This window comes from Solanum stenotomum, chromosome 4 (assembly GCF_019186545.1).
Source record: "Solanum stenotomum isolate F172 chromosome 4, ASM1918654v1, whole genome shotgun sequence".
NCBI classification, from domain to species: domain Eukaryota; kingdom Viridiplantae; phylum Streptophyta; class Magnoliopsida; order Solanales; family Solanaceae; genus Solanum; species Solanum stenotomum.
Genome location: NC_064285.1, coordinates 2,961,328 through 3,023,344, shown reverse-complemented (window position 1 = coordinate 3,023,344; position 62,017 = coordinate 2,961,328). Strand labels below are relative to the sequence as shown.

General features: G+C 33.0%; 9 protein-coding genes across 13 annotated transcripts in view; 1 reads left to right on the top strand and 8 right to left on the bottom strand.

Moving 5' to 3' along the window:
* LOC125862729 (uncharacterized) overlaps window positions 1-5,698 on the bottom strand; it is an 8,370-nt gene extending 2,672 nt beyond the window's left edge. Inside the window, exons 1-2 of the mRNA XM_049542860.1 lie at window positions 5,457-5,698; window positions 1-660 (exon numbers count right to left, since the gene is read on the bottom strand). The exon at window positions 1-660 is cut by the window's left edge and continues 2,672 nt beyond it. Of these exons, the coding sequence (XP_049398817.1) occupies window positions 1-544 (544 nt within the window). The 5' untranslated portion in view covers window positions 545-660; window positions 5,457-5,698. The remainder of the gene's footprint in view (window positions 661-5,456) is intronic.
* An 8,954-nt stretch (window positions 5,699-14,652) lies between these two features.
* On the bottom strand, window positions 14,653-19,275 carry LOC125862731 (synaptotagmin-1-like). Its single transcript, XM_049542866.1, has 13 exons — window positions 19,187-19,275; window positions 18,932-19,055; window positions 18,567-18,665; window positions 18,424-18,474; window positions 18,217-18,340; window positions 17,777-17,895; window positions 17,471-17,572; window positions 17,209-17,283; window positions 16,907-16,983; window positions 16,560-16,806; window positions 16,117-16,467; window positions 15,552-15,683; window positions 14,653-14,955 (listed from the first exon to the last, which is right to left on the bottom strand). Exons 2-13 carry the CDS (start codon window positions 19,040-19,042, stop codon window positions 14,824-14,826), a joined length of 1,620 nt encoding a protein of 539 aa, XP_049398823.1. The 5' UTR covers window positions 19,043-19,055; window positions 19,187-19,275; the 3' UTR covers window positions 14,653-14,823.
* A 1,681-nt stretch (window positions 19,276-20,956) lies between these two features.
* On the bottom strand, window positions 20,957-31,959 carry LOC125862730 (vacuolar protein sorting-associated protein 35B-like). 4 transcript variants are annotated; one of them, XM_049542862.1, is made up of 22 exons: window positions 31,760-31,959; window positions 31,554-31,650; window positions 30,607-30,730; window positions 29,340-29,525; window positions 28,961-29,048; window positions 28,710-28,766; window positions 28,525-28,614; window positions 28,295-28,417; window positions 27,420-27,494; window positions 27,274-27,333; window positions 26,897-27,013; window positions 26,333-26,572; window positions 26,186-26,251; window positions 25,912-26,001; window positions 24,807-24,896; window positions 24,108-24,197; window positions 23,595-23,663; window positions 22,303-22,383; window positions 22,093-22,200; window positions 21,907-22,010; window positions 21,589-21,702; window positions 20,957-21,504 (listed from the first exon to the last, which is right to left on the bottom strand). In XM_049542862.1, the coding sequence occupies exons 1-22, from the start codon at window positions 31,853-31,855 to the stop codon at window positions 21,294-21,296; spliced, it is 2,376 nt and encodes a 791-aa protein (XP_049398819.1). In that variant the 5' UTR covers window positions 31,856-31,959; the 3' UTR covers window positions 20,957-21,293. The 4 variants fall into 4 exon arrangements, with proteins under 4 accessions (XP_049398819.1, XP_049398820.1, XP_049398822.1 ...); XM_049542863.1 differs by lacking the exon at window positions 31,760-31,959 and having other exon boundaries at window positions 30,607-30,752; XM_049542865.1 differs by lacking the exons at window positions 29,340-29,525; window positions 30,607-30,730; window positions 31,554-31,650; window positions 31,760-31,959 and having other exon boundaries at window positions 28,710-28,844; window positions 28,961-28,977.
* A 1,029-nt stretch (window positions 31,960-32,988) lies between these two features.
* Window positions 32,989-35,770, bottom strand: LOC125862738 (uncharacterized). 2 transcript variants are annotated; one of them, XM_049542872.1, is made up of 3 exons: window positions 35,584-35,770; window positions 33,676-34,021; window positions 32,989-33,583 (listed from the first exon to the last, which is right to left on the bottom strand). In XM_049542872.1, the coding sequence occupies exons 1-3, from the start codon at window positions 35,662-35,664 to the stop codon at window positions 33,156-33,158; spliced, it is 855 nt and encodes a 284-aa protein (XP_049398829.1). In that variant the 5' UTR covers window positions 35,665-35,770; the 3' UTR covers window positions 32,989-33,155. The 2 variants fall into 2 exon arrangements, with proteins under 2 accessions (XP_049398829.1, XP_049398831.1); XM_049542874.1 differs by having other exon boundaries at window positions 33,676-34,015.
* A 3,210-nt stretch (window positions 35,771-38,980) lies between these two features.
* On the top strand, window positions 38,981-42,909 carry LOC125862733 (GDSL esterase/lipase EXL3-like). The gene is made up of 5 exons (XM_049542868.1): window positions 38,981-39,331; window positions 39,951-40,081; window positions 40,804-41,037; window positions 42,116-42,374; window positions 42,609-42,909. The coding sequence occupies exons 1-5, from the start codon at window positions 39,067-39,069 to the stop codon at window positions 42,800-42,802; spliced, it is 1,083 nt and encodes a 360-aa protein (XP_049398825.1). The 5' UTR covers window positions 38,981-39,066; the 3' UTR covers window positions 42,803-42,909.
* A 318-nt stretch (window positions 42,910-43,227) lies between these two features.
* Window positions 43,228-44,846, bottom strand: LOC125862734 (peroxidase 64-like). Its single transcript, XM_049542869.1, has 4 exons — window positions 44,462-44,846; window positions 44,182-44,370; window positions 43,894-44,056; window positions 43,228-43,779 (listed from the first exon to the last, which is right to left on the bottom strand). Exons 1-4 carry the CDS (start codon window positions 44,765-44,767, stop codon window positions 43,382-43,384), a joined length of 1,056 nt encoding a protein of 351 aa, XP_049398826.1. The 5' UTR covers window positions 44,768-44,846; the 3' UTR covers window positions 43,228-43,381.
* A 1,313-nt stretch (window positions 44,847-46,159) lies between these two features.
* LOC125862736 (peroxidase 64-like) lies at window positions 46,160-48,029 on the bottom strand. The gene is made up of 4 exons (XM_049542870.1): window positions 47,778-48,029; window positions 47,499-47,687; window positions 47,233-47,395; window positions 46,160-46,752 (listed from the first exon to the last, which is right to left on the bottom strand). Exons 1-4 carry the CDS (start codon window positions 47,985-47,987, stop codon window positions 46,355-46,357), a joined length of 960 nt encoding a protein of 319 aa, XP_049398827.1. The 5' UTR covers window positions 47,988-48,029; the 3' UTR covers window positions 46,160-46,354.
* A 1,707-nt stretch (window positions 48,030-49,736) lies between these two features.
* Window positions 49,737-52,465, bottom strand: LOC125862739 (expansin-A11-like). Its single transcript, XM_049542875.1, has 3 exons — window positions 52,262-52,465; window positions 51,164-51,485; window positions 49,737-50,367 (listed from the first exon to the last, which is right to left on the bottom strand). The coding sequence occupies exons 1-3, from the start codon at window positions 52,404-52,406 to the stop codon at window positions 50,061-50,063; spliced, it is 774 nt and encodes a 257-aa protein (XP_049398832.1). The 5' UTR covers window positions 52,407-52,465; the 3' UTR covers window positions 49,737-50,060.
* Window positions 52,466-56,567: 4,102 nt separating this feature from the next.
* On the bottom strand, window positions 56,568-60,726 carry LOC125862732 (monooxygenase 2-like). The gene is made up of 6 exons (XM_049542867.1): window positions 60,597-60,726; window positions 59,966-60,112; window positions 59,037-59,105; window positions 58,651-58,816; window positions 57,802-58,033; window positions 56,568-57,189 (listed from the first exon to the last, which is right to left on the bottom strand). The coding sequence occupies exons 1-6, from the start codon at window positions 60,668-60,670 to the stop codon at window positions 56,651-56,653; spliced, it is 1,227 nt and encodes a 408-aa protein (XP_049398824.1). The 5' UTR covers window positions 60,671-60,726; the 3' UTR covers window positions 56,568-56,650.
* Between the last annotated feature and the right edge of the window lie 1,291 nt (window positions 60,727-62,017).

Genomic DNA, 62,017 nt, shown 5'->3' with positions numbered 1-62,017 from the left:
CAACAAGATTCGCAGTATCTCTTGTTTTATCATCAATAGATGCTTGTACTTTTTCAATACCCACTGAAACCATACAGTCGTCTTTCCCTTTATTCCAACTATCAAATAATGTTTTAGCCCTCTCTTGCACCTTAGAATTATTGTGCCCAAGGAGGCTCTTCACAGTCAGCCAGATTCCAGAAGATACAGACTTCTCATCATCTACATGCAGCCTTTCAACAGCTCGCAGTAAAAGATCAATCAAATGACTAATTGATTCATCTACAAAGTACTCACCTGTCTCATTTCCAAATCTTAGAGCATCCCGTAACCAACTCTGAATAAAGCTGAGTCCATCTAGCTGGATAAAGAGTTCAAGACACTCTTTATTCTCAGTTGCAGCTATCGTGCTTGCAACAGCAGACCACTGCTTTGTTGTTTCACCAGCATTCTTGACATCACACTCTCTTTCCTTCTGCATTATGGAGACTAGCTCCTGGACTCGAGAAGGAGTAGTGAGCCCATTACTCATCTCAGTCAAGGTAAAGAAGTCCTCGAGTTTCATAATGTAAAAGTAACTCACAAATCAGGACTTCCAAGATGTAAAGTGATGCTTGTAACATCTACCCTTTGCATGATGTCTGAAAAAGATAAAGAAAAGGAATATCCAGCAACCTCCACCTGCAAAAAAACATTGAAAATTGATCCAAAATATTAGTTCAATAGATCTAATAGACACGAAGATTTGTTAATAGGACCTTCTACTCGAGAGCTGACTAGTTGTTTAAACATCATTGGGAGATACAAAGGAATGTTAATTCTTAACGTTGCATCAATTTTGCCTTTATTAAACAAAAAAACATTCAAATAAAGCAAACAGAAGGCATGAATGGTCGAATGTTCACAAAGGCACGTTTAAGCCCTAAAGCGAGTCACAAAACATGTTGAACACTTAGCCTTGCTTTATGGGCGCTTCAATGTTGCCATTAAGGCTCTAAGACATACTTTTCCTTGCCAATGAGAGTAATCCTGAAGATGTGATACCAAACAATTGATATTTTTGTTTATCATTATTCTTTTTCAATTTCTTTGTCCAAATATTTGTTATGCAAGCTAATGCTTATTAATCTTGGACTACACATACATAATTCAAATTTTTTCCCCAATTGCACCGTTTTCCATTAAAGTCAACGCTTTATTTGTGTTCTGCGCTTAAAACCCCAAAGCAGCTTAGAGTTTTTTTTGCACTCTTTGCTTTTGATAACACTGCAATAGTCCTACAAGGTGGCAACACTAATTATGCCTCAAGAGCTCCTGCATCACCAAACAGATAAGACACTGTTGTAAATAGTAAATCCGACTATTTCATTTTATTCCCAACAATTAACATCGTATCAATTACATGAACCTTGTGCCTGACTCAACCAAAAAAAAACGATATCATAAAGTGATAGTTACCCAAGACCATACAAAGTGACAACTCATTCCCTCAATGCCCAGGCCTCGCTATACAACAAAACAAGGAGAGGTGAGGATCCTCTTTATATGGTTTGAAGCAACCCTCACCTCCTCCTGAGCTACCTTTTGGAATTAAGTAAGGCCCAACGTCCATTCTTTTCACATGTTATAGGAGCAGGTATGTTCGGGGTTCAAATTTCACCACCACACAAAAAAGCAAAAAAATTATTTCCACGTATTTGACCCATGAAAAAAGAACAAGGCTCACGTGTAAATAAGCATGCTGAGACATAGCATAATTCAATAATTAAGTGTGGTCTCTCTGATAATTTACACTTCCAGATGAGATGGCCACACACTCTGACACATTGGAAAAGATATTTCTTCAAAAACTATAGACCAATGATATGTGATCATCAACTAAAACCATTATCACCTTGGTAAGTTTTTTTTTTTTGACAGTGTTAACAAGAATTGGCTTTTCTATATATATATATACAACAAAAACAGACCCAGCGAAATACCAAATAGGACCCCAGGAGGGTGAGGTGTACGCCAAACCTTATCCCAACCTCATATAGGTAGAGAGGTTGTTTCTGAAAGACCCTCAACTTAAGTATTGCATCCGCCCACTTGATACTCTATTATTATATTGTAAGCAACCAGCATGACAATATTTCTTTTTGTGATTCGTTACTAATTCCCACATATGTAACAAGTTAATTTTGGCATATGCTATACAAGTCTAAGAGAAACATGAACTAACACAATAAAACTAAGAGGAAAACGACACATTCATTAATATATGCCAAAGAAAACTTTAGTTTTAGTACGTGACATACATTGTGCTACTCCAACTCCCAATACAATATTCTTACCCTTTTCATTTATTACGATTTCTCCTCCTTGTAAAGTTGAACGAAAATTGACTCTAGTCAGTTTAAATTATTTAACATTAATGTTATTACTATTGGAGATGGATTCAAAATTTAAATTTTATGGGTATATGTAATAACCTCAAGATAATATTCAATAATAACGGGATTCATAATCCATTATTTATAGATACTTACTGAAGGTTCTGAACAAAAGTTATTGTGTTCACCTGAACCAGTGTATGAAACTCTAGATCTGTCCCTCATTATTACCTTTCTATATAATATATATAATAGAATTGCTCTATATATGGAGATAGTTCTACTTTTCATATTATTTGATTTTTCTCAAGAAAATTGGTCTATGCATACTTTCCAACAATAGAATCAGAATGTATTTATAAAAAAGGTAGAATATTTAGCCCCCAAGGCCTAGCTCAAGTGGGAAAAGGTGGAGGATTTGTGGCTTAGGTCGCAGGTTCAAGCCCCACACCATGCAAAGCGAACCCGGTATTTAAGTGGAGAAGGGTAGAGGGGCGGGCCCATTATCCACCAAGTTTAGAAGACTGTGATTGGTCCAAAGGACAGGTCACAGACGGATTTCTCGGTTATCAAAATAAAAAAAAAAGTTGAATATTTAACAGCATTGAAGAGATTATGTGAATAGTTAAATTTTTGAATTGGCTCATGCCTTTTAAAAAAAATTGCATTGGCTCATGCTCTAATCACCAGTGTTGTCAAAGGCGCACTTAAGCCCTAAAGCGAGGCTCAAAACGTGTTGAGCGCTTCACCATGCTTTATGTATGCTTCAGTGCGTCATCAAGGTTCTAAGACATACTTTTCCTTGTCAATGAGCCTCTGCTGAAGAGGTGACACTAAGCCATTGATATTTCACTCTATCATAAAAAAAAATTCAATTTCTTTGCTCATATATTTGTTATTCATGTTTATAATTTATTAGTCTTGGACTAAATATATATATTTGTATTTTTTTCTCCCTTTGCACCTTTTTTCATTAAAGCTCATACTTTATTTACACTTTGCACTTAAAGCCCCAGTGGACATTAGAACTTTTCGCCTTTGATAACACTGCTAATAACTCCAGTCCCAGATAATTGAAGAAACCAAACTTTTGTATGATTAATGCTCTAATAACTCTTGTCCTGACTTAGTTTAGCAAAACATAGTGAGCATGACAAGTAGGATCACTTTTTCCTTTTTCCTTTTTTTTTGGTTGAACCTAGCATGGAAAATGGATCTTTTCCTATAATCTGGATAAGGGAAACAAAATTACGGATTTTTATGACTAAAATACCCTGAAATATCCAGCCAAGCTTATGTATTCCAAGTTCTGAATTGGGATATCTTTTTTATTACTTGCTGGGTTGGAGCACCTTCAAACTTACCGCCACTACCTCAGACATCTTTCTATGACACCCTACCTGACATCATCATGAGTAAGACTCCCGATATAATAGTAAAAGAAATATGTGTACATAGATCGACTCATCAAGTTCCATTAAAATAGGATTTGTGCTATCTATTGATAAGACTGAATCGGATCGACTCAACTAATATGATGGATAGGATGGCAGTTAGCGTTATATTTATTTAGGCCTTGTCTCCATTTCATTATCTTCCTCTTTCCTTGTATAGTTTGGAAGACAAGACAGAAGACAATGAAATGAAGAAAAATATTTAAGTTAATTTTTTTTGTAAGATAAATAATTTTATTGACATTTGGGGAAACCCCATGTACAAACCGTATATACCAAAAATAAAAGGACCTACACCAAATTGTGGTTGTCACAAAAGAGATTCAATCCATAAATAAAGTTTATTATCATATGTTTATGTGGGATGGAACGCCCTTAATACTTTTGGCACTTATTATCAATAGTTGACAATTTTTTCTTTGTGATTGTAACAATCAATTCAAGCAACGGAAAGAATCGCAGTAGAGCACCCTGAGTGCAAAAGTATCCCCATACTGCCCAACATTTGAATACATTTTCTCCACTGCCAATAGGTTCAGAAATTCGGTCTTTGCTAGAGAAATGTCTGTAGGAGTTAACTTAACATCTAAATTCAGGACTAACATGTAGGTATCCGTCAGGGAAGCCAGATCTTCAGCTTCTTGACAAACTTAAGATTGCTAAAAATGCATAGAAGCAAATTTGAACCTCCTGCTGCTAGGTTCAAAATGCTACTATTCTCCCCGCTACTTTTAGGCTAGTTAAGTCTGCAAAGAAGAACAGGCAAATATAGGATAGGTAAATGGTATTCCTTCTTCCTTTTCTCTCTCACATCCTTCCGCGTTTTGAGCCTTGTCGAAAAGTTCATAAGATCAACTAGCCCTGTTCATATAACTTTCACTTTACTATTTTTTTGTTTGATAGCCGAGAAATTTTCACGGGCCAGTGGCGCACACTTCAAAGGTAATGGCTCCACCCCTCTACCTTTTTCCATTTAAACACTAGGCTTTTGTTTGTGGAAAGAATCGAACCTGTGATGTGCGTCTAACCCACACATCATGTGACGTGTTCTTACCACTAGATAGTTATGCAAATTAAAGATAGACCAATTTACAATTTTGAATAGCTTGGCAATTGTAAAAGAATGTTGAGCATCCAACCCAAAACCTTCAGCAAAGGAGCAGAATAGCTCAAGACCTTTATAAGCCCATTGGAAGCCTTACACAATCCACGGGGGTCGGACAACTATATAACTCAACAGCAATCACAAAATTAGTATTATTTCCAAAAACAGAGAAAAAGCTAACACAAACAATAACAACACTTCAATCAAAATCACTCAGCTAAACAATATAAATCTTCACTATCCATTTCCCTCTATTTTAACCACTTCAATTCTAGAAAACAAACCTAAACCCTAAAACAGGCCAAGCTGAGCCAAACAAGATACAAAAACAAATCCCCCAAACCTCAAAATAAACCAACCAACAAACAAAAACCAGATAAGAATTCATTTACCATAAGCCTAAAAATGCCTAAAAATCATACCTTTACACAACAAAAAAAAATCAAAATTACACAATAGATGCAATCAAGATTAACCCAATTAACCCAATACTCCAAAATAATTGCATTAATTAAAAAAACTTCAAAAAGCAATAAACTTTACCTGAATACAGCAAAAAAACCCTAACTTTGTCTCCAATTTGAAACTTCAAAAGCTCAATTTTTTTGCTTCGTTTGCGCTGTAGATTTCGAATTCCACAAATTGGGTATCAGTAATTTTAGCTTCTGGTTCACTATTTCTCTGAATTTTTTTCAAAAATCCCTGGTTTGTCTCTCGTAAGAACACAGAAAACAAGAAAGGACTAACCTTTCTTCTTCAGCTGTCCTTTTCTTTTTTTTGTTTCTATTTTTAAGTGTACCCTCTTTTTCTCTCTCTTTATTTATCTTTCTTCTTCTTTTTTTTTAAAATATAATACTACTAACATATTACTCCCATCGTTTCAATTTATGTAACACATTTCGAGTTTCAAGATTCAAACAAGACTATTTTTTATCGAAATTTTTTTCATATATCTTTTATTGTTAATTATTGTGAATTATAATACTTTTTATGTAGTTTACAAATATATATATATATATATATATTTCGTTTCAAAAAATTGAAGATGTGATGAGCAAATTTCCGAATCAAACTTAAATTGTTTGACTCTCGAAAAATAAAATGTGTCACATAAATTGGGACACAAGGAGTAACATATTGGTATAGTAAGTTAGAAAAGTTGTCACATGCAGTGGATGATGTTGCTACTTTCTTAATTAAAGATTTTGGGTTCAAGCTTTAGATATAAAAGAATTCTTAATATGAAGCGCTACCTCCTAAATGAGGCTCTGACCGGCGCGAATCCGGAATATAATGGCTTAATATATTGATAGCTTTTTTGATTTGTTCGTAAATTTTATTTAGATACACAAATTGTGATTTATCTCTGATTGAATATCTGAATATATAATGAAGTGTTTTTGTGAGAAATGAACTAGTTATGCAAGATTATAATGTACTATCTTATTAGCTTCATATATTGATATCCTTTTAAACTTGTTAGCAAAATTTTATTTAGACATTTGAATTATGGTTTTTCTCTAATTGAGTATCTGATGATAAAATGATTTTATATATTGTAAATTGATGAGTTGATTTGGATTTTCTTGTTCAAATGACGATTGTGTAGATAAGTTAATCACTTAAAATATGTTACCTTCTTTAATTTTACGAATTAGTTTCAACAAGTCATCAAACCTCAGACAAGTTTCAATTGGGGATGATGTGTATAATTAAGCGAGATGACATATTTTAAATGATTAATTTATCTATGTAATAGACAATTGAGATTACGTGCAAGCATTTTTTCCAGAATTTGAATTGAAAGAGTCAAATAAAAACATTTATCATGTGTTCATTTGCTCGATTAGAACAAATCAAAATTAAAACATCCACATGATATTTATTGAAAAATTTAAGGAGCTGATCATTGTATTAACACTTATATTATTTATTGAAAAAATTCTAAAGTTTCATACATTTTTATTTCATTACAGGTTTTTGGTATCCTTAATTTTAATTTATAACTATTAAAATTATGGAACTTATATTTATCTTTTTGGTAGTTAAACTAAGTGAACCTTGTCTATAAGTCTATAATATGTATACCTTGAGCATTTAGATGGAAGAAAAAATTGTTAATGATGGTACTTTCATGTGGTTTACCTAAACTTAATGAAAAAGAAAGTCAATTTAGCATAAATTGTCAATAATTAGTCAAATTGATGATACTTGTTAGAGAAAAAGATACCAAATAATCAAAACAATAAAAATGTCTTTTATATAATCTCTAACAAACAACAATAATATATTCGATTAATTTCATAAGGAGATTCTAAGAAGGAATACATGAATACAATTTTATTCTTATTTTGTAAAAATAAAAAAATTATTTTCGAAATACATATAGTCAAAATAATAATGATACTTTTTGTCTACATTTATAACTAGTGGACAAAACATAAGTCATACTTTGCCATCCTTTATGGACTAGTGCTTAATATATTAATATAAAAATCATGTAAAAAAATACATTATATTATAATTTTAATACGATTCAATAATATGTAAATTCATTTATTTTATCAACTAATATACCATGCATTTAAGATTTATTGCTATAATATAAAAAATTATATGTAATTATCTTATAAATAATTTGAGTATGTAACTATATATATATATAACTTAACTTTTTCATTATAATATATGTACTTTGTGTTGTGGGATACGCCCACAATTATAGTGCTTCTGTTAATGGCACAAAAAATACCAGTTGTGTGCACGTATAATTAATGAATCAATTAATAATCTAAAAAAAAGTACTATAGTATTATTATTTTTTAATGGTAGATAGTACTTATGTCTTAGCAAAATCTAGTACTTTTAACGGTGGGAAATGAAATCATTATATATTATATAATAAACAAACCACATAATTAACCGACTAATGTTGTATTCATAAAAAGATTTAGTTATTTTTAATTTGAGATTATAAGATTTTATTCTTATTTTTTTTATTTTTTAAAATTTGTATCAAGTTAAAATAATATAAATAAATTAAAATAGAGAAAATAATAGAAACCTTGATCACTCAAACTGACGACTTTAGGGTTGTTATTATACAAACCACACAATTAACCAACTAATGTTGTATCCATAAAAAGATTTGTCTATCTTTAATTTAAGATTTTATTCTTATTTTTTTATTTTTTTTAAATTTGTATCAAGTTAAAATAATATAAATAAATTAAAATTGAAAAAATAATAGAACCTTGATCACTCGAATCAACGGCTTTAGAGTTGTACAAAAAAAACTTCTTAAGTGTAGAGGATTTTAATATTATTTAATATTATGTCTCCACAAAAACTTGATGCGATCAAAACCTAAATAATTAAAAGAATTTGAATTATAATAAGGTTTAATTAGTCATATGTGGGGTCCAAGTTTAAAATATTGAAATGCCCATTTGTCTATCAAAGACTTGCATAAAATATTATTGCCATCTTTATTGGGAAGGACACTTACTGTGAGCTTGATAGTTGATTGTATTAAAAATGTGTTCTCCGATTTTTTCATATTCGATTGATCAAGAAATATGAAAAAAAATTCTTTAAAAATAAAAAACATAACTTACTTAATTAAACAGAAAAATAAGATGAGAGAGAGTTGCTCGGATGGTAAGCACCCCTCCATTCCAACTCAAAGGTTGTGAGTTCGAGTCACCAAGGGAGCAAAAGGGTAGGAGCTCCTAGGGGAGGGTAAAAAAAAAAAACAGGAAAACAAGTTTTGTAAGTAATGTTTCCAGGTTATTGTGTAGACAATAAAATTCGCGTGGAGAAAATAATAATCAAAAATGGAAAATTATGCAACAATCGTTTTATTGATTTAAAGTGTGAGTGTTACAATCTCTATGATTCCTCTAAATTAGCCNAAAAAAGAAAAACAGAAAAACAAGTTTTGTAAGTAATGTTTCAGGTTATTGTGTAGACAATAAAATTCGCGTCGAGAAAATAATAATCAAGAACGGAAAATTATGCAACAATCGTTTTATTGATTTAAAGTGCAAGTGTTACAATCTCTATGATTCCTCTGAATTGGCCTTTTCGAATATAATTCAAGAGCTCTTGAGTTTGTTCTTGAATTTTGTTCTTGTTCTTGGACTTTAATCTTGGATTCAAGGGCCTTTGGAGCTTGTTCTTGAATATTTGATGAACTTGGACTTTAACTTTAGCTTGATCTTGATCTTGATTTTTCTTTAATTTGATCTTCAACTTGATCTTGACTTGAACTTTATTTTGATCTTGAACTTGATCTTGACTTGAACTTTATTTTGATCTTGACTTGAACTTTATCTTTGTCACGACTCAGGCCGTCGTGATTGGCACCCACACTAACCCTCCGATGGGAGAACCATTACTACAACTCAAACTAAACAACTTAACCAAAAACTATGCATTTAAAGATACGGAAGCAAGTTTAAATGCGGAAACAAAATAAGGAGTTCCCATCAACTCCGTGAATTTAACAAACAACTATCAAAACATTGCGAAAATATTCCCTAGAACTGAAAGTCAGTGTTATAAAACTCTAATAAAAACATAAGTCTAAAGAAAAAGGGGTACAACCCCGAAAGCTAAAATAACTGAACATCTAAAGTACTAATCTAAGTCATAATAAAATGGATTAAGCAAAAGGAGAACTCATGGCAGCCTGGAAGAACTGGCTCACCCTTGAATTCGATTTTATCACTGATCTCCTAGATGAGGTCTGTCAGTAGCCGCCTGAAGATGCCCTGTACTCAACAAAAAAAAACAAGTGCAGTATCAGTACACAACCACAATGTAATTGTAGGATTACGCGGCTATTCCAGTAAGTGAAACATATCAAGCAGTCACAACATAGTAAACACGCCTATACCAAACATATACAATATCAGTTATCATTTAAGGAGCAATGTACCATTTCACAATTTCAATAATATGCATATATGACAAGTTAATGGTCCTCTCATGGAACCCATACCCAAATTGTTAGTGTGCCGGATCGTGACACCTGATCCAAGTTAGTATGTCGGAACGTGACACCCGTTCCAATATGTATGTCGGTACGTGACATCTGATTCCAGTTAGTGTGTTGGAACGTGACACCTGCCTCATTCAACATGCCACAATCACAATCACAATGTACATTCTCAAAATCATACCATCAAGTGTTGATTCATGGCTTACAAACATTAATTCATACTCATTTGCATTAGGTGTGATCAATAGTGCAACATTCACATACATACATGCATTACAATGAAACAAATACTAATATACATCACATAAACATGAAATCAAGTCATCACCTGCCTTGAAACCAAGCTTGAATCCTCCTAAGATGCTTGATTCTTTCCTTTCCAGATTCTTTCCGTTTGTTCTAGATCTACAAATAATCAATTCAATGCGAAGATCAATAATTAAGGTCTAATTTACCCGGATTATAACAAATTCAATTAGCCCAAGACCAACCCATGATCCTAAGGTGCAGCTAGGGTTTTTCCCCACCATCCAATTCGGTTCAAAATTCCTCCCCCAACAATATATAATCAAGATTCTAAGTTCTACGGATCGAAAAACGGATTAGGGGAGTAAAATCCTTACCTTTAGCACAAAAAATAGTGGAAAACTGTCAAGAAATCTCCTGAGGTTGACTCATAGCTCTCAAGAATGAAACTTGCAGAAAATAACGTTTTTGAGATTTATTTCCGACTTAAGTCGCGACTGACCCGCTATGGCGGCCCCGATCCTGCCACTACATCCCCGCCCTGGCAGGAATAATCCTGCAACAGCGGCTTACACGGAGATAGAGAGTTGAAAGTTGAGTTTCAAACCCCCATTCCACAACACACCTTCAACCCATGACACTAAAAAACTACCCGTTCACGCTAAGATCAGTTTCGAAAGTTCTATTCGCCCAAATTTAATTTCGTAAAGTCGTACGGATTTCTTAACGTCTTAGCTATCTACTCGTGTGATCAAATTCATAATTAGATCTCTCATTCATTACCAATTTTGTCCAAACCTGGACTAGGCTAGGAATTCTCAAGTTACTACCAAAAAGTTTTTCGGCCCCAATTCTTTTCCTGTTGGATTTTCTATAACGACGGGAACATGACGTTCAATCTTGATCTTGACTTCTAGTTGAATTCAAGGAATTCGAGCTTGATCTTGAATTCGGTGATCTTGATCTTGATCATTCTTGAACTTGAACACTTGAATTCTCGAATTCTTAAACTTGTAGCTTGTAGAGAAATTTGCGGCTTTTGATCCACACTTTCTCTAGCTTGAGGACCCCTATTTATAGTTTTAAAATATAGGAGTTGTGTTTAGAAGAGGACTCCCTTCGGTAATCAAATTTAAGTGACATGACATATAGGCTTCATGGAGCTGGTTTAATTAAATTCATATTTATTGGATTTAACTAATTAACTCAATTATATTAATCCATAATATTTATTTGGACTAATATATTCATAAATTTAATATAATTCGAATCATTTTATAAATTTGTATTTAATAAAATTTAAATGATTAGAAATGCCCATGGTTCAAGTCTTGTCGAACTGCACACTTGTTACGATTGAAGACAAGGTTTGAAGTATCTAGTAAATTACACACACATGCTTATTTCAACATTGCAGCTCAAAACTGCCGATTCCATTTCATCAAGTGAATAATTTTGTTCTTTGGTCACAAATAAATGTAGTGAACAAATATAACAAGACATGNGGCTTTTGATCCACGCTTTCTCTAGCTTGCGGACCCCTATTTATAGTTTTAAAATATAGGAGTTGTGTTTAGAAGAGGACTCCCTTCGATAAATCAGATTTAAGTGACATGACATATAAGCTTCATGGAGCTGGTTTAATTAAATTCATATTTATATGATTTAACTAATTAACCCAATTATATTAATCCATAATATTTATTTGGACTAATATATTCATAAATTTAATATAATTCGAATCATTTTATAAATTTATATTTAATAAAGTTTAAATGATTAGAAATGCCCATGGTTCAAGTCTTGTCGAAGTGCACACTTGTTACGATTGAAGACAAGGTTTGAAGTATCTAGTAAATTACACACACATGCTTATTTCAACATTGCAGCTCAAAACTGCTGATTCCATTTCATCGAGTGAATAATTTTGTTCTTTGGTCACAAGTATATGTAGTGAACAAAATGAAATATTTTCTCTATTATAAATTTGGTCTGCTGCATTTGATTTATTACTTTGTGGGCCATATACATAAATTATGGGAAAAGGGTCAAAAAGCATTTTAAACCATGTGAAAGGAAAAAAAATGTCATTCCTTTATATTTAGGCACAAAAATACCCTTTTAGTGGCTACAAAAGTTGCCACTAATACAGACTTTTAGTGGTGACAAATTAAACTTTTGGTAGCGATGAAAGTCTACACTAATAAATACTTTTTGTGGCAATAAATTAACCTTTTAGCGGTGACGGAAGTTGCCACTAATAAAGACTTTTAGTGGCGACAAATTAACCTTTTGGCGGCGACTAAAGTTGCCCCTAATAAAGACTTTCAGTGGCGACAAATTAAACTTTCGCGGCGACTAAAGTTGCCACTAATACGGACTTTTAGTGGCAACAAATTATTCTTTTGGTGGCGACCAAAGTTGCCACTAATATAGACTTTTAGTGGCGACAAATTAACCTTTTGGCGGCGACGGAAGTTGCCACTAATACAGACTTTTGGTGGCGACAAATTAACCTTTTCCGGCGACTAAAGTTGCCACTAATACGGACTTCTAGTGGCGACATACTAACCTTTTGGCGGTGACTAAATTTGCCAATAATACAGACTTTTAGTGGCGACAAATTAACATTTTGGCGGCGACTATAATTGCCACTAATACAGACTTTCAGTGACAGTAAGTTAACCTTTTGGCGGCGACTAAAGTTGCGACTAATACAGACTTTCAGTGCCGTCAAATTAACCTTTTGGCGGCGACTAAAGTTGCCACTAATACAGTGTTTTAGTGGCGACAAATTAAACTTGTGGTGGCGCGAATACTTTCTTTTAGTGTCGACAAATTAACAACTTTTGAAGATGCGTATCAACATCAACAACTTTGGAGACCATTCTTGCATATTCTCTTCGTGTTCGACATGCAAGCATCAATGCCTATTTTTTTTTGCTTTATTTTTTTGTAGGAAGCAATATTTATGTATTTTGGAGGCTATACAAGAATTTGATCTTGAGGTGTGAAGGGATGGATATGCATCCCACCTTAAGAGGGGTAATTTAAAGGTAATCTTATGGCGTAAAGAGGATGGATACACATCCTCGCCCTAAGAAAGCTAATTTTATGGTATTCTTAAGGTGAAAAGAGGATGTATATGCATCCCCACCCTAAGAAAGGTAATCTAGAGGTATTCTTAAGGTGAAAAGAGGATGTATACGCATCCCCCCCCCCCTAAGAAAGGTGACTTCATGACATTCTTAAGGTGGAAAGAGGATGAATACGCATTCCTACCTTAAGTAAATGTAACTTTATGGTATTCTTAAGGCAAAAAGAGAATGCATACGCATCCACGCCCTAAGAAAGGTAACTTTATGGTATCCTTAAGGTGAAAAGAGGATGGATAACTGATGAACTGCTACTTTAGGATTCAAGCCAGATATTTCTTTATAACTCCAAGAGAAGACGTCCCTATATTCTTTGAGTAAATTCACATAATCGATTTCTTCATCAACTTCTAGAAAGATACTCAAGTAAGTTGGCCTTGGGTCTTCATCAGTGCCAAGGGTAACTTCCTTTAAGGGATGTATTGTGATCTTCTCCTTCTTCAAGTTTTGGTGGAACATCTCTAGCATCTCCCTCTTCTAGAGGATCATTGTCATTGATAGATATATGACAACACCAGACAATATTTTCCAACTCTTTATCAATCTTTGTTTGAGGTAAGGAATCGTACTCATTCTAGATTGTAACATGATATGAGGAGCATACACTTTCTTCATCTTCCTCACGCTCCTTGGTGTAAACCACAATGTGAGTCTTTGACTTTAGTTCCTCTTTACAAGAAACCACAAGTTTCACTCGTCGCCTCATTCTAGAAGGAATCAAACTTTTGAAATCTTTTTGGATCATAGATGAAGCAAGTGTTGTCACTTTTAGATAACTTCTCCGATGCTTATTCTTCTTCTTTTTCAATGGACATAATCTCTCGAACACAATAGTTCTTGCAGTCGATATTTCAAGTCGATCAAAGATGGAAGACTTTTTATTGGGAACAATGACATCATCTTCAATGGTTATATGATTATTCTTTCCCTTTTTATGGAAATGCGAATTGGCGGCGGTTGGTTATAGCCTAGGCCTTCACGGGCCTGCCTAGTTGTATGTGTATAATTAAAAGAAATAAAATATTTTAGACAGTTAACTTAACTAACTAATATACAAGGAGAACACATGCAAAAGAATTTTCAAAATCTGAACCAACTGAGGTGTTTAATTGAAACATGGCTCAGTTCGAGTGTCATAATGGATGATTGTTATAAATTAAACTTATGAATGTCTTTGAGATATATTTTTTGTTTATTTATCAAACATTAGAAAATAAGTAAGAAACCAACTTGTTTCCAAGAGATAAGGCATATTCCTCATCATGCATACTTTTTGCTTATAAAATACATATTTTGCACAAGAATTTTAACCAAAGTAAATTTCATGAATGAATAATGAAAGTAATATTTTGCTTTTCTAAAGAGTTAAGCTAGAACAACACTTAAAATCTATGACTGTATACAAGAAAAATCTATAAATAAAACAAAAATTTTATTAGTGAATTTTCTTCTTAAAATAATCATTTACAAAAAAAATAAGGATGTATTGTTTGGCAATATATCCTCAAGAAGCAGTTCTCCATTGTAGCTCAATTTGAAGTCTACCATTTTTTGAGTCAATGAGATGATATCTCTCATTAATTCTCTTGTTATTAATAACATCAGCAAGGTATACATCCACGTAACCCAAAGTTTCCTATAAAATTAAAAAGATAGATCAACATATGTTATAACATGTAAATAAAATAAATAGTTTGACTTCTTTACACTGACAGTATAAAAGTTAGCCGACAAGGACTTGTTGCACTAAGTCAGAGGCGACAAAATTTTTAGTTTATAGGTTTTGTATCACAATTCTTTTCGCTTATTGTGTTTTGAATAAATTATTTATGCATATTCAATAAAAAATTCTTTAACACAAATACAAAATTTAAGTCAAAATTATTGGGTTCTGTTAAATTCATAGCACGATGAAGCCACTAGCTTTTGCTAAGACCCTATATTTCTATTATGAAATCTATTAGATATGTATAAATGTTTAATTGCGAACACATTAACTAAAACAAGCTATGAATTCGATAGCAAATTCAGAACTCATAAATTTCAAATTTTGGTTCTGCCTTTAATGGTGTAAGTTACGAGTTTTCAGAATCTTAGGTTTGCTGAAGAATTTGATGCATATGTTGCTCGGATTCTCCAAACATGTCGTGCACTAGATCGGATCCTTCAAAAATGTAGTTAGAGGATCCGACATGCACACATCGATAATTTTAAAAAGTTTGAGCAATTTACCTTGGGATGTCTCAGACCCATTCTTTTAGAAGTACTAACAACTTCTACATGAATCCTATCATTTACTGGTGGCTCCTCAAGCACAAACTGAAACTCTTCTTCCCACCTTGGATCTCTATTTTTCTTTACTACCTGTGGAAGGTTTAGGGGAAAATTAAATGGATTAAGGATTAATGAAAGAAAAAATCACTTAAAACCAACAATTATAAAACACATTATTCACTTTACAACATGAAAAGTTAATTGAGAGAAACAAAGTTGGTTAATTACAATGCAATTAAGTGCTTATACAAATATTAGAGTAGCATTGGACACCCCGTGCATAGCGGAAGCTTAGTGCATCTGACTGTCCTTTTTCTTTTTTTAATTCTAGGTACTTATAACTATGCTTCCTATTGTGCAGCAACAACAACAACAATAACAACATACTCAGTATAGTCCCACAAGTGGAGTCTGGGAGGGTAGAGTGTACGCAGACCTTACCTCTACCTTGGTAGGTAGAGAGACTGTTTCCGATAGACCCTCGACTCAAGGAATGTATCCTATGATACATGGTAAAAAATACCTTAGTTCTTCTCTCTTCTCCTCTGAAGAGCATACGAACGGATGGATTCGTGTGGTGCTTCCCTTCAAGATCTTGACCTTCATGTACAATAACTACAAGCATTCCTCCCCCATCAGGTGTTCCATCAGGAGCCTTCTCTACCGTGTTTGATTCATCAGCGCCATTTGCAAGCTCCTCGTCGTTGAAAGCTTTGTACATCACTTCAAGAACAAGCTGTCCTCTTGCCTTTTCGTTTTGAACATCGTCTGGTTTTAAGTTTTTTAGAAGTTCTAGTGTCAATACTTTTGGTTCATCTGGAATAAGATCTTTCAATGGGACAATGTTCACTCCCATTTTTTCATGTGATCCCACCTAATACAAAAACAAAACACACAAATTCTCCGTATTAAAGAAATGATCAATGATAGAGGATAACTTTGATCGATCAGGAACAATATGTGTACCTGCTCCCAGTCGTAAACAGAGAACTTTAAAACTTGAGTTTCTGGATCCTTAACCACGAAACTGAACTCCTCGTTCCATTCGGGGTTCAAGTTTTTGTGTTTTACTGTTGTTTTCTTTGTTGAAGGTTTTTCATTGACAATTTTTAGTTTAACATAAGGGTCTGAGAGCCCCAAAAGATCTGTCTTTTTAAGCTTCATTGCCTTCACAACTGTCACATTAAGAATTCCAACCGGCCTCTTCATTGCTCTGTACTCGAAAGAACGAAATATAGTTTAGTTATTAAGAAATGACACGAAATTGATCGAGCTTCCAAACAAGCTTATCATAAGAGAATAAAAGAACTTACTTTGAAGGATCTAATATTTGCACTTCAAGTGTTTTTGGCCATAGATACATACTCGCAACCTGATCTTTGATAATTTCCTGAAAATTTTATAAAAGTTAAGTGACTGAGGGTAAACCCCGCTCCTGTGCAATAGCTCTCAAATCACACAGAAGAGATAAACTGCACTTGGTATTCCCTGTGTGACGAGCTCGACCTGGAAGGCCAACCCCATGTTGTTGCGGACTAGGGGTTTTTGAACCTGAGACCTCTATTCTGAAAGATATATATATGCAAGGAAGATATAGAAGAATAAGGGAACATACTTGAACAAATCTGTATAGGCCGGGAATGGACATTGCATCTGCTCCGAGAAGTTTTAGTCCAAAATCAACATGAGGCTGCAAGTAGATTAGACCAGAGACGGATTCAAGATTTGAACTTGATAGATTCAACTTCACGGTTCTCAACATTGAATGGATGTGCACAATCTCAAAGGGAGATGAAAATTTGTGCAAAAATTTCGAGGAACGAGAGTTGATTTGCCCTTTTAGTGATATTGAGTAAGTTTGGTGAATGAACACTCACCTTCTCCATAAGAGAAACATATATCTTCGTGAAACATGGAAAGGTTGGAACAAGTGGCTTCAAGGTGATTCGAGGAGAAGCAAATATTTGCAAGTCAATCACCTGAGATAATCTCAAATGTCAGAAGTTAAATGACAGAAAGTGTGTTTCTTCTAACAGAGTTCTCAGAACTAGAACAACACACGAATTTATTTTATTTCGAGAACAAGTTTGTAACATCAACAACGTTTACTTCTAGAAAATCGGAGACCTTAACATCTCACCTTCTTTGTTGCTTCGCGTATTAGTTATGTTGGGAATAGTTACCTGAGCAGTGGCTTTCAACCCGAATGCCTTCACTGCAACAGTGATGTTCGGATTAGCTGCCCACTTAATGACTGGTTCCATTATCAGCTCTTTCTCCTCGGTGATATACACCTTCATTCCTGGCATAGTTCAACAGATTATTCATACGAAACATGTTATATTTATGCGCGGAAGAATATAAAGTGTATTAAGTAAAGAAAATGATCTAGAGACAGGATAAGCAGAGTAGTAAGACTCTCGATGATTGACACTAAATATTAGTCTTAGATAGTCACATCCTTGATTTGTTCTAAGTTACATTGCTCGGATCCTCCAAAAAAAGGTATGCACCAGAGTCATACAACATGGGGGCTGCAATATATTTGAAGGATCCGAGCAACATAGAATCTAAAGTCCTTTTGGCGGTACGTCCAAATTAAGTTAAAGAGCAAGAAACTAACCTGGAAATGTAGGTGGCAGGGTGCCTAAGGTAAATGACTGAAATTCTACAGACTCAATTTTGTACTGCGGAATCTGCTCAGCTATGATGGGATCTACTATACCTTTTGCTGTTTTACAAATAGCCTGCAAAATCTCGAGTGTCAGTAATATTCGTCTCAATAAAAGTGAAAACGCGTAACTTGATATACAAGTAAATTAAACATTACCTTGTCTAAATAAGGCCACATGAGTTCAATCATTTTATTAAGCCAATCAAGCTGCACAAACGCAGTTAGAACAAAAGGTTGTTATGTAAAGAAAGATCTCCCTCTAAAGTTTTCGCGTAAGTAGATATGAAATGACAACATACGCGTTCATAATCTGGATTTTTAACCCAAAGTGGTATCTCGGGGAGTAATCGTTGCAGACTTTCAGTATCTTGCTCTGCCAAGGGCCGAATATCAGGATGCTGAAAAGAGTAAAAGAACCAAATAAGATGATTTTTCGTCTAAAACGTCTACTTAGGAGATTTCAGAAAACGTAAAGATATCACACCTAAGATAAAGTCTTATGACAAGGAGATTCAATATTTTACATATACATAATAACAACAATTATAGTAATACTGTAATGGTATTTACACCTTTTTTTCTGCACAGTGCAATTTTTCGACACTATACATCCATACATATACATACAGAGCGCGAAAATCTTAAGGAGAAAGACGAAAATGACCTTAACATCAGTTGGTAGAACGTAGATGAATATGAAATAACCGATCACAAGTCCAATGACGATCCCCATTCCAAATCCGAATAATCCCAATATACTGCTTATGAAACCCATCCTAACAAATCTTCTGCAACAAAACCAATCAATGAAAGCAAAGGTCACGAGTTCGATCCATACAAAAAACCTCTTTCAGAAATGCAGACTAGACTCTTATAGTCGGACCCCTAACAAATTACGAGAATGAAATTAAAATCTCACCAAGAAAGATCAGAGAAACTGAGGTTGCAAATTTCTGAGAAAAATTATAAACATGAAAAATATTACTAACATTATTAGATTCAAAGCAATAAATTAGAAAAAAATTAAATTATTAATTAATGGGTGCAAAAAATGGACCCCTTGAAAAGTCTGTGTAGATCATAGATGTAACGGTTTTTTGAAGGGAAGAAAATTTATTGGTATTCCAAACATGTCGGTAACGCTTTAATTTTTAATTTAATTAATTCCCTTTGGACTGAAAAAAAAACATAAATTCCATTTGAATAGATTTATGCTTTGTCAATAAATGATATTACTATATTTGTCTTAAAAACAATGAACTATTGTGGGACTATGAATACATGCATAGTATCTACTTTTATAAAAAAAAATTATTAACCGTGGCGTCCATTCAATTTGCATGTAACAAAACTTCGATAAATGAGAAGAAACCATCTAGTATATTATATATCATGGTACATAACCACTTCATCAATAACTAGACCACACGCTCTTAGCGGCTAAATGCATCTACTTTTTGAAATGTAAATTTAGATAATTGATTAATTTTAAACAAAATAAAAAAATAACATATATATAGATGTATCGATTTACCGTTTTTTCTTAACCAAGTCATAATTAATCTATTGATAATAGTAGTAAATTGCAAATAAATTGAGATGAAATGAGTGTGCGGAAACTCTCACTGATACCACTTGACTATAAATCTTGATGACAAAACGAGTATTTTTCTTCGTTGTCATGATCTTTCTTCATTCGGCATTTTACATTCTAAATTAATCATTGACAATTCCAATGAACGTTGAAATAGTAGTCATGTTTTATCGTAATCGATCGAATTTCTTGAATATTCTTATTGGAGAGACAGGCTGGGAATAAATGGCTCAAAATGATATATAATATATAGACTAAAAGCTTATTTGACAATGTAAAATATTCTTGCAAAGAAAATAAAAAAGAAGAGCATAATATATGTGACTAACTCCTTAAATTTATCGAGATATTTTATCTAGAACACTCGAACTAAGTAATATTTCACCTCAAATCCAAGAAGATATTTTATGATTTATTGATGTGAATGCATATAATTAAAGAAAACAACATATTTATTTTATGTATNTTTATCGAGATATTTTATCTAGAACACTCGAACTAAGTAATATTTCACCTCAAATCCAAGAAGATATTTTATGATTTATTGATGTGAATGCATATAATTAAAGAAAACGACATATTTTATGTAATTAACTTAACAATTCAATAGATGAATGAAAACACAAAAAAAAAGAGTAACCAATTGAAACACTTTATAGGTATCGAGGTGTTCAATTGGAACATGACCTAGCTTGGTGTGTAAAAGATTTGTTGTAGAGTTACAACAGAATCTGCACTAACTTATTTAAATGAGATCAAAACTTAAATAGTGATACCAAAATATCTATTTGTATAAGAAAAAAATGCCATAGGGCCTAGTCTCCACTACCAAACAACCAAAAAAAAGAAATCAATATCCACTTGAAGATGGAAACAACAGAGAACACTCTGCTTGAACATGATACAACAACATAGTAGGTCGTTTGGTCCACTGGCCTATTGTTTGAGTCCCTGATGTGATTGATTACATAGACATATAATGATGTGATGATATTTGTGGGGAAAACTTATGGTCAGCTTACTCAGTCCCATGGCCATATCGAACACTTCAGTTTCAGCTCGAAAATATCTTTTAATGGTCAAACAAAGTAAGGACATTTCGAAAATTAGTAAATACACATTTCTTTTTATATATACACTCCACAACCAACTGGCAATTCAGCAATAAGAATTCAAGTGAAACAGGACCAGAAATCACGCATTCTCCCTCCGTTAGGGTAAAGAATAGCTTACTGTAAAAAGGAGAATTTTACATTGAATCACCTAGTAGTAAATTGTTGTATTTATTGCTGATAGAATAATTGATGGGCAGCGGGCACAGCAGAAGACTCATTTGGTAGTTTCAGATCCACTAAATCCTTCGCTTTCAGGGCTTAGACACAATGTATTTAGCATATCAAATTTGAAAGACACCACAAGAAACATTAAAGTATCACACCTTAATTGGACCGTATTTCTCACCCATTAGCCCTCCTTTTTGTTTCTGAAATTGAACATAACGCAATGTGCTGGAGAAGAAAGCGTCTGAAGCTTTATCTGGGGTTGTGGTGTCACTCTGCATCTCAGTTTTAATCAACTCTATAAGGCTCTGAATTGCAGAAGATGTTATTTGAGGGTTCCCCTTCTCAAAAAAGTAAAGGTACCTGAGCCCAGAAATGGATTCAATATAATGCCTGCAATCTAGAACCCAAATTTCACTTGAAAACATTAATGTTCTGAATACTAACTTGTTAAGTATTTCAACAAAAAGCGTGACAGGTCCACTGCTACCCCTTGTAACATTTGCTTGTTGTTGTGCTGCATTAGCAATCCGCAACGAACGCTTTAGGCAAAGCAAGACCCTAGCATAACCCAAAGACAGCAAATCATATATTTCAGGGTAACCAAGTAAAAGAGAAATACATCAAAAACAAAATGCAAGACTTCAACTCTTGAATGATAAAAGCTATGGGGAAGACAAGTTTAAGACTTCTTAGAAGATGAATCAATTGAATATGCAAATAACTCAATTGAAAATGAGAAATTTGAGGAACACTCTTGCCAACCTTTCTCCATCTTTAATACCATCTTGATCGTCAACCCAAAATAGATGTGAACAAGCGTAAACTGCTCTACATTGATCAGGTTTCTTTAGGAGTTTTGCTGAATACTATACATTAGAAAAGGTATTCCATTGTTAGAAAACAAATAAATAGATAGACAGATCAGAAGAGATTAGAGGTAGAAATTACCCCTGTGGCCTTATGAGTTAAGGTATCCCTGTTCTCAACACCAAACACAGTCATCTTTTGAAGAGTTCCGATTATCAAGTGTATTGCAGTCACTTGCGCTTTAGAATCCTAATACCAAGTGCAAGAAGTTTAAGAAGAACTTTGAGCAGATGAAAAGGTAAATGAAGAAGAATATAATATAAAACACATTGTTTACAGGTGAGCAATTACCGCAACTTCTTCTTCATATAGTACAAAAGCTTGTGTAAAAAATTCATATGCAATCGGTTCAAGTTCACAATCATTGGCAGCCTGAGGAACAAAAGCAAGTTTCAGAAATAAATAAAACACTAATGGATCGAGTAAATTTCTGTTGCTCACCTAATGATAGTGAAGAGACTTTCACACGACACAAATAAAAAGGATGCACTTGCACACATGAATAGATCACAGGCACTTCTGGAAGGCATATCTTACTGCATAGGAAGATAATTTCCTAGGGCATCCAAAAGATTTCACTAGGTAATTCTCCTGCTAAGTTTGGAAACTTGAGCTGATTCCGAGGGCATAAGTGAAGTTTTAAAAAGGAGATAAGAGAGATATGAAAATAGGTCTATCCATCAACACCTTTCGCTCTAAATGTACTCCTGAGCTTTTCGCCATGATAGTCTTGATCTTTCAATCACCTCCAATCCTCCCAGTGAAGGAGTGAGGTTGTTGAGCCTAAAAGCTGATAATCATCTTAGGGCATAATTTAGGATTTTGTGGAGATATGTTTTTTTTTGGATAACTGAGAAATCCGTGTGACCCGCCCTTTGGACTAATCACTGCCTTCTAAACTCAGTGGATAATGGGCCCACCCCTCTACCCTTCACCACTTAAATACCGGGCTTTGCTTTGCATGGTGTGGGGCTTGAACCTGCGACCTAAGCCAACCTAAGCCACAAATCCTCCACCTTTTGCCACTTGAGCTAGGCCTTGGGGGCTTTGTGGAGATATATTTTGATAAGTAAAAAAATAGAATAGCTCCTTAAAATCTTAAATTATGCCCTAAGGAGATATTCCATTATATATAATTAGCTATTTGTGTGTTGGATGTCTGAAAAATCTTGTAAATGTTGGACAGATACTAAAACTGGAACAGTCTTTCATTTTAGTCTAAGCTCAGTCATTGAAGGCAAATTGAAAGGTTTGTCTTTTAGATTTTCACAAACCCTTCATTTCTGTTGGGTAAAATATTCATCTAGTTTGGTATCTGTTGTTTGTTGCATATATTTTTGACTTACAGTAGTGAAATTCAGAGCACAAACCTACCCATCTTTTAGAATATATAGAGGCTGAGAGTTTGTAAAAGTTTATGTTTTTAAATTGCTTTCTAATTGAAGTAGTTGTACTGGACAACAATAGTAAATAGATGGAAAAAATAATCTACATTTTTAGGAAGTAGTTTACTTATTGGCTTCTTAAAGGGGTTTCTAATATAATGCACAGAATCTCCACGGAAAAAAAAATCAACCGTTCACCTCTGCACACTGCAAGTACAACCGCAATGCCAATTCTGGCGATGGAACTGATGAAAGAGCCTCGATAATCTGCAGCATGATTAGCTCAATCAGCAAACTGAAGCACACAAGGGCTTATCTGATAGTTAATAGACAAATGACAGGAATCAAATGGAGGTAATCGTATCCTAATACAATGAATGAAACTGAGCACACCACAAACCAGTGCGCTCAAAAGATCAATAAAGTTTTAACCCTGAAGATCACCAATATGGAGGAGTGGAGTGAAGATGATACTACAAGTCTGCAGTCATGACTTAAAATATCTTCTCTCAGAAGACCAAAAAAAAACACTCCAATGTACTGCATCTCACCAGTACAGAGATCATCAAGGAGAGGACTTTTTGTGTCACATCTCATAACCATGGTGAGAAATAAAATCAACAACAAATCAAAATCAAAGGATACAAAAAGAATATCACACACTGATTTTAACGACAATTACAAGACACCATATCCAAGAGCTGATATTACCTCATTCAATAACTTAAAAATTTTCTTTGGTGTAGCTGGAACCTCTTCTCCCGCCATATCTCCATCCTGGCCTTGCAATCTCCTAACCAACTTCCATTTGATTGAGAAAGTATTTCAGAATTATGAATCCTGAAATTTCAGGAGAGGTGGAAAGAAAAAAATAGCATGGTACAAATTTTACGTAAGCATTTGAAATATTCAACTATATGTGGAGTCTCCAGATTCCATTACAGGTATAAGGTTTGTAGAAAAAGCCATTATCTTTCATAAGGAATAAATAGACTAAAAGAACTTCAGAAACTCACGGACCGGAGGGGAACGGGCCAATGATCAGTATCCTGCTTCAGTCCTACATCTTGCACATTCTATAACAGTTCTTACAGATTCAATGTCTCCATCTAATTCCAATATGCAGAGAATTTTTTTTGCAAGTATGCTGTATGACAGAATGAGAGAGAGAGGGAGAGAAGGAGAGAGGGAGAGAGAGAGAGAGAGAGAAGAGGATACTGGCCAATGGATGCTAATTGCTATAGAGTTAATGTCAGAAGGTCATGGGATTCTACTCATTACCTTTTTCCTTATAGAGTTAATGTCAGAAGGTCATGGGATTCTACTAAATGCAACTAAGTAAAGACATCAGCATAGTCAAAAACAACCAAAAAGGGAGAGAGAGAGCGTTAAGTGCTGAAAACAACAAACCTTCAGTGCAGAAAAGGCTAGAGGAGGAACTGTAAAAGTTAGGCGCTTTGGACCTCCAGCCATTATATGCTTCCTAACAGTGCATATTATCTGATTTGCAACAACAAAGAGTTAAAAATATTATGGGCATAAATTTGGGGTATTCAAACTATACTTTTTTATTAAATCAATTTGTTAACCATTATTGGTGTTCGGTTATTATATGAGAAAATCACCTCAAGAATTGATAACCACATAGTACTAGTATGATGAACTGACTGTTATCTAAGGAGCTGAGTAGAAGCACAATCAATAGTGCTAAGTATGAGCCAACAAACTCTACTTGTGAACCTCGAGCAAGTCCATGTTCTCCAAACTGTTTGTCCTTGATCCTACTATGTAGAGTATTCTATCTAATCAAGCTGGAACAAATCTAAGTACCCCACAGCACCAATAATTTCCATTGTCATATCCTTTCCGAACTTAAAACATATACCATGATAGCATCCCACTAGTCCAGTATCATAATCATGCCAGTCTGGTTATTCGAATATTAAAAGAAGAAAAGAAATGTGAAAACTGTGTATTGCTATATACTATGGAAGATAGGGTTTTTTAAAAAAAAGAAAAAAGTATATTTTTAAGATGGAAGTTTATGGTGTAACTCTCTTAATTACACCGATTCTTTTACCATTTGATGAAAGGTATAGCCCTTCTAACAATTCCTCTTAACTCAAGCTTCCATCAACCTTCAGCGCTTGTCCATCCATCTAGAGTAAAATGAATATTTTGTAGACAAATGAATAGCATCAAGTGGCATATTGCAAAACACACTCTTCTTTCAATACTGACTGTTCAGTTTCTTTATTGAAATCAAACAACATACAATTTTATTAGTGTTTCTCTAATGGAGATAAAGGCAGCATTCAGACAGTATACCACAAGCAAATAACTCGGCTTATTGGATCATTTCTAAAACTAAAAAAGAACTAAATGAAACAATGATCTTAGTGTTGACTCCAAAATAAATAAATGAAGCACCCATCTTAAAGAGGTCTGCTAGTGCAAATACATAAAGGTGATCAATAATAATTTCTTATACAAACTTCTCCAATAAATCAATTACCTTTAACATTTCCTCAGGCTCATCGTTGTACAGCACGTGTATAAGGCGAGCAACAGAATTCTGTTCCTCCTTGAAATCCTCCTCATCAAGCTTTTGGCCAAAACCACAACAAAAAGGAAAAGAAGTCATTCCACTGGTAGAAACTATCCGGAAAATCTCACATATATGAGTACTGAATAAAAGTCAAAGAAAAAGGAAGTCATCAATAGTGCCAGAACATAAGATAACAAATTCAGGAATTTAAGTAATCAAAATTGATAATTTATCTGTAAACCTCATCCGTGGCAGTTCCATCCAATTCCTTGATAAGCCCTTTTATCAATTCAAACAAAACCTCGACCTGGAAAAATATGTAAATCAATTAAAGGAAGAATTAAATTATTCGAACTAGTGATCAATCACTACAGATCGCAGATTATACCTTGTCAGCAGTTGATACACAGGTGTCATTCTTCATGATGCTCTCAATGATTATTGTTGCCATGATCTTGTTTGTTCCAGCATCAAGGTGATCCATGACTCGTGGATAATTTGAAAGAGTTAGAACTGTCACAATGTCAGTGTATTTCTCCAAGGGTGCACTCAGGAGAGCGACAACTTGTTTTGTCGCTTTACTATCCTCAAGCTTGGCTTTACCAGAAAGTTTCTTTACACATGCTCCCTACCAACAATCAGCAAAGCAAATCAAGAGAAATGTCATCAGATACATCTCCCCTCTTTAACTAACAACTCTGCTGGGATTTGCTAGCCTGTTTAACACTCCTACCAACCACTAAGAATCCATGCTCATACAGAAATTGATCAAAGAAACAACCTGTCTTAGAATCCATGCCCACACAGAAATTGATCAAAGAGACAACTATCCTCCTCTTACCAAAAACGGTGAACACAGTTTACGCATCAACTGGCTACATAGAGCTTAGAGAATAAAGACAGCAATTTCTGTGTTACAACCTATTTGGTTACCAAATTGACAAGTACATACCAGTATTTGATCCACGTAGTCTAGTCGATCAGGATGAACACGGAGAGTGAAGGTCAGAAGAGAAACATACAAAGAAATGGCTCCAACAACTGGCATATCAACTTGTGCTTCAATGACCTGCATATAAAGGAACCCATTGAATATTTAGACGGCAGGTGCTGTAAATCATAAATCCTGCTAAAAGCTGAAGTTTGTTCATAAATAAGAGTCCAATTGCAAGTTACAAAACTAGATAATCCAAATATATGTCTGGAACAATGTAATCACCCTTTACATGCAGGCTGACCTTGCACTTAACAAGTACATCCCCTAGAAACTCTAAGTACACCACCTAGTAAATTTGGTTCTGGAATCAGACATAAAACATCAGGATTTACCTTCCCGATGGCACTGCTTAGCTTGGCAAATGCTTCAACTTGAAGAAACTCAGGTAACACCTAAATAATCAAAACAATTACACCTAGATAGGAGAAGAAATCAAGAAAATCTCAAGTCAGAAGCCATTAAACAGTTATTTACTTACTTCGGGACTTGAATCAGCATAGTTCGACAATCTCTCCATCAACCGTGACAGCACAGTCTTAACGTCAACAACGGGCTAAATAAAGAAAATGAAATAAAAAGGTATATTTTCAATTTTCTCATGGAACTTAATATAGTAACATAATGCCGCTATTGTGGATAGTTCTTCTCCTGTTTGGGAACTGGGATAACATGTTGAGCAAGGGGGAGATAACATATAAGTATCCACATGCTACTACAACATCAATCACCATAAGATTTGAACAAATTGTTAAAACTATAAGTTTAAGCTCCATACTTAAAGAACACTCCAAACGTTGTAGATCACAGAAACACTAATTGTACATCCACACATTCTCATCCAGGAAGAAAAAGTTAGGCGGAAAACTACAGCAATATGCCAACGTAATACAGTTATTCCAGTTAATCTAGTGAATGAAGAACTTATCAAGTCCACTTAACATAGAGGAAAAGAAGCGGGAAAAAACCCTACTCTCTCCCTCCCCTTTCCCCTGCTCTGTCAAGACAAATAAGTGCACCTGGAAAACATTAAATAAAAAAAAAAGTTTGAGCCACTAGCATTCACCAGGTATATGATCTTATTCTTCTTCACAACAGGAAAAGATCTGGAAGGCAGTCAAATAGGCTGTCTATTTCTGTGTTTCTTTTTTCATTTCCTTTTTGTTTGGAAAAGGTAATACTTGTATCTATAAACAGCACAACGTTAGTGCTGGGATTAGATATGCTTTAGATATACAGTTTACATTTGAGAAAAGAAGGATATGAAGATGCAAGGAAGAGGAGTAGACAAAGGACAGGACAAACAAACTTATCCTGCCAAAGAAGTTGGGTACTTGTATATTTTTGGTTACTTACTTGGAGTTGCGGACAAGCACCCAATAAAGTCTCAAGTGTCTGCAAGTGGTACTCATCTGGAAAGACCTGAATTATGCAGTCCATCAAATAATACTGGGCAATCTCATCCTTACAATTGACAACCTGTGGAAACATTTAGCTGCATCTTTAGAGATGGGATAATTGCTACAAACAAATGAGAGAGTCTTATATTCCATATCCAGAAAAGGGTTTATCATGTTGATATTTACCTGCTCCAATACTCTGGGCAGAACCACATCCTTATACATTTCAAGATCAACACCCTCTATCTGACTAAGAACGTGCAAATTCTTCCCAACCTAAAATATGACAGGTACAGCTGAATAATGTATTTCTGAACCAAGCCATAAGGCTCTTGCAAGAAGAATATAAATGATTGAGCCATTGATATTACAAGATCGCGAAGCTCGCTCCTTTCTTTATCCAGCTTCTCTTTCAACCTGACAGGTCCCTGCAGACCATAAAGCGCGAAGAATGCCTCAACTCAGGATCACCAAAGCAAATGAATGTATCACAAGCACTATAACACCTGCATGGCCAAAACATGCCTTCATGACTCATTTTACCTTCCTGGCATGCAAATGCACAGATGCCATGCAAGTGCAAAGTAAAAGCAAAGTAAAAGTTCAGAAGATCCTAACGTACATTATGCTGCATTCTAACCCAAAGCTTATTCATCTCTGTGAAGTTCTGCAGCACAAAATCTACAGCATCCATGACAGTATCACCTTCTCTGCATAAAGAACAGGGTGAAGCATCTCAGAAGATCATCCCCCTAGGTCAAACTAGAAAATGAAAAGAAAATACTTAATTGAACAAAAGACGGGGATCTACAGATGGAAACAACACATTGGGTCTCCCTGTATACTTAAATAGGTACATCAAAACAAATAATAACTAATGTGTGTGCAGCTCTTTGTGTATGTGTTTCAAGCAAGTGCATAAAAATGTACTTATGCAGAACTGACGTGATATAAGTGCAACTTCTTCATCACGTAATTCAAGTAGTAATCAATAGCTTTACCCTTCATACTCAGAACCAAGGTCGGGTAATTTATCTCTGCTAATTTGAGCAAGATAACTCCTCAAGAAGAGCCCACGTGTAGGATGCTGAATACCACGACACATTTCAACAAGATCCTTGAGAATATCCTTAGCAGGAGCCTCTTTTGATTTTATGTAAACAGATCCTACTGTACATAGGAGATACCTGAAATATTACATGATAAACATCCATCAGACATCTGATTCTTCAGGAACAGCAAGGGCTTACGAGAAACGGAGACGACAATAATACACAGGAAACAGTAAAGAAGCAAAATCGAGCAGCTATTACTCGACTCCAAAAACAGAAGTTTTGCTAGAAGTTTACGATCCCCTAGACTGACCATGCAGAGTGCTTTCTAGAAGATTAAGACCTATCTTTTTTATTCTCCGGTTTTGGTACTTTTTTTTATTAAGGTTTCTCTCGAGTGCATACTTTTCTGTCATCTATTCATGCAGTAGACTCAGTTTTCGCTACTTGCATGAAGGACACTCTTTCATGGGAACTAAAGGTACTTAAGAATGTTGCCTCACAACTTCTCTTGGGAAAAATCTCTGGCTTCTCTGGTAAGCATTTCTCCTTTTTCTTTGTTTTTGATAGGTGAGTATAAAATATTTTTATCTTAAAAAAAAAATCTATCCGAGCCCATCTCTTTTTTGTTAAAGTTGACCATAGTGAGTAAATGCACACAGGGAGGCGGACGTGAACCCAATAACTTTTTCCCAGACCCTACGTAATTAAGTATTAAGAAATCCACTAAATGTCTATAAATATTTGATTGCAAACACAGTTATTAATGATTATTAACTTGAGGTCATTGAAGGAACCCATAAACTTCCAATTCCGGATCCATCTCTGTGCACACAATATTCCTACTAAACTCGGTGAGCAGAGACAGTGCTTATGTTATAAGAGGTATCCATTGGTTTCACATCCTATCCGGCACTACCCTCATGCATAGTCGAAGGCCATCAACTCTATGAGAAACTGAACATTCTCAATAACACTAAGTACACCAACAAAGAGAAAAACACATGAAAGAAGAACAAATTTGAAGTTATCCCATGAAATTTCAAGTGGAGCATAAAAATCATATTTGGATAACCAAATTTACTTCTTAACTACATTCACTAATTTGCTTGATTCTAAGATACTAGTAATTACTAGACAATATAAGTAGCCAATTAGCACACAACGAAGCCTAACAACTGAGAATTTTAACACATGAACTTCATTTGAGACTTACAATCGAGGCAATATATTTCCAGCATGTTGAACAAGTTCATATAAGTCAATAACTGAACAACCATGTCTATCTTCTTCTCTGAAGAACATCTCCAGCTTCCTCAATTCATCAAATGCTCGCATATCTACCACAAAGAGCACAAAAACCTGAGAACAAATGATGACATAACAAACAAAGACACTTCCTCTGTTCCAAGATGTTTGGCACATCTTGCTTTCCGACATTTAAACTACGTAAAGTCGTAAACTAACCGACATTTTAGTTTCCTCACCATCTTGATACGGGGAGAAATGCAACTTAAAGTAACTTTACTTATAGTACCAAAATATCAAAGTTTTTATTTATTTACAACAGAAATGAACTAATCCAGTCCAATCTACCTCCATAAGTTAGTCAAACTAACTTTCATAAGTGAAAAATGCAACTTATCGTACTTCTCGAGTAGTTTCCGGATATTTAAATTAAAATATTTTTTTTTTAAATGAATAAACTTAGACCAATTTGGCTTCAAAAATCTAAAATTTAATTTTTAAAAACTGAATTACTATAGTCCTATTTAGCTAGAAAGTTAGTAAATTTAACTCTCAATAAGCAAAACTCCAAAAAAATTAGCATGAAAGAGTACAAATCAATAAAATCAGCAACAAAAATAAAATAAAATAATATGATCTGATTTAGCTCGAAAGTTGATCAAATTAACGTTCATAAAAGTGCAACTTATCGTAGTAGTTAGTCCTATTTAGCTAGAAAGTTAGTAAATTTGACTCTCCATAAGCAAAGCTGCCAAACAAATTACAATGAAAGAGTACAAATCAACAAAATCAATAACAAATGAATTAATATGATCTGATTTAGCTCAAAAGTTAGTCAAATTGATTTTTCACAAGCAAAAACTTTCTAACATAGAAAAGGTTAAGCAAAGAACATATGTTGACTAGAAAATTTACAAAGCTCGTAGTATTTGTGCGGCGAAAGTTTTGAAGTCCGAAGCTCAGACAGCAACAAAGCAGAATACTTCAACGCTTCTCTGAGATTATCCGAATCCTGAAAAATTAAATCAAAAGCGTTAATTATCAAAAAAAATTGAAAAGTTTTAGGGTTTTTGGATTCAAATTCAATGAAATTTGATTTTGAACAAGAAAAAAATTGTTACCAATGCACGAGACATGTAAAATGCGTTGTGTTGAATAGCTGCGATTCCTTCTGCTAGCCATTTCTCTTCATCTTCCATGCCTTCTGTTGCTAACATTTTTTTTGCTTTTTCTGTTCTTCGTCTTCTTCTTCTTTGTTGTTGTTCGTGTTCAGTTTGGGTGACAAACGCGATTTTGATTACCTGACAACTCAGCGACCCGGGTGGGTTTTACCCAAAACCCGTATCACTCCGAAAAAAAATATTTTTCGAATTAGTGAGTTTTATATTCAATTATTAGTTTAGTCTATTTAGGAGAAATTAGATAATTTTTTTTGTTTGATGAAGAGAATTTCATTCAAAATAGGTTAAAAATGAATGGATTTTTTCAAAGTTTAAAAATTAATTAATTATTATTCTTTTTAGCTTTTTTAAAAATCTTTTCAGAATTATCCTTCCTTTTTATGAGGATTTCAACTACTATTTAGATCCTTAAATATGGGAGCGAAAATATCCTGTAACTCGAAGGATATACGACTTCTTGGTCAAGCCAGAAAGATAAGTTCTTTAGGTTAAAATGTTGTGCGATTCGGAGGACATAAGATTTCTTGGTCAAGCAAAAAAGATTACCGACGGGATGCTCCTACCCCACTATGTCTGACCCTTTATCTTACTTAGATTGCCAACTGAATTCTCCTACCCCACCATGTCTGGCCCTTTCTCTTACCTTAAGAAGAAAGAAGCTAATACAATTCTTTTACGATTTTTTAACTGATACGGTAAATCAAATGTACCACAACGATTGGTTAAAGTCGAACACCCACTAAAACACCATAATAGTTACATATAAAAAAAAAAACGAGATACTTTATTTGCCTATTCATCGAGTTAGTCACCTTAGATATTACTAGTATTAAATTAAATATATAGAAAGTGAAGTCTTCAATTTTGCAGTGAAGATGTTATATATCGAGGTTTTATTACTATATATACAATTTTTAATTACAAAAAAAATTGCTACATCTTTTCCCTAAAGTGTATTATAGTATGAATAATTGAAAGATATGCATATCCAGTTTGGCCTTTCACAACAATTCTGTGTTGTGTTTTTTTTTTTTAATTTAGGAATGTCCAGATCAATTTTTGCGCACTTCGATAACTCTGTTCATTAAGGCTAAGACAAATAGAATAAATCAACTACCATTTTTTGTCTCTGCTGAGTTTTGAATCTGAAATACTAATGACGGTTAAAGGTCATTAATTCAAAATACTAAAGATTGTGTCCACCTTAAATCCATTTTTAAGACTATTAATTATTGAAGTAAAATGGTAAACTCATGTACCAATCAATTAGGTATTCCACCTATAAGCTTTTCAGAGAAAGAGCTAAAAGTTCCCTGGTTAATTTACTACAAGCAACTCAAAAAGGAACTGTGAAAGGGAATGCATATAGTTCAGGATCATCTAGGTATTGCGCATGCGGCAACAACGCAGAGGTTCCACAAGACATGTCGTTGCTAACTTCGCCTTTTTCCTTCACTCTCATCTGCTCATGCTTTCTCCGGAACAGCCAATCTTGATCATCAAACTCATAACCGGAACTTGGTGGAACACAGTTAATAATCAAATTCTTGAACTCTAGTTCTAAATCGTTCCCGTGCAATTTGGAGCAAGAAACAGTTGTTGTCTTGTCCTCTGACATGAAAGGGGTCAATTGCTGGTTGGTTTTCGACAAGGGAGAGGCTCTTTCTACCTCGTAGTTAGCAGATTCTTTGAAACAGTCTTCTTTGATAGATATATCACATTGTCCATGATTATGTGAGGACATTCGAATGCGGACATTAGGACCTATTTGTCAAGCAAGGAAATGTGAAGGCAAGCACCAACAAACACACTCGAAAAAACAAACATTAGTATGTTGAAAACAGAATATAACTCACCATGGTCATGTATTCCATTTGAAGATGAGGTAGATCTCTTTCTTTTGTTGTTATTTTGGGTGCTGTCAGATGAGTAGCTTGGATCTTGTGAGCAGACAGGCTTGCCGTGTTCCTCGGATAGACTACTGTTCTCCAACCGCTCAACAATTTCATCCTCAATATCTTTCTGCAAGGACTTAGTTCTCGACTCTCTATTATCTCCTCTAGAAATCAAATCACGAGTTCGAAAACAACTTGAAGTTGATACTTGCTTCGCCTTTTTTTCCTTCTTTCTGAATCTCTCTTTCTTCTTCCTTCTCTTTTCTTTCTTCCTTTCCAATGTGACTCTTTCCTCGTACCTCTGGAGCTTTAGAGCACCAGAACAACAAGTTCATATTAAAGGGACAATACATGACCAGTATAGCATGAACAATTACGTTCCTCAAATATATGCCAAGAATTAGTCGCTTCTTCCTATTAGAGGGGTTCAGGCTTAGCATCCAACATGTTAAGTTCTCAAGTTCACAACAACATGCACCTAAATGATTAAATCATGCTCAAGTCAACTAATTTTTTACACAACCTGGCCCCTAACACTACACGAAGAAGTAGACATAATTAGTTCTAGTACAAAGTGTCGTGTCAAAAAGGCTCCCACACCCAACCCAGGCGCCAGTTAAAGAAGAGCATTTACTTGTTAAGCAAGTAGAAATGGATAATGACATCTTCGTGCACACCTTAAATGACCAACCACGGGAAGCACAATAATTTGTGCAAAACAAATCAGGGAAAGCTTTTGGTTCGACGAGTTATTGCTGCTTTCAAAAGGGTAATAACTTACAAATATTATCTTAAGGTGGCAAAAAAGGCTACTGCGAGCTTTCTGGTCTAACGAAGGATCCGGGTGGGAATTCTCTGAAGAATAAAGAATCAGAATAGAATCTAATTCATGTTCATGTTAACAGAAAACCGGACTTGAAAATCTAACCCTTTTCAGTACTGTTCTTTTAATAAAGTATTACTCTCTCCGCATCAATTTGTTTATCTGGTTTTGAATTGGCAGTGAGTTTAAGAAAGTAAAAAAAACTTTTGATCGTTGTGGTGTTAATGAAGAATATAAGAAAATTTGATCATTGATAACACAAAATATTGACTTAGGTGGTGAGATCAAGAATTTCTACCTCCATGACCACCCAAAATTTGTGTCGACCAAAAACACAAGTTATACAAGCAGCTCAACTTGGTTTCAAAAATGAGAATCAGAACTCCTCTCTCTCTCTCTCTCAGCTACGATACTCTCGATTCCCCAAACAACAATTATTCATTCACCAAATCAAATCAACTATGCTCAATCCCAAATAGTTATGATCTGCTAATATCAATCTCGAAATTCATCCACTCTTCTAAGATCAATTTAATTACAATCCTATTCATTTAGATTTTTTAGCAAAGTATCTTCCAAATGTTAATTGTTAGAAGCACATTACAGTTGAACACTACCTATGTAATGACCCTCNAGGCCCATTACTTGTTGTTCCGGGTTACGGGTTGGCTTACCTACTGGTGGGTTATAGTAGGTGCCATCACGACTTGAGAAATCGGGTCGTGACAACCTACTAGTCCAAACCTCATAAAAATTAGGCTCAAATTAACACTAATCATAAATCCTAACCACTTAAAAATTCCAAAATTCTACATAAATCGTCCTATAATGCTACGTATTAACAAATCATCAGCAGAAAAAATCCAAATTCTCAACAGAAAATCATACCCGTAAAAATCTACAAAATTCTTCATTTCAAAGATCCTCAATTGAAATATCAAACATCAACAAAGGTTAAATCCGCTCTATGTACGAATCAGATTAACAAGATTTCATTCTGAGTTTTCAAAATTGACTATCAGCCGATACATAGAGCAAAAATCTACCTTAATCGATTCGATCAAGGCATAATTGCTTGCTGTATTCGGAGAATAACCAGGCGGTGGATACTGGAAGCACCGAGACATCTTCAAAATCGAAAAATCATCGAAAATTATTTCTAGGGTTTCTATAATTCAACAGAAAAATGTCTTATAAGCTAAAAGAGGAACAGAATTGTCGGTAATTCAGTGAGCCGTGAGAGTGTATATAGGCAGAGGGGCTTCCAATGAGTGGACTAGAACAGAGTTGTATTTTTGATAATTTGTGTTGCGATCCAAATTTAATCAGAATTTCAAAATAGGCTTCGAACTTGTCTAAAAGATACATGAATTGGTACCTCTAAGCTTGTCTAATAGTCAACTAGTACATATTTAACTTTGCAAATTATTTACCCCACAAATAACATTTTGGAAGTTTTGCTCCAAACTTGTGTTAGGAAGTCGTGGGATCGTAACTTGCTACTGAAAAAATAATGTTATATTATTGCTACTCTTATTTTGAATAAATTTGTTCTCATTAAAATGGCATAACAAGATTAGATCAAGTTGTGTGCAAACACATGGTAGACGAGTTATGCCATGATCTCCGTTGTGACATCCAACATCTCTTTCTTCACCTTCATAGCCATCATTTGTCTCAAACATGCATGGCATCTATATCTCCGACTTGAAAGAAGAGAGTTTAGGATTTGAAGGAGACCAATGTGTCAGCTAATAGAGTCGGTAGATAAAGATTTAGCAATCAAATGTGCCTAGAAGTGTTTGTAGACAAACATTTGGTCTAGTTAGCATCTATGTGTGTTTCGCTAACAATTGAATGATAGTTTAGATAGGAAACTGATACTCAAATAACTCAAGTATGAAACTAAAAAATGGGTGATAATTTAGTTATGTTTTTAACCCTTTTAACATTTTTATTTTCCGATACAAGGCTCTCTTGATTTCGATTGGGACTTTCTCAAAGGGGGGCTATTTTTGTCCATTAAGTAATTATTAAGATACATATTGTCTGTATATTAAATAGTTTCTGAATAGTGCTGAAACTTAAATAATGGTATTAAATTGGCTATTCTTGCACTTTGTCCGTAATTTAAAGACAAAGCTCAAGTTCAATATTGTCTTCTGAGCCCAATTTGAATTTGGGCTGAAACAAATAAACATGCAATCCCCCCCAAGCCCAAGCCCATAACTGTGACTCTTGACCCAACAATGAATATTTCAATCTAAGTTCTTGCATTGATTTGCCCTATTTCGGAATGATCTTTAATTTTCGCCTTTGTTGCTCATTTAATAAAAAATTATCGATCTGAGTATCCTTAACTATGACCTAATTTAGCAATTTGTCTGATATAAATTATGTAGTATGTAATTCGCAAGACTAAACTTAGAGAAAATTCACAATTTGTCTGACATAAGTTCTACAGAGAACTTAAGACAATTTTATGGGTTTTGAAACTATACTTATGCCTCTCTCGACATAATTTTTGTCGGAACTAAGTTATACAACGTGTGAATTATAAACTGCTAAATTTCTCGAACTCTTCAGTTTAGGTGTTGCACTCGTGTCGAAACGACATGAGTGTGGGATCCGTATCAGATATATGGTCAACTAACTTTGGGTACTTAGACCAAAATTGACAGAGAAATCGAGACAAATACAATGACTTCTATAATCAAAACAAAAGCTAAGGTGATATTGAAGAAAATGGAATACCTTGTATATAAAAATTCAGTCTTTTTTCTTACATCTCCTTATGAGATTCTCCTTTTGTTCAATATTTTCTCCTCGATATCCCTAGTTTTCTATATAATATCTTATAATTTAGATATATTATTATTATTTTAGATGTTTGATGAATTATTTTTAGATGAATCCTCGCACTCATATCCGTACTTCAATTCATACCCCTAAACCTTAAAATTTAGACCATAAAAAATTCGACCTCTAGATCCACGACTGTATTGGACACTCACGCCCCAATCTGAGCAACTTAGATGAACTAATGTTTATATACTTTGCTTTTAGTCTTTTGTGGATGATCCGATTTATGGTAACCATATGTAACATATAGTATTTTTTATATATGTACGTACCATGTTGGGTTGGATTATTCCAAATTAGTTCAATTTTTCCAAGAAAACCAACCAAATGTCACACATTAATGGTGTGAATTAAACTCAAGGGTCTAAAAACAAACTCGTCTGATAATACCTTACAAGTCGTTCACCAAACCACTTCCATTTCAAGTTTTACATTTATGTATTAGGGTTTTAAGTCGTGTCGGAATCAAAATTTTGCACTAAGTAAATTCAAAATATATATAAAAAAGAAGTAAATTACACGCGAAAAAAAGTTAAGTTTAAGCTAAGGTGATTCAATATCTATTACTCCAATATATTAAAAAATAATTATGACATTATATATACAATATAATTTTTTACATCAAAAATTCAGATGAATCTCTTATGCCCCTCGTTTCGATCCTGATTTTAAGATGAATCATAAGCTTGAATTTATTTATTTTTTAAGTGAAAAGATAAAATGGAGTATGATATGGTAGTCCACCAACCTAGAGCAATGTGCTGGTTCATTTGAAGCACAAGTCAAGACCAACCAACCTTACCAATTTCATGTACATTTTCCATGTTTACTCTATAGTCTCTAGATTATAAGTAACTCATCTCTTTAAATATTCTATCCATTCCCTTTTCCGGATTTAATTTATAATATATCGAGTAAATTTTAGATGCATTTGAAAGTCATAATTTAAAAATCAACGTAAACTAAAACGTATTTTAGAAGGGGTTTAGCACCTGAAAATTATAATTCATAGGACTAAAACATAAATTAAACATAGTTTAAATATAAAATTAATAAAAGCGCCATAGTTTATGAGTTTTGATCTATTATCTCTAAATAATATAAGACGAAATTTGTATTTAGAGTAAACGTTTCTTAACTTATAGTCACTAGGAAAAATTCATAAAATGTCCACCTACGACGCCATAGACAATGACACGACTTACTCTTTTTGTTCATAAATAAAAGTGTGTTCTCCGTATAATTTAAACTTTTAAATGAGATGAATCATACAACTCAACATGATATATCAAGGTAGATGCGACTTCAAATATCGTCACCCGTGATATATATAAATATGAATTGATTAATCATAATTTAGAAGTCTATATACAAACACATGTCATGTATCTATTGGTCTGATGTAAACATCTCACGCATATAACAAGCCCAAAGATTCGATCAACTTATATATATAGTCATAGAAACTGATAAACTTCAAATTCTAAATTCGCACATACAATAATCAACTCAATTATTAATAATGTACTATTCTTTTTTAGATCTATAAATAACATAAGCCCCTCCTTACTAAGTACTCAAGTCAAGTCTACCATTTGAAAGCTCAATTTGGACTTATAATACCAAATTTTCTCTTCTTCTTTCTTTGAACACAAAGTGAAAAAAAAATGTTGTATTCTTGTTCATCATTGCTATTTTCTTTACATTATGTGATGTTTTTGTATCTACTATGCGAAGGAAAGACGCAATTGCTATCCAAAAACTCGACTATAAAAGCCGTTTTTACTTTCGGAGATTCCATCGTTGATCAAGGAAATAATAACAATATTACAACCATAGTGAAGTGTAATTTCTCACCTTATGGGAAAGATTTTGTTGATGGAAAGGCAACAGGAAGATTTACCAATGCCAAAACGCCCGCTGACTTGATAGGTACGTCTTTTCATGTCTACTTCAATTGTTGAGTTGATTTTATCGTCATTCAACTTTTACTTTATTGCATTAAAGTCACTAGAACTATTACATCTTATAACATTATCACTCAAATTTGTTGAAGTATGAAGATTCAAAAATCACTAAACTATTTTTTTTTTATTGAACTTTGCCTAAAAATCATAACAAGTTATTAATTTTTATTTTTTTTTTGGTAACAAAAGGTTATTCAACATTAACTTTACCTAATTAGTAAGATTTTTTTTTGATAAAAAAACAAAAAGATAAAAAATCAGGGAAGGGATTATAAAGTGGGAAATCGAAGGCTCATTAATAAAGTAAAAGTTTAGATAGTCAACTAACTGAGATTCAAATATCTCTTACTCTAAAACAATGATTTTATGTGAAATTCAAGAGAAAATGGATGACTTTTTCGTTACAAAAAATAGTTTAGTTAGTACTTTCGTTCTACCTAAATAAAATTAACTTTTTCATTAAAAGAAATTAGCAACAAAAATGGAAGTTGAGTGAGTATCCATAAAATACTTTCTTTATGATCATATTTTAGTTGGGATTATATTTTTTACTTGATTCTAATATTAATATTTATTTATATTAGTGGAAGAATTGGGAATTAAAGAGTTGATGCCAGCTTATCGTGACCCCAATTTGCAAGTCGAAGATCTTAAAACTGGAGTAAGCTTTGCCTCAGGAGCTAGTGGATATGACCCTCAAACATCTTCTATTGTGGTAAGTATTAATTCTTTTTTATGTTTACGTTTTATTCATATATACCATCCAAAAATATATTCACACTATAGAATCATTTAAAATCTAACAAGTTTAAGTGGTCTATACTTAAGAAAATGACAAAATAATCCCTTATGTTTAATGATAGGTTCAAAATAATCCCTTAAGTATCACCAAAACAGTTTTCATCCTTTTAAGTTTATAAAAAATGATTACTTTTTGTCTCTGATCTTTACCAAACGACCAAAATTGATACTTTTTTCCAAAACTAGAAACATCAAGTTTTTTTAAAAAAAAATATCCAAAAACCACAACATAAAAAACTACATCAAACACAAAAAAAAAAAAACAACAAATATTGCACTAGACTCTTGAAAGAGATTAAAGATATCATCTATTTTCACAATTCTGATTAAATTCAATAATTAAAATTTGATAAATATTTAACGAATACAACAAAAGTTCATCTTTGATAAATTTAAAGGACCAGAACTGCTCAAATAATATTTACGACACAATTTCAAACCTACCACCAAAATTTAAAAATTCATTTTCTCATCTATACTTAGTATATAATAATTTAGGTGATTACCTTTTCAACACATGTCCAACATGTAAATTACTTTTATACCATCATATATACTCATCATAGTATTCAATCTAGTAAAGTTTAAATTTCATCATTTTTCTAATTATATTTTTTTATGATGAATTTTTTTCAGTCAGTAATACCACCATCTACACAATTAAATTATTTTGAAGAATATATTGGAAAGCTAAAGGGATTAGTTGGAGAAAAAGAAGCCAACAAGATAGTAAACAACAGCCTATACTTAGTGGTAGCAGGCAGCAATGACCTTGCCAACACTTATTTCACAATTGGATTAAGACAGAAACAATATGATATTGACTCATATACTGATTTTATGGTGGAAAAAGCTGAAGATTTTATCCAAGTATGTATATGAATAATTAATTTTTTACTAATGTATTACAATTTATGAAACGTATTTTTTAACGGGCTCTGGATCAACTGTTAGAATATATTGTACACTATAGTGTGTACCTTTGAGCTATCTCAAGGCATTTGGGCTCTATGGTTTTGTCCTCTTGGGCTTTAACTCAAAAATGACTCCTTTGAGCCATCGAATGGCATGTTTTGTCCTTTAGATTGATTGGTTCTTAATTTTTAGTCTTCGAATGAACTGGTTTTTAATTTTTTCTCTTTAGCAACTAAATTTATGTCTAGTAGGCATAACTTGAAGTCATCTTCGAACATTACTACTTGTAGATATTATATACAAAAATATAAACTAATGTCCTGCAAAAAAATTGCTTGTGATGACTTACAAGGAGAATAAATTAATGATGGACATGGAATAGGGGCAAAAGTATAAATAACCCATACCTTTCCCCTCTCAATAATGTCAAAATCATAAATCCAAATGAATGAGATAAGAATCATACATCTTACCAGCATTCTAGTTGAATTTCAAAGTAGAGAAATTTCTTGTCGCATAAGGAGTGACCTATACGAATGGTGTAACAACTGTCTTTGTGACATGAACTAAGTGAAATTGAATTCTCCAAGAAGAATGTGTCCTAAGACAAGTTTTATAGTAAACCCCCTTTCAAGTTCACTAGCCCTCCTTATGAACTCGGCGTCGTCCTTGAGGTTTACCCCACCACCATACTAGGAGAAGGATGACTCTGATACCACTTGTAACAACCCAAGTGCATCACTAAGGTATTGTCCGTTTTGACATGACTCCTTTGGGTTACCTTAAATCTTTTGGTCCTCACGGTTTTGTTCTCTTTGGACTTCAATTCAAAAAGACCCCAAAAGACGCCTTGACAGTTGAATTTTGAACTCACCCTTACAACGTTTCCACTAATTCACATCAATAATTTGCAACTTGAGTCATCATCACGTTTTTTTAGAAACACAAATTTATATCACTAGACAGAGCGTCATCAACACATCAATTTACTATAGTTAATTTTATTTATTTATGCATCTTTTTTATTTGGAAGGAATTGTACAAGTTGGGAGCAAGAAAAATAGGTGTTTTTGGGATTCCACCAATTGGATGTTTGCCATTCCAAAGAACACTAAGTGGAGGTTTAGGTAGAGTATGTGTGGAGGAACACAATCAAGCTGCACAATTGGCCAACACTAAGATTTCACTTGCCATTAATGGTTCACTATCCAAGAAGTTGCCTCAATCCAAGCTGGTTTTCATTGACATCTATGATCCTATGCTTGATCTCATTCTCAACCCTCAAAAATATGGTAAACTTTAATATTTTTCAAATTCATACTTTTAAATTTTGAATCTAGTAACGTTCAAATCCTGGAACTACCTCTGACTTTGGAATGTGGATGCACTTTAGTATATAAAAGAGAAAACCTTACTTGTCTTCTAATTTAAGTGTTAAAAGAAAAATGTTACTCATATATTGTATCAAAGGTGCAAAATGTGTTTCATTTTGTTTATATAATTTTCGGGTACGTTTGTATTATCAGGATTTGAAGTGGTAGATAAAGGATGCTGTGGTACAGGAAACATAGAGGTAGTCATATTATGCAACAGATACATGAGTAGTACATGTGAAGACGACACAAAATATTTGTTCTGGGATAGTTATCATCCCACTGAAAGAGGCTACAGGATCCTTGTTGATCAAATGATCAAAAAGTATATCAATAGGTTCATGTGAAACATGAATATCAAGATTCAGGATATTTCATCCGCCAAATGTTGAAACAAAACGCGCAAAAACAAGTTTGCGCCTTTTCATCCATCCTTCATGATCACTGTCCTAATATCTGTATTTGATCGATGTGTTTGTGTTCTACTCTGTAGATCTTATCCTTTTTTCATTTAGATACCTTAAAGGATTTTGTATTAGTGTGATTGAATAAAGTCATACCATGTTCTATTTCTGTTATAATTCCAACTAAAGGTAAGTTGTTTGGTATCGACTTTTTGTCACTATGCTTTTTCAGGGAGGCTTCGTCGATGACTTTTGTTCACATTTTGTGTGTTATTGGTGTGCAACTAGTCCAAGAACAGAACGGAGGTGGAGTCTGAAGATGAAGAGATTATCTGGTGTCATTTCTTTACCTATTAGTGTTTCTTACTGTGAACTAAGAAGAGTTATATTATATGGAAAAAAAACAAATACTTCACTCTACATTCCAATTAAATCAAGAAAGGGAAACAAGATAAATATGTCTTTTGCTCAGAATAAACAGACTTAAACAATCAAGAAAATCAAACAAATTAAAGTTCTTCATCACCTAACGAATCTGCAGTCTAGTCTAACTTCTTGTCCATTACCACTGATACTACTCATCTTGATCATAGAATTGGCGAATGCTTTAAAGAAGTCATCTTGAGAGCTAGCATACTTTGAAACTAGTCTTTTGGTCCTTGATTTTGTGAGTAGAGATTCATCTGAAGTGAAAAGGCTCTTGCCATTCATTAGTAGCTTGTAGTAGGCGTTGTCAAATAAAGTTGTTGTAGAATCCATCGTGGCACCTGCATTTCTGACCTTGTTATGCGCAGGGCAAATGTTCTGTAGACTGGCTGCAAATGATGCTTGTAATGTTGGATCAACATTGTGACGTTTGTCGAATTTGTGGATTCTGTTTTGGAAGGAAGAACAATGAGAGAATCCAAGAGTATGTCCTCCTGTTATCAGAAACAAAACAAATAGCAATTTTGTTACAAAAGAAATCTTGAGTCGTTATATATAGTTCAAATCTAGGGCTGTGAATACGAGTAAAAAAGAAGAGAGTTGCTTACCTGAAAGTGCAACCAAATCATCTAAAGAAAGTCCTCTTTGGGCAAAGTTTTGTTGCAGTTGAGACATGTTGAACGTTGGAGAAGGTAATTGTCGCGTTTCAGTGGCTTTAGAGACTCTTCCATCTTTTCGACCTTTTGGTACTTCCCAAGTAGGACCTCCAGACTAAAACAAATATGTCCAAAATTATTAATTTCATGTTAATGGAGAAGTAACATTGTCTTTTTTTGGCTGCTAGGAATATTTTTCTCATGGTAATTAATATCATGTAATTCATTTATAGAACTTACAAGAGCAACAACATCACGAGCAGCGAGAGCAACAATATCAGCACAAGAGACAACTCCAGGACACAAATCTTCGATTTGTTTCTTAACAACATCGATGACATAGAATGCATGCAATGAGATGTTAGGAGGTCCATCTTTCTCTGCTTTGTTGTTTCTTGTTGAGTTCAGCAGCACAGAAGCATCACAACCCTTTCATTATACATAAAAATAGATAACACTCAGTTACTATATAACTTACCTAGAGTCAAAAAAGTTTAGAGATCAAAGAATAGAAATTTACTCTAACGAAACAATCATGGAAATGCATCCTTAAAAGTGCGGCTGGAACTGTTTTATCATTCGACATAGCATTCTTGACAACTTTGGTAATTGTTGACTCTGCATTAGGACATGTTTTGTCATAGTAATCGGAGCTCAGTGCCTTAACTTCAGTACAAAACAATACAAAAGCAAAGAGTAAAGCAATACAACATGTTGGTACTGTCATCATAACTAATTCTGTTTGCCAAATTAGGCTATGTTTCTTTATGCTTAGTTTGGATTTAGGACTTTGTTGTGAGGCATTAGGATCACATACAATGTGCATTTAAAGGGAAGAGATTGTAATAGCGGACACAAAACTACACAAAGAGTTGTTACTGAAATTATTGGTTATGTTTGTTAGTAAGTTTGGTCAGCTAAAACCATATGCAATAACGAGTTCTCGTTATCAGGTCAATGGAAGTGGAGGAAGATGATTCACTTTTAGGTTTGAGTAGCAGTTACAAAGTGCAGTTTCTGATCAGGCAAGCAAAATGACTTAACTTTTACTTACTTTAAACAGAGGAATATTATTGTTGCTTTAGTGGATATGGTTGAATGAATAAAGTATAGATTGATTGATGACTATTATATAGTTTTAGAGTTTTAATATTCAGAAAATACTAATATAACACATGACCATGTTTATGAGCCTATTTTGCAGGGCCATAAATAGTGGATTCTGGTCAACTACCTTTGTCATTGTCTGTTCTCGAAAAAAACTTACTCACATCTCGTGTTTATACCAACCGGATGAATGCATAACATGTGTTTTCATACTAGTTAATTAGGACACATTCTCAACTTAATTTATCACTTTAGTCATAGTAAATTTATATGATTTGATGAAAACAACGGAGAATTTTACCCTGTGTTGATAACCACTAGGCAAAATTTCAAAAAGGGTTGTTATTCAACATTAAGGTTTTCCCCTTGATCATGTCACATCATTTTCTAGCTGTAATAAACGTATTAGTATTCGTAGTATTGCTGGACAATGATATAGTAATTCTTAGAAAAACCATATTATTTGTGCAGCATTGCATCATGTGTAGAAAAAACTAGAGAAATTTTAGTTTTCTTGGATCGCGATTGCTACTTGTTCTTGCAAATCTCTCACATAACCTACGGATAGTTGTTTATTTTGGCATTTTTGGTCATTTTAACTACTTTTTCTTCAGTAAACTAACGCGTAAAATAGAAACTTTAAGTCCAACTTCCATGTTCTTTTTGTACTATAGTTCAAATTAAAAGGTAAGTTCTTAGATTGTCACCTCTCACTATGCTTTTTCAGGTAGGCATCGTCGATGCCTTTTGTTCACATTTTCTGTGTTGTTATCTGTGCACCAGTCCAAGAACAGATGGAAATGGAGAGAAAGGAGGTTATCAGGTTTTAAATTCTTTACCTGTTAATAAGTCTTTATTATTGTGAAGTAAAGAGCATCAAGAAAAATATTATCATTGTGTTAATGGTCAGTTAAACCTGATTTTCATTTCTATAGATTTTCCAGTGTTGTTCGACTAGAGGCCGTTATAAACCAACTTAATGAATACATAACATACGCCTTCACATATACTGTTATCACAAATCGTAGTTCATAATGCATACTCTCCCCTAATTTATCTCCGAGTCATAGCATATTAGTATAGTTCGATATAAACACCGGATGCCTTATATACTTCTGTGGTTCTGCCATACAAAAGTTGTTACACCACAAAATTCTTCTTCATTTAAGCTCAAATTTTTACTCACACTACATTCGAATTAATATAGTACATCACCAATCAAGAAAATGAAACAAATTAAGGTTCACCAATACAATAGTTAAATGGCCTGAGCCTGAGAAATATGTTGTTTTAACAAGGTCATCGATCACCTAACGAATCTGCAGTCCAGTCTAACTTCTTGTCCATTACCACTAATACTACTCATCTTGATCATCGAATTGGCAAATGCTTTAAAGAAGTCATCTTGAGAGGTAGAATACTTTGAAACTAGTCTTTTGGTGCTTGAATCTGTGAGCAGAGATTCATCTGAAGAGAAAAGGCTATTGCCATTCATTAGTAGCTTGTAGTAGGCGTTGTCGAATAAAGTTGTTGTAGAATCCATTGTGGCGCCTGCATTTCTGACCTTGTTGTGCGCGGGGCAAACGTTCTGTAGACTGGCAGCAAATGATGCTTGTAGTGTTGGATCAACATTGTGACGTTTGTCGAAATTATGGATTCTGTTTTGGAAGGAAGAACAATGAGAGAATCCAAGTGTGTGCCCTCCTGTTAGCAGAAACAAAAAGCAATAACCTTGTTACCAAAGAAAATCTCGAGTCTCTCGTTTCTATATTTAGAAACAGTTTAACTTTAAACCCTCGTTTTTCCCTTAATAAGATAATTTATAGCTACACAAAGTTGACTTGTTTTTAGGCCACAATTTCCAAAGTTATATTTTCCTTTCTTGAACTCCGTATCCATTCAAATTGCATCACATGTAATGGGACAGATGGAGTATATCTTTAAATTTCTGAATTTGATATGTTCAACCATTAAGATTCTTAGTACTGAAATATCAAGTTCAGAATCAATGCCTAAAGGCTGCATCTGCCTCGGGTTAGAAGAGAGGAGGATCTATGAGTTTAAATCAGTAGGATAGTGTTAAGACACTACTACTTTATGACACTGAACACAACATTTGTGTTTCTATGGATATACGTGTATCGAAAGCTGTGAATACAGTAATAGAACAAGAGAGTTGCTTACCTGAAAGTGCAACCAAATCATCCAAAGAAAGGCCTCTTTGGGCAAAGTTTTGTTGGAGCTGAGAAATGTTGAACGTAGGAGAAGGTAATTGTCGCGTTTCAATGGCTTTAGAGATTGTTCCATCTTTTCTACCTTTTGGCACTTCCCAAGTAGGACCTCCAGACTAACACAATATGCACAAAAAAGAATAACAATTTCACATTTGGCATATTTTTTTTTTTATGGTAATATCATGTTTGTGTTATTCAATAGTGAGTAGAACTTACAAGAGCAACAGCATCACGAGCAGCGAGAGCAACAATATCAGCACAAGAGACAACTCCAGGACACAAGTCTTCGATTTGTTTCTTAACAACATCGATGACATAGAATGCGTGCAATGAGATGTTAGGAGGTCCATCTTTCTCTGCTTTGTTGTTTCTTGTTGAGTTCAGCAGCACAGAGCCATCACAACCCTTTCATTATGCATAAAAAAAACACATACAATTAGTTACTATATAACTAGCTACAGTCAAAAAGTAGAGATCAAAGAAGTGGAAATTTACTCTAACGAAACAATCATGAAAATGCATCCTTAAAAGCGCGGCTGGAACTGTTTTGTCATTCAACATAGCTTTCTTGACAACTTTGGTAATCGTTGACTCTGCGTTAGGGCATGTTTGGTCGTAGTAATCGGAGCTCAGTGCCTTCACTGCAGTGGAAAACAATGCAAAAGCAAAGAGTAAAGCTATAAAACATGTTGGTAATGCCATCATAACTAATTCTGTTTGCCAAATTAGGCTATGTTTGTTTATGCTTTTGGACTTTGTTGTGAGTCATTAGGATCACATACAATGTGCATTTAAAGGGAAGAGATTGTAATAGAGGGCACAAGACTACACTAAGAGTTGTTACTGGAATTATTAGTTATGTTTGTTAGCAAGTTTGGTCAGCTAAAACCATATGCAATAGGAGCAATTTAACTTACTTCTTTGTGAAGCACATTCGTTTTCTTTAGCTTGAAGTGATATCCCAATACTAATGTTTACTAATTTTGGTTGTCATATAGAGACTAAGGGGATGTTTGGTTCGGAGATAAGTAATGTAAGGATTAATAATGCAGATATTATGATGTAAGAAATTAACAATAAATGCATGAATTAGACATAATACATAAATGTGCCCCTTAACTTGGTTTCAACTGACATCTATTCCCTTCAACTTTGGTGTGCACAAGTAGACAATTAAACTTTCCAAAAGTTGAACAAGTAGACACATGTATCCTATGTGAGAGTTTTGTGTCCTACATGGCATCCTATGTGTATTATCTCACATAGGACGCATGTGTCTACTTGCTTAACTTCGTATAGTTTACGTGTCTACTTGTATACACCCAAAGTTGGAGGATGTAGATGCCAACTGAGGCCAAGTTAAGATTGTGGGTTCAAGTAATACATGGGATATCAATTATCAAACACAAGATAAATGTAATCCTAAATTTTATATCGGAGTTAGTATATATCCTAATTAATCCGTTAACCAAACGAGCCCTTAGAGTTGACCCTCAAGTTTTTAACAACCCTAGGATAGAGAATGTGGTTGATCACCCTAAACAACAATATAATTGCCTAATTATTATTATACTCAAGAGAGTATATATAAAAATAATTGAGAAATTTAAGTTGTTAGTAGGTAGGAAAATTATGTATGCATGTAGTGGCTTTTGATTTAAGCTTCACTTTTAGGTTTGACTAGCTAGTTGCTAAAAATGCAGTTTATGAGGCAAAAAAAATGACCAACCTTTTCACTTACTTCAAAAAAGGAATGTTATTGTTGCATTGGTGGTTATTGGGTTAGGTTTGAACTAATAAAGTATACATTGATTGATGAATTGATCATCTTATATAATACTCAAAGAAAATTCTAATATCACATGACCATGTATTTAGGAGCGTATCAAAGGCATAATACATAAATATACATTCAAACTTGGCCTCAGTTGACTAAGAACTTTAATTTTGAGAGTGCACATCGTCTAGACACCTCAACTTGGTCTTTAACTAACAATTAAACACTCCAACTTTTCTCTATTGTGTCTCGTGGACATGTAACAGTTACATGATACATAAAGTTTGGAGGTGTCTAGATTCATGATCATTTTGTAAGTTGGAGTTTCAACTGACACTGTGAAAATGAATTAAGGCATCTAGATGTACATATTCGAAATTAGATCAGTGTTATATTAATTTAACAGTTGAAGTCAAGTTTGAATGTATGTTTATGTATTATTCCAGGAAAATTTTACTGTTTTAGCTCATCATCACCAATTCCCAAAGTAGAAAAGGAAAAAAAAAACCTTCACTTCTTTCAACAACAATTCTTTTTTGCTACAAAGCAAAAATGTTTGTACTTAAAATGATAAACAAGATCATATATATATATATATATATATATTGTATACAGATGTATATAACATGAAAATAGTCATATTACAAAGGTACAAAATATATAGAGCAAATTGAAAATTATTGATGTAGCTTAGACAAACTTGTCTTATTCATCCTTTCATCTAGTAAAAAAATACAATTTTTTGAACTACCCCTACTTACACCAATAATTGATTTCTATTTTTTTGGACTATAGTTCATGTGCTTACTTTACCAACAACTCCTCAATAGTCAAACCACTCCAGTATTAATCTTCAATTCCTCAAATATATAGGTATATATATCTGAATAAGTGATTTTTTTGGGGAGGGCTACTTTATGTAAAATGTAAGCACGCCGCTGCCCTATAAACTCAAGACCTCTAATTAAAACCGTATTCTTTGAACAATTTTTTTTGCATAATCAGAATTGAGTTTGGCTTGAATATGTTTGGCCAAATTTCCAACCAGATGGAACAATATTTAAGAATGTTTTTGTGACACCATCACTAGTAGTGACCTTAAATGATATTGATTGACCATCAAGATATGCATTGGATTGCCAACTTGCTCCCCAATTTCTTGACATTGTTAGCCAATTTGTGTTTGAGCCTTTGATTTGAACTGATTGAACAGATCCTGCCCCTGCTACATTGCTTACTAATACTAGTTCAAAATAGTCTCTTCCATTTATTGTGAACCTAACTCCACCATGCTTCTTGCAAGGTACCCTGCTCCACAAAAAAAAAATATCAATTGCTCGAGATCGTATAAGGAGACAATAACTTATTTCATCGATGGACGTGAGATCATTCTAACATACCCTTGGAGGATGTATCTGACTCTGATACCATGTAATGAAAATAAACTTCAAGCTTAATTTAATCTCAAAGTGTAGCTCATGAAATTAATTACATAGTATTGTCTAAGACCATATGAGAAGATAACAATAATTCACTTAATCAATGTGCAATATTCTAACATTGCCTTTATAAATTTAGTATTAGTTGTCCGAAATCATGATAACAAGTTTAGCAACAACTCAATCAATCAATGAGGGACATTGCTACACCCTTTGAAGGGCGGAAAATATAACATGGATGCCAATATTGACAGAAGTGGATCAAGAATTTGAACTTTTTGAGTTTTGGATTATAGCACATGAACAAGAATCTTGATTAAAACAATTCACTCAATCAATATAGGACATTGTAACACCCCTTAGAGGAAGGACAATATAACATGAAGGATTAACATTGGGAAATCAAGAAACAATGATGACTGTGACTCTGACTATGACTCTGATACCATGTACAGTAATGATTCTGACCTCTAATACCATGTACAATGATGACTTTGACTCTGACTCTGAAACCATGTCCAAAAAATGTACCTCGGACTCATTTTGTCTCAAAATTTAGTTTGTTAAGTCAAAAATTGTCTAAGACCATACGAGGAGACAACAACTCATTGCCTACTCGAATTTTTAGTATCAATTGCCAAAAACATTGAAGAATGATGACTTACCTTTTGTAGAGAACAGGAACAATGCCACCTTTGTAAATGCCAATTTTTTCCCAAGCAGGTTGAGCCATATCAAAATGTGGACGTGGAGGGTTGCACCATCCTCCATTGTTACTAGGAAGATTGTAATTTGGTGGACAAAAATTTGTAGATGTAATTGTAACAGATACTCCCTTTTTGCACCATTGAGGATCTGCTTTGTAATCACAAATGATTTTGTAGCATTGACCACATGATCCTCCATCATTGAACAATGCTGTGCTCAATGCTGCTGTCCTAGTACCATATCCTGTTGAATACAAATTGCCATATCCACAAGCACCTCCTGTTTTTTTCCAAGCCAAAAAAGAAAAAATTCGATCATTTGTCGCCTGTTTGGTCAAGCTTCTGAATAGTCAAAAGTGTGTACTTTTTAAAGTTGATAGGGTTGACCAAATTTTAAGTATGTGTCCAAGCTTTCGAGTAGCCAAAAGTGCTTATGTTTGAAAGTTGCGATATTTGATCAAGCTTTTGAGAAGTCAAAAGTGCTTATGTTTGAAAGTTGTGATGTTTGATCAAGCTTTTTGAGAAGTCAAAAATGCTTACGTTTAAAAGTTGCGATGTTTGGTCAAAGTTTTTGAAAAGTCAAAAGTGCTTATGTTTGAAAGTTTGCGAGGTTTGATCAAGCTTTTGAGAAGTCAAAAATATTTATGTTTGAAAGTTGTGAAGTTTGATCAAGCTTTTGATAAGTCAAAAGTACTTACGTTTGAAAGTTGGTGTCCAGACAAATATTTAGGAAAACAAATAAGTGTTTGAGGAATGATAGAAATTGAAAAAAAAGTAAATTTTCCTCATTACTCATTAGCACTTTTGAGACCATGGTAAAGCACAAATTACTACTTCAATATTGACTAAATGAAGTGTTCTTTTCAAATAAATTTGCGTAACACAAATTACTTCTCTTGAAAATTTCTTTTTCGATAAACACTTCTAACAAAACGAACCATTAGTAGGAAGTTCATAAATGTTGTCCCTTACATACATGTAATGTAAGTAGTGCATATATATATCTAGAGGTGCACATAATATTTTTAAATTTTGAATCTATTTCTCGATACGTACCCATTGTGCCAGAAGCATCAGCTCCACCATAAAATGTGGCATGAGCACTTGTCCATCCAGAATCTGCTGAGAAACCATTTGCACTTACGAAAAATGTACACAAACCAATTATAAATCCCAATGCTAAATTGACATTATTGGCCATTTTAATTTCTTAGTGGAAAATTAAGAAATTATGTTGAAACTTTGATGAATTCTACAATATTGACATAGCCAAGAAAAGTAATGGCTAGTACTTAAATAGATGTACTATTTATATTAAATACAACCACCCTACATGTGATCATTGCAACTAGGTGTGAAAAAGTAATAATAATGAAAACTATATATTATAAAATTGAATTATCTCTGGAGAAAACTGAAACTCAAATAATTATTCTCACGTTCTATCACCTCTTAAACTTGTTAGGCCACATGGGAATGCATCAATTACCCATTTCAATTTGGACATTTGTCATATTTTTCTAATGTTTTTTTTTTCTTGGTTCTTTTGTGAAATTATGGTAACACATTTAGTGTGATCTATAAGGTATTATAATTTTACGGATAAAATGTAAGACTATTTTATTTTATATTTAGTTGGAGGTATTAGAACATTCTAGGATTATTTATCTCACCATTTATATTTCAGTAATATGATAAGTTATTCCATATACATGATGAAGTAATTTATCTTGAAATAATTAATTTTGAAATAACTTGTTCTTAACCAAACTATCCCTATGTTGTATTAACAAGTAGGGAATATTTATTTTCTGTCAATATTGTGATGCTACCTCACATGGCATTTGTTTGTGTCCCATCATTGTGATCATCTGTAAATGCACATGTTGACACTTGTGCGGACTGTCATTTATATACTTTTTGAATTTTCAAGTCTTATTAACCAAAGTAATGTCACATCTCTTTATAACAGTCATATAATAATATTTCGTAGCACGTATTTTGTATAACTGATTTTTCATGTTATGTAATAAAATATTATATATTCTTTATAACAATATTCACTATAGTAATAATAAATATCAGAACAAATAACATTGTTATTATATAAGTAGCATTCTCTCTACAACATATAGTAACTACCCCATATAATTACTTAACAATCATTACTAACCTAAATAAGATTTGTTGCATAAGATCCATTTAATATTCTCTCTGTTTAATGAGAATGTTAGTATGTTACTGTTGTTTAGAGGGTCAAGCAGTTTTTCATTCAATAAAAAAAATTAATTAGTAGTTTTATATAATTTCTAAAATACAAGGTTCGTTGAATAATGATAAAATAAATGAAATTTAGCTCTAACTCAATTTTTTAAAAAAAATTAGTTTAAAAAGTGAGTATTATTAACCATGTACGGAGATAAATTGTCATCCTACTCATCGATGTGAAATTACTAACCATATCAGAAATAATATAATTTCTTAGAGTTCATATTTTATGTTCAGATAATATAAAGATTATATGGTTAAATTTGGCTTTAATTGGATTTGAACCTGGTCTTAAGGGTGGTATCTTTAACTTGTACCAGTAGCATAAGGGCACGACTGTATTTTTCATAGGTGCACTGTTAACTATATCATAATTTATGCCAATTTTTCAAAATAGATATACATATGATTTTTTCGAAAGTTGGTAGGTGCACGTGCACCCCTTCTCCAAAGTGTGGGTCCGACTATAAACGTATATATATATATATATATATATATATATATATATATTATAAACGTAGTATAACTTAAATCTAATTTTTAAATATACAAAATTTAAGAAACCACCGTTCGAGATACACAGAAAAATAGGTCAATTATTGATTCTTGCCAACCGTATTATGTATGAATGTGACAAAGAGGAGTAATATAAACAAAAAAAAAAAGAAGAAGAGAGAATTAAATAAAAACAAAAAAAATATTCAATTCATGTATAAATACAAGAAAAAAAAATTAAAGAGCTCACTCATCCCTAGTTAATTATGTAAGATTTTTAAAAATTATAAAGTCTAGGTCATTTTATTTCGCTAAAATTTTGTAAAAGATTTACTAATATTTTATTTGAATATTTCTGTTTAATCTAGCTTCAATGTAATATGTATGAAGTAATGTACTTACACATAGTTGAAGTTCAAATATTTGTGTTCAAAGTTCAAGTAAAAATGGTTGAAGTATGTACATATATATTCGAATATTACAAGATGGTAAAGTACCACTAACACTCTGTTTGGATCATTGTTACCCATTGTTTCATAATGTACTGTATTGTACTCTATTGTACTATACTGTATGGTAGATACACTGTTTGGCTAGATTGTATTGTTTGTTGCTGTTTAATAACATTTTTATTGTTTGGTTTGACTGTATCGTACTGTATTGTAATTTATAAATTTACTAAAATATTTTTAATTATTATAGGATAGGAGGTTTGACTACAATTAAATAATATAGGGTAAAGGGTAAAAAAGTATTATGAAATATTATGACAAGATATAATTGGAAAAAGAAATTAAGTAACAATGGGAACACACCAAATCGGTTGTTCCATAAAATGGGGGTTTTCATCGTTACGTAACAACGAAATTAACAATCCAATATAATACATTTTAAGTAACAATCAAAACAAACATTGTAGGTATGGTAACGATACAATACAATACAATGGGTAACAATGATCCAAACTTAGTGTAACTAGTTGATGGCCCAATTTTTTTTTATTTTTTTTTTGAAAGAATATTATAAGAACTTCAATTATGATCTTAGCAAATTAACTCTTACTTCCTCCCATGTGAGTTCTGATAATATATATAATTGTTGCTATATTATATTCCGTGACAATAATATATATGAATATTCATAATTAGCATTTTATTATATAAACTAGATAGGAATAGCCCGTGCTAAGCACGGGCCCAACACATAAAACTATTATATACTTTGTTCGTGTCTAGTGAAATATCTTTAACCGAAAAAGTGATGATATCCCTTTTATGTTTTTGGTTAAAAGTCATTAAATCGTTAAAACTATTAGTCATTCTCAACAACAATTTTATCATTTCTCTTACGTCGACGATGAGGTAAATTGTTAATAATGTGACCTTCATGATATGAAATGATAATAAGTGTCTGATAAATGGTAAACTTATCAAAGCTACAATCAATATAATAATTATTGTATTTAATTAAAGATAGTTCTATCANCGCTTATTCAGAGGAAGCATCGACCTCCTATACATAAAGAAACATAAAATGCATATTTGTAAGCGATGCTCACTTTTGAAAGAACTTGTACATATAAAGGGAATCATGCTAAAATTAGCTGCGAAACGAAAAGATCTGAAGGGAACTTGTACAAGATAAAGGGAAAAAAAAAAGAAACATAAAGAATAAGATGAAGACGAAGAACATTGAAGGAAGAATATACATACCTAAAAATGGCGATAGCCTGCTGAAAAGATGGAAATAGCAGAGACTTGCGTCTACTTTTTCCGGTTTGAGTAAAAGAAGAAGAACAGGTTTGAGAAGATCCTAGCAATTTTCATTTGCTTGATTCCTAATTTCTTAATAATATGCAAAAATGATGAAAGAGGAAGAACGTTCTGGAAGAATATGGANATCTTAGCAAATTAACTCTTACTTCCTCCCATGTGAGTTCTGATAATATATATAATTGTTGCTATATTATATTCCGTGACAATAATATATATGAATATTCATAATTAGCATTTTATTATATAAATATTGCTAAAAGCTTTAGCTACTCTGAATATAATTACGTTAATTCAGTTACCTCTAAATATTTAAAATCTATTGACACTAGATGTATATTTTGTTGTCATGTCATATGTACGGTTCATAGTTGTTAAGATTGAAATAAATTATAATTTTTTCATATAATTATTTAACCTATAAAGTGTAGAAACTATGTCTTCTTAATTATCTCCTACACACATGCCATCTATTAAGGAAATAATTAACTTGAGAGCAATCATCAAAGCGCACGATCAACCAACTAATATAAATCATATAATTAGAAGTTAATTTGATTATCTTCTTAATTTGGCTATAATTCTAAATAAATGTATTCTCAAGACACTAGAATTGACACGAAAGGAGTAATAATTGAGAAATTAACCTCTTACATATATGATACAAATGACAACAATTACAACCTTAATTCTAATGCTACTTGCTAACCAAATAATAGGACTTAATTCATGATACAATCTTGATAAATTCTTACAGTAGTCTTTTTGATAGTAAAAACAACAACAGATGTCCCTGACGTTATTTTTGTAACAAAATGACCTTTGATCGAATTATTATTTCTCATTAATCATAAAATCAACAAGCAAATCATCACAAGTACTCGACATCTTCACTTCAACAAATACAAGATTATGACAATAATTTCCCACAATCAAAATCACCCATTTTTACCATAGTCTCAATAGTAAATTGAGCCAAGAATTTCTCCCTTAAGTAACTAATCACTTTCCCATTACTTTCTTGTGCCAAACCAACCAAATATGAAGTACTAATAAGGTTAAAAATCCTCCATTTTCTCTCTTTTGCATATTTCTCTAAACCAACTTCAATTATTTTGCATAATTGATCATCATCTTCTAAATTTTTTGCAAAAATAGCCTCTGAAATGCATCTTGCAAGAACAACACTATCTTCTAATGTTGAACATCCACCTTGACCAATATCAGGTGTCATTGGATGAAGAGCATCACCAACTAAACAAGTGTTATTTTTGACAATATTTTCTTTCATTAAAATGTTCCATGGGGTTCTTAATTTTAGTTTTGCACAATATAGGCTATCTAGTGAAGTTCTTTCAAGGATATTGTAGGCCTCTTTTGAAACATTGTTTGCTAAACTTAGCACAAATTGCTTCATTTTTGTTGGACTTCCTTCAATTTTTTCATCATCTTGAGATGTACATGCAATTCAAAGGCAAATTATTAATTAGTAAAACTCATAAAAGAAATAGAGGTGCATCCACCATATTCATGTTTAATTGAGAATGAAATATTTGAAAAAAATAAAGATTTTTGGCATATACCAAAAGTACCCTTGGCACTTGTGATATTAAATATTTTATTTGTCCCAATTTATCTGTCACGATTCGATCCAATATAAAATTTAAGAGGAAAAAAGGACTTTTGAAAATTGTGATTTAATATTCTTATTAAAGGTAAATAGAAAATTAAAAAAAGTAACAAACTAAAAAAAGAAAATATGAGTGTGTGACACGTAAAACGAGACAGAAGGAACATGTCATAACATTTCTATGATTATAACGTGCCAATGATTGACTCTCTAAATTTCATCTGTATCACATAAATTAGATAGAAAGATCGACATATATTGGACCCCTGATGATACAGACGTTTAGCGTTAAATAACTTTTCTATGATGATTGACTCTCCAAATTCCAACTGTATCACATAAATTAGACAGAAAGATCGACATATATTGGACTCGTGATGATACGGACTCCGATATAATAGAGATATATACATAGAAAACAGAAGACTTACAATCTACAGCAGATGGAGTAAAAGTGCAAAACCAGTACAAACTTTTGTGATCACAAGGAAGAAAACCAATACGAACTCCACCACCAAAATAAGCACAAAATTTGGGCTCAAATCCATGGGCTTTTGGATACTCAACATATCCTCTAATTGCTGAACGATTTGCATCAATTGGTTTTGGGAGGCCCATCCACTTTGCCACCACTGAATTCACACCATCACATCCTATCAACACCTAAAAATTCAACGTACGATCAGAATTTTGAGTTTATGAATTTTGAATATAGAAAAGAACAACTTAATTAGTGAGTCCTCAATAACGTGGATATTAATACAAATACAAAGTTTTGGCTATAGTTATTGAATTATATCAAATCTGTAACTAAATTTCTAACTCCGTCCCTGATTTTCTACCATTAACTTAAGTTTCTTTAGGTTAAAATTTCATGCATGGGACATTCACATTAGTATTTTTAAAAAATTTTAAAAATTGAGCTTCTATACATTAATGATGAGGAAAAATCTAATTTGTTATCAAGTCAACTAAAAAAAATGACTAATCTAGAAAATACATTACTAAACCTATTAGAACATGTTAAATCACATTAATCGTAATTCTTTATATATATAGATCATCACAACGTGAGATTTAATGAGCCAGGGGTCTATCAAAAATACCTCACCTCTAAGGTAGAGACAATACTCTATTCTTTTCCAAACCCTACTACGTAGAACTAGATTGTATAATGTATATGATATTATTGTTGTACTACATGAGATTTGATATGAAGACAATAATACTATATTATAAAAATTATTTACACTATCGATATAAAAACAATATATATTTACCTTGGTTCGAATAATAGTTTTGTTGGCAAGATGCACCAATTTGTATAGTCCAGATTGTTGAATGGAAATAACACGAGATGAATATTTAATAGTTTCTGGAGGCAATTCTTTTTCTAAAGTTTCCACTATCTCTTGCCTTTTTATACAACGGCTGTCATAATCAATTCTGTAATATTATAAAAATTAGTGTCACAAAAAAACATATATATTTAGTTACTATATTATAGTTCAATTTTACGTGACATAATTTGAATCAATACCAAATTCTTGAAATTTATAGTAAAAAATATCTTATAGTATTTATGTGTTTATAATGTATTTTTAATATGGATTTAAAAGAAAAATATATCGAAAGTCGAAATAGAAATGGATTTTAGGTAGCTTACGGTTTGTTATCTGCCTCAAGGGAAATTTCAGCAGTAGGCAAGCCTGAATTTGCTGAAAATGCTTGAAACCTATACAAGAAAAAAGTTCATTAATAAACTCCATCCGTTCATTTTTATTTGTCATGTTGCGCTTTCGAAAGTCAATTTGACTAATTTTCAAAGTTAAATTAGATTACATTAATTCGATAATTTTAAACAAAAAAAGAACAGATATTCAAAAACTATACGAAAAGTATTATAAATTGCAATTTTTTACATATCAATATGATGAAAAAATACTCGTAAAATGCTAGTCAAAGTTTTTATAGGTTGACTCTGAAAAAAGAAATTATGACAACTAAAAGTGGACAAAGATAGTATTAAAGTAAGATATAATGCGAATTCGATAATCGCATAAATATTTTATTAAAGTGTGTGATCATATTATTTAAACGTTTAAATTCTTTGAGAGAGCGCATTCCTAGTTGTTTAATTTTGTATTTAATTAATGGCCCCCTTAAGTGGGCCAGGCTTGCTTGTTGTGATGATGAAATTCGAGCCCATATTTTCTACATGTTATGATGTCTTAAAGTGTATGATAATCTCATCTAAAATCACAAGNTGATGATGAAATTCGAGCCCATATTTTCTACTTGTTCTGATGTATTAAAGTGTATGATAATCTCATTTAAAATCATAAATCGTTAACTTCAATGCACAAGATAACAATATTATGGTTATATATATATATATATATATATATATGTTCAAATTCCAAATTCGTGAATCGTGATAAGTAATATAAGTTTACTGAAATGGTAAGTACTTCATTTTTACGTTCGAGTTCTGGAACAATATAAAGTCGCATTTTGATAGGAAATTACCCTTAAAGTGAGACTTTTTCCGACACAAATTCAAATTAATCGTACTTCAAAAACAGATAAACTTACCGAGTAAAGTGTATGGAACGTTGTCTAAGGGAGTCTCCAACACCAAGAGCATCCAATGCCCTCCAAGCATTGGTCCACAAAGCAAGTGCGAATCCTGATGTTCTCAAAGATTCTGATGATTCCAACACTATGCTCCTCACTCCCAACCTAAATTAAAGATTTACACGATCAGATCACTTAAAAAACAATTCAAATTGACTTGATTTCATATACAGGTTAAATCGTAACATATACTATCACTGTATATATCTTAAATTGTTATAACACAAATATGTTGGTATGCAATGCCCTAAAATAACACGTAGGTGGCGAGCCACATAATACTCATGTTGCTCCCTTTTATGTTGCATTATTTGATTATACATTTTTAGCACGTACTAGATGTGCCATTAGAATTTGTGATCTTAAATATTATACAATATTTCGATTTTCTCTTTTCTATCATGACAATTCTGGTTCCCCCACCTTTTAGCGTTCTGGGGCCCTACTATGTATTAAATCCCCCAAACTGGAAGATCATTTTGAGATCTTCGAACATATTCATAACTTCGGCCAACACACAAGATGAGAATTTACGATTAGAATATTTTTAGTACAAGATTACCCTTTTTAGTATGATTTTTGTATATACCTGTGAAGTCCCAAAGAAGTAGCAAGTCCACCAATTCCAGCACCAACTATGACAATATCCTCATTTATCTCCATGCTAAATTTGGCTAAGTAATATTATTCTTGCTCTATTTTAATATATAGTTCTCAACTGAAATATTTGAATACTAAACTTTGAGGGACATTCCCTATATATAGAACTGCAAAAATTAATACTATACTATAATCTTTATATTTGTTAAAATATATATTCAAGTCAAGTAGTCGAGCCAAAATGGAAAGATTCAAAGATAAGTTTTTTTCCCACTTTTTAGAGAGTTATGTAGAGAGGGGTCCAACAAACCGAGTAAATGAAACGTACATATCAATTACCTATATTTTTAGGTCTCAATTTAGGTGATATTTTTTTAAAATTGGCCAAATTAGGCGTCTTCTTACGTTAAATAGACATGGAATTGAACTAATAATATAGGAAAAAGGGCCATATAACCCAAATAGATATTCTTTTAATACTTTTATTTTTTTATTAATTGATAAGGGCCATATAACCCATATGGGAACCTTATGGGGTGACGTTACATCCACTAATATTGCTACAAAAAGTGGATTTTGAAAAGACTTTATAATATGATTAATTAATGGGTCAATCATTTTATTTTGGTACTTTCAATGACTTCCCATGAATTCAGTCAGAAAGTTAACAAATCATAAACACAAATAATTGAGTTAAATCATACCCAATTTACTTATTCACTTTTGACTTGATACACCTATTAAAAAAATAATTATTGATATAGTGAGTTTATCATTTAACCATATTAATTATGAAGTGGATGAATTAAAAACTTAAGATTTTCAAGAAATTCTACCTTTTTTCAAAATAATTAATTGATGGTATAATAGGTAAAAATATTTTGTCCTTCTTGATTTGTCAAAATAAACAAGTAATTAAAAATAACTAAAAAAGAAAAAATGGACAAATAATTAGGAATAGAGAAAATATTTATAGTTTCAATCATGGAAACTATATTTAAAAGTAATTAAGGTTGTTAAAGAGTTGCTTTCATCTTCAATCAAGCTGCATGCAAAGAGTAAGGGTGTGTTTGGTACAAAGGAAAATATTTTCTGGAAAATATTTTTCAACTTTCTCATGTTTGGTTGGGTTAAAAGTTTTGGAAAATGTTTTTTCAAATCAACTCATTTTTCTCAAATTTAAGGAAAATGACTTCCCTTCAAAAATTAAGGAAAACATTTTCCAAAACTCTCCTCCAACTTCAAATTACAATTTTTTTTTGTTGATAAAATAAATTTAAAGCTTATTTTTAAAAGATATTTTCAACATCAATTTTTTTATTTTTTCACCCCATCCCTACCCTCGACCCCTCACCCCCTCCAAAAAAAAAGAATTTTAAGTTTGTTTTTAATTCAACTTCAATTTTTTTT

What these genes read in the sequence shown, in the direction of transcription:
- LOC125862731 (XM_049542866.1), bottom strand. Translation starts at nt 19,042, where the DNA reads ATGGGTTTCATAAGCAGTATATTGGGATTATTCGGATTTGGAATGGGG. An exon ending in CAAATATTAGATCCTTCAAA is followed by an intron (nt 16,807 to 16,906) that starts GTAAGTTCTTTT and finishes TTTCGAGTACAG; the next exon opens with AGCAATGAAGAGGCCGGTTG. An exon ending in CTGTTTACGACTGGGAGCAG is followed by an intron (nt 16,468 to 16,559) that starts GTACACATATTG and finishes TTTTTGTATTAG; the next exon opens with GTGGGATCACATGAAAAAAT.
- LOC125862730 (XM_049542862.1), bottom strand. Translation starts at nt 31,855, where the DNA reads ATGTTAGCAACAGAAGGCATGGAAGATGAAGAGAAATGGCTAGCAGAA. An exon ending in GTGCTTGTCCGCAACTCCAA is followed by an intron (nt 27,495 to 28,294) that starts GTAAGTAACCAA and finishes TTCTTTATTTAG; the next exon opens with CCCGTTGTTGACGTTAAGAC. An exon ending in GGTATTAAAGATGGAGAAAG is followed by an intron (nt 21,703 to 21,906) that starts GTTGGCAAGAGT and finishes GGGTTATGCTAG; the next exon opens with GGTCTTGCTTTGCCTAAAGC.
- LOC125862738 (XM_049542872.1), bottom strand. Translation starts at nt 35,664, where the DNA reads ATGTCTCGGTGCTTCCAGTATCCACCGCCTGGTTATTCTCCGAATACA. An exon ending in CCTTGATCGAATCGATTAAG is followed by an intron (nt 34,022 to 35,583) that starts GTAGATTTTTGC and finishes GGTGCTCTAAAG; the next exon opens with CTCCAGAGGTACGAGGAAAG. An exon ending in AAATGGAATACATGACCATG is followed by an intron (nt 33,584 to 33,675) that starts GTGAGTTATATT and finishes CTTGACAAATAG; the next exon opens with GTCCTAATGTCCGCATTCGA.
- LOC125862733 (XM_049542868.1), top strand. Translation starts at nt 39,067, where the DNA reads ATGTTGTATTCTTGTTCATCATTGCTATTTTCTTTACATTATGTGATG. An exon ending in AACGCCCGCTGACTTGATAG is followed by an intron (nt 39,332 to 39,950) that starts GTACGTCTTTTC and finishes TATTTATATTAG; the next exon opens with TGGAAGAATTGGGAATTAAA. An exon ending in TCTCAACCCTCAAAAATATG is followed by an intron (nt 42,375 to 42,608) that starts GTAAACTTTAAT and finishes TTGTATTATCAG; the next exon opens with GATTTGAAGTGGTAGATAAA.
- LOC125862734 (XM_049542869.1), bottom strand. Translation starts at nt 44,767, where the DNA reads ATGCACATTGTATGTGATCCTAATGCCTCACAACAAAGTCCTAAATCC. An exon ending in TCCATGATTGTTTCGTTAGA is followed by an intron (nt 44,371 to 44,461) that starts GTAAATTTCTAT and finishes GTATAATGAAAG; the next exon opens with GGTTGTGATGCTTCTGTGCT. An exon ending in CTCGTGATGTTGTTGCTCTT is followed by an intron (nt 44,057 to 44,181) that starts GTAAGTTCTATA and finishes TATTTGTTTTAG; the next exon opens with TCTGGAGGTCCTACTTGGGA.
- LOC125862736 (XM_049542870.1), bottom strand. Translation starts at nt 47,987, where the DNA reads ATGATGGCATTACCAACATGTTTTATAGCTTTACTCTTTGCTTTTGCA. An exon ending in TTCATGATTGTTTCGTTAGA is followed by an intron (nt 47,688 to 47,777) that starts GTAAATTTCCAC and finishes GCATAATGAAAG; the next exon opens with GGTTGTGATGGCTCTGTGCT. An exon ending in TGATTTGGTTGCACTTTCAG is followed by an intron (nt 46,753 to 47,232) that starts GTAAGCAACTCT and finishes TTCTGCTAACAG; the next exon opens with GAGGGCACACACTTGGATTC.
- LOC125862739 (XM_049542875.1), bottom strand. Translation starts at nt 52,406, where the DNA reads ATGGCCAATAATGTCAATTTAGCATTGGGATTTATAATTGGTTTGTGT. An exon ending in TGATGCTTCTGGCACAATGG is followed by an intron (nt 51,486 to 52,261) that starts GTACGTATCGAG and finishes GGAAAAAAACAG; the next exon opens with GAGGTGCTTGTGGATATGGC. An exon ending in GTTCCTGTTCTCTACAAAAG is followed by an intron (nt 50,368 to 51,163) that starts GTAAGTCATCAT and finishes TTTGTGGAGCAG; the next exon opens with GGTACCTTGCAAGAAGCATG.
- LOC125862732 (XM_049542867.1), bottom strand. Translation starts at nt 60,670, where the DNA reads ATGGAGATAAATGAGGATATTGTCATAGTTGGTGCTGGAATTGGTGGA. An exon ending in CTTGAGGCAGATAACAAACC is followed by an intron (nt 58,817 to 59,036) that starts GTAAGCTACCTA and finishes ATAATATTACAG; the next exon opens with AATTGATTATGACAGCCGTT. An exon ending in AAACTATTATTCGAACCAAG is followed by an intron (nt 58,034 to 58,650) that starts GTAAATATATAT and finishes TTGAATTTTTAG; the next exon opens with GTGTTGATAGGATGTGATGG.